This window comes from Salvelinus fontinalis, chromosome 29 (assembly GCF_029448725.1).
Source record: "Salvelinus fontinalis isolate EN_2023a chromosome 29, ASM2944872v1, whole genome shotgun sequence".
Lineage (NCBI taxonomy): Eukaryota > Metazoa > Chordata > Actinopteri > Salmoniformes > Salmonidae > Salvelinus > Salvelinus fontinalis.
The window spans coordinates 393,462-464,680 of NC_074693.1; the positions used below are offsets into that span (position 1 = coordinate 393,462).

At 48.5% G+C, this 71,219-nt stretch overlaps 2 protein-coding genes across 4 annotated transcripts in view; both read left to right on the top strand.

Annotated features, from left to right (window-relative positions):
- Positions 1-24,580: 24,580 nt before the first annotated feature.
- trim105 (tripartite motif containing 105) lies at positions 24,581-54,090 on the top strand. Of its 2 annotated transcripts, none has more exons than XM_055888028.1 (9): positions 24,581-25,135; positions 27,056-27,426; positions 36,144-36,233; positions 37,477-37,710; positions 45,720-45,733; positions 46,093-46,208; positions 50,537-50,718; positions 51,652-51,813; positions 52,287-54,090. In XM_055888028.1, the coding sequence occupies exons 2-9, from the start codon at positions 27,142-27,144 to the stop codon at positions 52,500-52,502; spliced, it is 1,299 nt and encodes a 432-aa protein (XP_055744003.1). In that variant the 5' UTR covers positions 24,581-25,135; positions 27,056-27,141; the 3' UTR covers positions 52,503-54,090. The 2 variants fall into 2 exon arrangements, with proteins under 2 accessions (XP_055744003.1, XP_055744002.1); XM_055888027.1 differs by having other exon boundaries at positions 24,584-25,135; positions 36,138-36,233.
- Positions 54,091-69,088: 14,998 nt separating this feature from the next.
- flt4 (fms related receptor tyrosine kinase 4) overlaps positions 69,089-71,219 on the top strand; it is a 185,904-nt gene continuing 183,773 nt past the window's right edge. For both annotated transcript variants that reach the window (XM_055888029.1, XM_055888030.1), the window contains exon 1: positions 69,089-69,417. In XM_055888029.1, coding sequence (XP_055744004.1) covers positions 69,177-69,417 — 241 coding nt within the window. In that variant the 5' untranslated portion in view covers positions 69,089-69,176. The remainder of the gene's footprint in view (positions 69,418-71,219) is intronic.

Genomic DNA, 71,219 nt, shown 5'->3' on the forward strand with positions numbered 1-71,219 from the left:
ATATAGACCTAGTGGTATTATCTATCTATCTCAGTATATAGACCTAGTGGTATTATCTATCTATCTCAGTATATAGACCTAGTGGTACTATCAATCTCAGTATATAGGCCTAGTGGTACTATCTATCTATCTCAGTATATATGCCTAGTGGTATTATCTATCTCAGTATATAGACCTAGTGGTACTATCTATCTATCTCAGTATATAGGCCTAGTGGTATTATCTATCTCAGTATATAGACCTAGTGGTATTATCTATCTCAGTATATAGACCTAGTGGTACCACTGTATCTATATCAGTATCAAATCAAATCATATGCGCCGAATACAACAGATGTAGACCTTACAGTGAAATGCTTATTTACAAGCCCTTAACCAAAAATGCAGTTTTAAGAAAATACAGAGAGAATTTTTTTAAATAGATTAGAATAACAAATAATTAAAGAGCAGCAGTAAATAACAATAGCGAAGCTATATACAGGGGGTACCGGTACAGAGTCAATGTGAGGGGGCACCGGTGTCAAGGTAATTGAGGTAATATGTACATAAAGTGATAATAACAGAGAGTAGCAGAAGCGTAGAAGGGGGGGAGGCAAGGCAAATAGTCTGGGTAGCCATTTTATTAGATGTTCAGGAGTCTTATGGCTTGGGGGTAGAAGCTGTTTAGAAGCCTCTTGGACCTAGACTTGGCGCGCAGGTACCGCTTGCCATGCGGTAGCAGAGAGAACAGTCTATGACTAGGGTGGCTGGAGTCTTTGACAATTTCTAGGGCCTTCCTCTGACACCGCCTGGTATAGAGGTCCTGGATGGCAGGAAGCATGTCCCCAGTGATGTACTGGGCCATACTCACTACCCTCTGTAGCGCCTTACGGTCAGATGCCGAGCAGTTGCCATACCATGTAGTGATGCAACCCGTAAGGATGCTCTCGATGGTGCAGCTGTAAAACATTATGAGGATCTGAGGACCCATGCCAAATCTTTTCAGTCTCCTGAGGGGGAATAGGTTTTGTCATGCCCTCTTCACAACTGTCTTGGTGTGCTTGGACCATGTTAGTTTGTTGGTGATGTGGACGTCAAGGAACTTGAAGCTCTCAACCTGCTCCACCACAGCCCCGTCGATGAAAATGGGGGCGTGCTCGTCCCGCCTTTTCCTGTAGTCCACAATCATCTCCTTTGTCTTGGTCACATTGAGGGAGAGATTGTTGTCCTGGCACCACACTGCCAGGTCTCTGATCTCCTCCCTATAGGCTGTCTCATCGTTGTCGGTGATTAGGCCTACCACTGTTGTGTCGTCAGCAAACTCAATGATGATGTTGGTGTTGTGTTTGGCCACGCATATGTGGGTGAACAGGGAGTACAGGAGGGGACTAGGTACACACCCCTGAGGGGCCCCAGTGTTGAGGATCAGTGTGGCAGATGTGTTGCTACCTACCCTCACCACCTGGGGGCGGCCCGTCAGGGAGTCCAGAATCCAGTTGCAGAGGGAGGTGTTTAGTCCCAGGGTCTTTAGCATATTGATGAGCTTGGTGGGCACTATGGTGTTGAACACTGAACTGTAGTCAATGAATAGCATTCTCACATAGGTGTTCCTTTTGTCCAGGTGGGAGATTGAGATTGCATCATCTGTGGATCTATTGGGGCGGTATGTGAATTGGAGTGGGTCTAGGGTATCCGGGAGGATGCTGTTGATGTAAGCCATGACCAGCCTTTCAAAGCACTTCATGGCTACCGACGTGAGTGCTACGGAGCGGTAGTCATTGAGGCAGGTTACCTTCACTTCCTTGGGCACAGGGACTATGGTGGTCTGCTTGAAACATGTAGGTATTACAGACTTGATCAGGGAGAAGTTGAAAATGTCAGTGAAGACACTTGCCAGCTTGTCCGCGCATGCTTTGAGTACACATCCTGGTAATCCGTCTGGCCCCACGGCTTTGTGAATGTTGACCTGTTTAAAAGGTCTGGCTCACATCGGCTACCGAGAGCGTTATCACACAGTCATCCAGAACAGCTGGTGCTCTCGTGCATGCTTCAGTGTTGCTTGCTTCGAAGCGAGCATAAAAGGCATTTAGCTCGTCTGGTAGGCTCGTGTCACTGGGCAGCTCACATCTGGGTTTCCCTTTATAGTTCGTAATAGTTTTCAAGCCCTGCCATATCCGACGAGCATCAGAGCCGGTGTATTAGGATTCAATCTTAATCCTGTATTGACGCTTTGCCTGTTTGATGGTACGTCTGATGGCATATCGGGATTTCTTATTAGCGTCCAGATTAGTGTCCCGCTCCTTGAAAGCAGCAGCTCTAGCCTTTAGCTCAGTGCGGATGATGCTTGTAATCCATGGCTTCTGGTTGGGATATGTACGTACGGTCACTGTGGGGACGACGTCGTCGATGCACTTATTGATGAAGCCGATGACTGAGGTGGTGTACTCCTCAATGCCATTGTATGAATCCCGGAACATATTCCAGTTTGTGCAAAACAGTCCTGTAGCGTAGCATCCATGTTATCTGACCTCGTCCGTATTGAGCGAGTCACTGGTACTCCCTGTTTTAGTTTTTGCTTGTAAGCAGGAATCAGGAGGATATAATTATGGTCAGATATGACCATTTTTTATTTTTTTATTTTACTAGGCAAGTCAGTTAAGGAACAGTGCCTTGTTCAGGGGAACAGTGGGTTAACTGCCTTGTTCAGGGGAACAGTGGGTTAACTGCCTTGTTCAGGGGAACAACTGCCTTGTTCAGGGGAACAGTGGGTTAACTGCCTTGTTCAGGGGAACAGTGGGTTAACTGCCTTGTTCAGGGGAACAGTGGGTTAACTGCCTTATTCAGGGGAACAGTGGGTTTAACTGCTTTGTTCAGGGGAACAGTGGGTTAACTGCCTTGTTCAGGGGAACAGTGGGTTAACTGCCTTGTTCAGGGGAACAGTGGGTTAACTGCCTTGTTCAGGGGAACAGTGGGTTACCTGCCTTGTTCAGGGGAACAGTGGGTTAACTGCCTTGTTCAGGGGAACAGTGGGTTTAACTGCCTTGTTCAGGGGAACAGTGGGTTAACTGCCTTGTTCAGGGGAACAGTGGGTTAACTGCCTTGTTCAGGGGAACAGTGGGTTAACTACCTTGTTCAGGGGAACAGTGGGTTAACTGCCTTGTTCAGGGGAACAGTGGGTTAACTGCCTTGTTCAGGGGAACAGTGGGTTAACTGCCTTGTTCAGGGGAACAGTGGGTTAACTGCCTTGTTCAGGGGAACAGTGGGTTTAACTGCTTTGTTCAGGGGAACAGTGGGTTAACTGCCTTGTTCAGGGGAACAGTGGGTTAACTGCCTTGTTCAGGGGAACAGTGGGTTAACTGCCTTGTTCAGGGGAACAGTGGGTTAACTACCTTGTTCAGGGGAACAGTGGGTTAACTGCCTTGTTCAGGGGAACAGTGGGTTAACTGCCTTATTCAGGGGAACAGTGGGTTAACTGCCTCGTTCAGGGGCAGAATGACAGATTTCTTTACCTTGTCAGCTCAGGGATTCGACCTTGCAACCTTTCGGTTACTGGTCCAACGCTCTAACCACTAGGCTACCTGCTGCCAGGGTGGGGGAGAGCTTTGTATGCATCTCTGCGTGTGGAGTAAAGGTGGTCTAGAGTTTGTTTTCCTCTGGTTGCACTTGTGACATGCTGGTATTTTTTTTTTGTAAAACTGATATCAGTTTTCCTGGATTAAAGTCACTGGCCACTAGGAGCGCCACTTCTGGATGAGCATTTTCTTGTTTGCTTATCAATCAATTTTAATCAATCAATTTTATTTTATATAGCCCTTCGTACATCAGCTAATATCTCGAAGTGCTGTACAGAAACCCAGCCTAAAACCCCAAACAGCTAGTAATGCAGGTGTAGAAGCACGGTGGCTAGGAAAAACTCCCTAGAAAGGGATATGCAGCATGTTGAGTGTGGTGTTAGTGCCAGCATCGCTTTGTGGTGGCAATAGACGGCTACGAATAATATAGATGAGAACTCTCTTGGTAGATAGTGTGGTCTACAGCTTATCATGAGGTACTCTACCTCAGGCGAGGAATACCTCAAGACTTCCTTAATATTAGACATTGCACACCAACTGTTATTGACAAATAGACACACACCCCCACCCCTCGTCTTACCAGACGTAGCTTCTCTGTTCTGCCAGTGCATGGAAAATCACACCAGCTCTATATTATTTGTGTCGTCGTTCAGCCAAGTCTCGGTGAAACACAAGATATTACAGTTTTTAATGTCCAGTTGGTAGGATAATCTTAATCGTAGTTCATCAATTTTATTTTCCAATGATTGCGTGTTAGCCAATAGAACGGATGGCAGTGGGAGTTTACTCGCTCGCCTACCAATTCTCAGAAGGCAGCCTGACCGCCGTCCCCCCTTTTTTTTTCTCGTTATCTATGCATAATCACTTTAACTCTACCTACATGTACGTATTATCTCAATTACCTTGACTAACCGGTGCCACCGCACATTGTCTCTGTATCGGTAACCCCTGTATATAGCCTCCACATTGACTCTATACTGGTACCACCTGTATATAGCCTCCACATTGACTCTGTACCGGTACCCCCCTGTATATAGCCTCCACATTGACTCTGTACCGGTACCCCCTGTATATAGCCTCCACATTGACTCTGTACCGGTAACCCCTGTATATAGCCTCCACATTGACTCTGTAATGGTACCCCCCTGTATATAGCCTCCACATTAACTCTGTACCGGTACCCCCTGTATATAGCCTCCACATTGACTCTGTATCGGTACCCCCTGTATATAGCCTCCACATTGACTCTGTACCGGTACCCCCTGTATATAGCCTCCACATTGACTCTGTATCGGTACCCCCTGTATGTAGCCTCCACATTGACTCTGTACCGGTACCCCCTGTATATAGCCTCCACATTGACTCTGTACTGGTACCCCCTGTATATAGCCTCGCTATTGTTATTTTACTGCTGCTGTTTAATTATTTGTTACTTTTACTTTCTATATTTTACTTAACACTTTCTTTTTCTTTTTCTTAAAACGTCTTAAAGCATTGTTGGTTAAGGGCTTGTAAGTAAGCATTTCACTGTAAGGTCTACACTTGTTGTTTTAGGGCACATGTGACAAATAAAATTTGATTTGAGTCTTAATAATAGTCCTAAAGAAAAAGTACCGAAGACAAACTGTATCGTTCTTCTTCTATAAAGGTTTTATTGGCGGACTACATCCAAAAAGGTGTATTGCCGCCACCTACTGGGTGGGGTGAAAACTAAATAAAACAACCACATTATTCTCAATAATCAAAAGTCAATGTATTCCTTCACTTAGTCAAATGTAGTCAGATCCCTACGAAGGCTCTGGGGCCTGAGAGGGGAAAGCATCTCCAGACAGTATTTCCTGGATCCCTACGAAGGCTCTGGGGCCTGAGAGGGGAAAGCATCTCCAGACAGTATTTCCTGGATCCCTACGAAGGCTCTGGGGCCTGAGAGGGGAAAGCATCTCCAGACAGTATTTCCTGGATCCCTACGAAGGCTCTGGGGCCTGAGAGGGGAAAGCATCTCCAGACAGTATTTCCTGGTTCAGCCGTGAAATCCTCGAGATCCAAGAACCTTTTTTAGGCCGTTTTCACAACGACGACCAGTTTCTTTTGATCTGTTTGTTAGTTTGTCCTGTACAATGAATCACCTGCGCAATAAACACAACAAAATCAAACTTCTTTACGATTAGCGTTTCAGGATCTCTCGACTGACGCCCATCCACAGGCTGCTGGGCATCCACTAGAGCTTCATCATCACTATCCGTTCCTTTGAACAAGTTTCACCGCCTCAGGAGACCTTCAACAGCCCTGATCCTTTCTGCTTTGAGCCTCCTTCAACGCTATAACAGGACAATAAGAGAACTCTGGAACGTGATTCCCATCATAATTGCAGCACTGTGTATCCTCAGACTATTCAACAATGATATTCCGTTTGCAAACGCTTGACACGTGGCCAAAGTTTTTTTTTATATTTATGACTTTGAAGCGGCTTTTGTACATAAACTCGCATCGCATATCTCATATATCACAGATTGACTTGTTGGGTTAGGAGAAATTCAAAACATCAATAATATAAAGGCTTTCCTCCTCGTTTCCATTCATCGTGCGGGTTTAGCGATGTGAATCAACTATTCCTGGCATGTTCATCTTAAACCATGAAGCCTCAATATCCATCGAGACACCTGATATGACACCTTTTATTGGTGCCCTACTCCGATAATCACAACGTTTCAATAATGTGCAGAGCCACAGTGCTTTCCCCTTTAATTCTTTTGGACACACATGAAAATCAACGTCATAGACACACATGAAAATCAACGTCATAGACCCCCATGAAAATCAACGTCATAGACACACATGAAAATCAACATCATAGACCCCCATGAAAATCAACATCATAGACCCCCATGAAAATCAACATCATAGACCCCCATGAAAATCAACATCATAGACCCCCATGAAAATCAACATCATAGACCCCCATGAAAATCAACATCATAGACACACATGAAAATCAACATCATAGACCCCCATGAAAATCAACATCATAGACCCCCATGAAAATCAACATCATAGACCCCCATGAAAATCAACATCATAGACCCCCATGAAAATCAACATCATAGACACACATGAAAATCAACATCATAGACCCCCATGAAAATCAACATCATAGACCCCCATGAAAATCAACATCATAGACCCCCATGAAAATCAACATCATAGACCCCCATGAAAATCAACATCATAGACCCCCATGAAAATCAACATCATAGACACACATGAAAATCAACGTCATAGACACCCATGAAAATCAACATCATAGACCCCCATGAAAATCAACGTCATAGACACACATGAAAATCAACGTCATAGACACACATGAAAATCAACATCATAGACACACATGAAAATCAACATCATAGACACACATGAAAATCAACGTCATAGACCCCCATGAAAATCAACGTCATAGACACACATGAAAATCAACGTCATAGACACACATGAAAATCAACATCATAGACACACATGAAAATCAACGTCATAGACACCCATGAAAATCAACATCATAGACCCCCATGAAAATCAACGTCATAGACACACATGAAAATCAACGTCATAGACACACATGAAAATCAACATCATAGACACACATGAAAATCAACATCATAGACACACATGAAAATCAACGTCATAGACCCCCATGAAAATCAACGTCATAGACACACATGAAAATCAACGTCATAGACACACATGAAAATCAACATCATAGACACACATGAAAATCAACATCATAGACACACATGAAAATCAACGTCATAGACCCCCATGAAAATCAACGTCATAGACACACATGAAAATCAACGTCATAGACACACATGAAAATCAACGTCATAGACACACATGAAAATCAACGTCATAGACCCCCATGAAAATCAACGTCATAGACACACATGAAAATCAACGTCATAGACACACATGAAAATCAACATCATAGACCCACATGAAAATCAACATCATAGACACACATGAAAATCAACGTCATAGACACACATGAAAATCAACGTCATAGACACACATGAAAATCAACTTCATAGACCCCCATGAAAATCAACGTCATAGACACACATGAAAATCAACGTCATAGACACACATGAAAATCAACGTCATAGACCCCCATGAAAATCAACGTCATAGACACACATGAAAATCAACGTCATAGACACACATGAAAATCAACGTCATAGACACACATGAAAATCAACGTCATAGACACACATGAAAATCAACGTCATAGACACACATGAAAATCAACGTCATAGACACACATGAAAATCAACGTCATAGACACACATGAAAATCAACGTCATAGACACACATGAAAATCAACGTCATAGACACACATGAAAATCAACGTCATAGACACACATGAAAATCAACTGTAACAGTCCTGACCTGTTTTATGTTGTTTTTTATGTGTTTATGGTCAGGGCATGTGTTTTGGGTGGGCAGTCTATGTTATCTGTTTCTATGTTGGTTTCGGTTTGCCTGGTATGGCTCTTGATTAGAGGCAGGTGGTTTGCATTTTCCTCTAATCAAGAGTCATATTTAGGTAGGGCATTTTCACTGTTTGTTTGTGGGTGATTGTCTCCTGTGATGTCTTCGTTATGTTCGATGTATTCACTTTTGGAGCTGTTTGGCTGTTCGTTCGTTTTGATGTACGTTCCTGTTCGTGAGTTTACGTTTGTTGATGTGAGTTTATGTTCAGGTTCCGTTGTACGTCGTTTTCTTATTTTGTAGTTGGTTAAAGTGTTTGTTTTCGTGTCATCGGTTTTCGTTATAAAATAAAGATGGCATATTTCCCTGACTCCGCATTTTGGTCCGAAGATCCTTCTCTCCTCACCTCTTCCGAGGATGAGGAGAGCGACAGCTATGACAGAATCACCCAACTAAAATACAGAGACCAAGCGGTATGGGAATGCTCGACGGAGCAATAAGGATTTCTGGACTTGGGAGGAGATATTGGACGGTAGAGGACCTTGGGCTAAACCAGGGGAATATCGCCGTCCAAAGGAGGAGAAGAAGGCAGCCACAGCCCAGGAGCGCTGGTATGAGGAGGCAGCGCGACGACGCGGTTGGGAGCCCGTGAGTAAGACCCAAAAATTTCTTGGGGGGGGGGCACACGAGGAGTGTGGCAAAGCCGGGTAGGATACCCGAGCAAACTCCCCGTGCTTACCGTGGAGGTAGAAGGCGTCGTACTGGTAAGACACCGTGTTATGCGGTAAAGCGCACGGTGTCCCCAGTACGCGTGCTTAGCCCAGTGCGGGCTATTCCACCTTGCCGCACTGGGAGGGCTAGGTTGGGCATCGAGCCGGGTGCCATGAAGCCGGCCCAACGTAGCTGGTCTCCAGTACGTCTCCTCGGGCCGGTGTACATGGCACCAGCCTTACAGGTGGTGTCCCCGGTTCGCCTGCATAGCCTAGTGCGGGCTATTCCACCTCGCCGCACTGGCAGGGCTACGGGGTTCATTCAACCTGGTAGGGTTGGGGAGGCTCGGTGCTCAAGAGCACGTGTCCTCCTTCACGGTCCGGTATATCCGGTGCCACCTCCATGTACCAGTCCTCCGGTGGCAGCCCCCCGTACCAGGCTGTCTCTCCGGGTTCTCTCTCCTGCTGTTTCCTCCTCTCCAGCGCAGCCGGTGCCTAGACCACGCACCAGGCTGTCTCTCCTTCTCCTCCCTACAGAGCTATCTGTCTCCCCAGCGCCATCTGAGCCATCCGTCTCCCCAGCGCCATCTGAGCCATCCGTCTCCCCAGCGCCATCTGAGCCATCCGTCTCCCCAGCGCCATCTGAGCCATCCGTCTCCCCAGCGCCATCTGAGCCATCCGTCTCTCCAGCGCCATCTGAGCCATCCGTCTCCCCAGCGCCGTCTGAGCCATCCGTCTGCCATGAGCCTGCAAAGCCGCCCGTCTGCCATAAGCCTGCAAAGCCGCCCGTCTGCCATGAGCCTACAGAGCCATCCGCCAGACAGGAGCCGCTAGAGCCGTCAGCCAGACAGGAGCCGCTAGAGCCGTCAGCCAGACAGGATCTGCCAGAGCCGCCAACCAGACAGGATCTGCCAGAGCCGCCAACCAGACAGGATCTGCCAGAGCCGCCAACCAGACAGGATCTGCCAGAGCCGCCAACCAGACAGGATCTGCCAGAGCCGCCAACCAGACAGGATCTGCCAGAGCCGCCAACCAGACAGGATCTGCCAGAGCCGCCAACCAGACAGGATCTGCCAGAGCCGCCAGCGAGCCATGAGCAGCCAGAGCCGCCAGCGAGCCATGAGCAGCCAGAGCCGTCAGAGAGCCATGAGCAGCCAGAGCCGTCAGAGAGCCATGAGCAGCCAGAGCCGTCAAAGAGCCATGAGCAGCCAGAGCCGTCAGTGAGCCATGAGCAGCCAGAGCCGTCAGTGAGCCATGAGCAGCCAGAGCCGTCAGAGAGCCATGAGCAGCCAGAGCCGTCAGAGCGCCATGAGCGTCGAGAGCCGTCAGCCTGCCATGAGCGTCGAGAGCCGTCAGCCTGCCATGAGCGTCGAGAGCCGTCAGCCTGCCATGAGCGTCGAGAGCCGTCAGCCTGCCATGAGCGTAGAGAGCCGTCAGTCTGCCATGAGCGTCGAGAGCCGTCAGCCTGCATGGACCTGCCAGAGCCGTCCAAACAGGACCTGCCAGAGTCCTTCAGCTGGGATCTGCCCCTTGTCCCGGTGTTGCCCCTTGTCCCGGTGCTGCCCCTTGTCCCGGTGCTGCCCCTTGTCCCGGTGCTGCCCCTTATCCAGGTGCTGCCCCTTGTTCTAGTGCTGCCCCTTGTCCCGGTGCTACCCCTTGTCCCGGTGCTGCCCCTTGTCCCGGTGCTAGCTGTTTATTTAGGGGAGGGTAGTGTTAGGGTGGTCATTAGAGGGGGTAGACAGAAGAGGGGAGTGACTATGGTGGTATGGGGACAGCGTCCTGAGCCGGAACCACCACCGTGGTCAACTGCCCACCCGGACCCTCCCCTGGACTTTGTGCTTGTGCGCCCGGCGTGCGCATCTTGAGGGGGGGGTACTGTAACAGTCCTGACCTGTTTTATGTTGTTTTTTATGTGTTTATGGTCAGGGCATGTGTTTTGGGTGGGCAGTCTATGTTATCTGTTTCTATGTTGGTTTCGGTTTGCCTGGTATGGCTCTTGATTAGAGGCAGGTGGTTTGCATTTTCCTCTAATCAAGAGTCATATTTAGGTAGGGCATTTTCACTGTTTGTTTGTGGGTGATTGTCTCCTGTGATGTCTTCGTTATGTTCGATGTATTCACTTTTGGAGCTGTTTGGCTGTTCGTTCGTTTTGATGTACGTTCCTGTTCGTGAGTTTACGTTTGTTGATGTGAGTTTATGTTCAGGTTCCGTTGTACGTCGTTTTCTTATTTTGTAGTTGGTTAAAGTGTTTGTTTTCGTGTCATCGGTTTTCGTTATAAAATAAAGATGGCATATTTCCCTGACTCCGCATTTTGGTCCGAAGATCCTTCTCTCCTCACCTCTTCCGAGGATGAGGAGAGCGACAGCTATGACATCAACGTCATAGACCCCCATGAAAATCAACGTCATAGACACACATGAAAATCAACGTCATAGACACACATGAAAATCAACATCATAGACACACATGAAAATCAACATCATAGACACACATGAAAATCAACGTCATAGACCCCCATGAAAATCAACGTCATAGACACACATGAAAATCAACGTCATAGACACACATGAAAATCAACATCATAGACACACATGAAAATCAACGTCATAGACACCCATGAAAATCAACATCATAGACCCCCATGAAAATCAACGTCATAGACACACATGAAAATCAACGTCATAGACACACATGAAAATCAACATCATAGACACACATGAAAATCAACATCATAGACACACATGAAAATCAACGTCATAGACCCCCATGAAAATCAACGTCATAGACACACATGAAAATCAACGTCATAGACACACATGAAAATCAACATCATAGACACACATGAAAATCAACATCATAGACACACATGAAAATCAACGTCATAGACCCCCATGAAAATCAACGTCATAGACACACATGAAAATCAACGTCATAGACTGTCACGTTCCTGACCTGTTTTCCTTTGTTTTGTATTCATTTTAGTTGGTCAGGGCGTGAGTTGGGTGGGTTTGTCTATGTTTTGTATTTCTATGTGGGGTTTTGTGTTCGGCCTGGTATGATTCTCAATTAGAGACAGGTGTGTATTGTTTGTCTCTAATTGAGAGTCATACAAAGGCAGCCAGGGTTTCACTGGTGTTTTGTGGGTGTTTGTTTCCTGTGTCAGTGGTTGGACCACACAGGACTGTTTTGAGGTATGTCACGTTTGTTGTTTTGTAGTTTGTAGTGTTTTCCTGTTATTTTCATTAAATCATGAACACTTACCTCTCCGCATCTTGGTCTGATCCATGCTCCTCCTCGTCTAAGGGGGAGAACAACAATGACTGCCTTTACAGAAACACCCACCACAACAGGACCAAGCGGATTGAGGAGAGAGAAAAGGAACTACAGCAATGGGGAAAAGAGGAATGGACTTGGGAGGAGATTCTGGACGGAGAAGGACCCTGGGCAGAGCCAGAGGAGTGTCGCCGCCCCAAAGCGGAGCTGGAGGCAGCAAAGGCGGAGAGGAGGTTTTATGAGGCAAAAGCAAGGCAGAGCGGCTGGAAGCCTGAGAGGCTCACCCAAAAATTTCTTGGGGGGGGGCTAAAGGGGAGTGTGGCGAAGCCGGGTTGGATACCTGAGCCAACTCCCCGGGCTTGCCGTGGAGTAAGAGGGCGTCGTACTGGTCAGACACCGTGTTATGCGGTAAAGCGCACGGTGTCCCCAGTACGCGTGCTTAGCCCAGTGCGGGCTATTCCACCTTGCCGCACTGGGAGGGCTAGGTTGGGCATCGAGCCGAGTGCCATGAAGCCGGCCCAACGTATCTGGTCTCCAGTACGTCTCCTCGGGCCGGCGTACATGGCACCAGCCTTACAGGTGGTGTCCCCGGTTCGCCTGCATAGCCCAGTGCGGGCTATTCCACCTCGCCGCACTGGAAGGGCTACGGGGACCATTCAACCTGGTAAGGTTGGGGAGGCTCGGTGCTCAAGAGCACGTGTCCTCCTTCACGGTCCGGTATATCCGGCGCCACCTTCCCACCCCAGCTCAATACCACCAGTGCCTACACCACGCACCAGGCTTCCAGTCCATCTCCAGAGCCCTGTTCCTCCTCCACGTACTCTCCCTATGGTGCGTGTCTCCAGCCCAGTGCCTCCAGTTCCGGCACCACGCACCAAGCCTCCTGTGCGCCTCCAGAGCCCTGGACGCACTGTTCCTTCTCCCCGCACTCGCCCTGAGGTGCGTGCCCTCAGCCCGGTACCTCCAGTTCCGGTACCACGCACCAGGCCTAGAGTGCGCCACGAGAGTCCAGTGTGCCCTGTTCCTGTTCCCCGCACTCGCCCTGAGGTGCGTGCCCTCAGCCCGGTACCTCCAGTTCCGGTACCACGCACCAGGCCTATAGTGCGTCTCAGCCGGCCAGAGTCTGCCGTCTGCCCAGCGGTGCCTGAACGGCCCGTCTGCCCAGCTCCGTCTGAGCCATCTGTCTGCCCAGCGCCGTCTGAGCCATCTGTCTGCCCAGCGCCGTCTGAGCCATCTGTCTGCCCAGCGCCGTCTGAGCCATCTGTCTGCCCAGCGCCGTCTGAGCCATCTGTCTGCCCAGCGCCGTCTGAGCCATCTGTCTGCCCAGCGCCGTCTGAGCCATCTGTCTGCCCAGCGCCGTCTGAGCCATCTGTCTGCCCAGCGCCGTCTGAGCCATCTGTCTGCCCAGCGCCGTCTGAGCCATCTGTCTGCCCAGCGCCGTCTGAGCCATCTGTCTGCCCAGCGCCATCTGAGTCATCCGTCTGCCACGAGCCATTAGAGCCGCCCGTCTGTCCCGAGCCAGTAGAGCCGTCCGTCAGTCAGGAGCCGCTAGAGCCGTCCGTCAGTCAGGAGCCGCCAGAGACGCCCGCCAGTCAGGATCTGCCAGAGACGCCCGCCAGTCAGGATCTGCCAGAGACGCCCGCCAGTCAGGAGCTGCCAGAGACGCCCGCCAGTCAGGAGCTGCCAGAGACGCCCGCCAGTCAGGAGCTGCCAGAGACGCCCGCCAGTCAGGAGCTGCCAGAGACGCCCGCCAGTCAGGAGCTGCCAGAGACGCCCGCCAGTCAGGAGCTGCCAGAGACGCCCGCCAGTCAGGAGCTGCCAGAGACGCCCGCCAGTCAGGAGCTGCCAGAGACGCCCGCCAGTCAGGAGCTGCCAGAGACGCCCGCCAGTCAGGAGCTGCCAGAGACGCCCGCCAGTCAGGAGCTGCCAGAGACGCCCGCCAGTCAGGAGCTGCCAGAGACGTCCGACAGTCCGGAGCTGCCGTACAGTCCGGAGCTGCCGTACAGTCCGGAGCTGCCGTACAGTCCGGAGCTGCCCTACAGTCCGGAGCTGCCCTACAGTCCGGAGCTGCCCTACAGTCCGGAGCTGCCACTCAGCCCGGACCTGCCGGAGTCCCTCAGCCAGGACCTGCTGGAGTCCCTCAGCCAGGACCTGCTGCCCCTTATCCCGGTGTTGCCCCTTATCCCGGTGTTGCCCCTTGTCCCGGTGCTGCCCCTTGTCCCGGTGCTGCCCCTTGTCCCGGTGCTGCCCCTTGTCCCGGTGCTGCCCCTTGTCCCGGTGCTGCCCCTTGTCCCGGTGCTGCCCCTTGTCCCGGTGCTGCCCCTTGTCCCGGTGCTGCCCCTTGTCCCGGTGCTGCCCCTTGTCCCGGTGCTGCCCCTTGTCCCGGTGCTGCCCCTTATCCCGGTGCTGCCCCTTATCCCGGTGCTGCCCCTTCATTTAGGTGGGGTTAGTGGGAGGGTGGTCATTGGGAGGGGGATAAAGAAGCGGGGATTGATTATGGTGGGGTGGGGACCTCGTCCACCGCCAGAGCCGCCACCGTGGACAGACGCCCACCCAGACCCTCCCCTAGACTTTGTGCTGGTGCGCCCGGAGTTCGCACCTTAAGGGGGGGGTTCTGTCACGTTCCTGACCTGTTTTCCTTTGTTTTGTATTCATTTTAGTTGGTCAGGGCGTGAGTTGGGTGGGTTTGTCTATGTTTTGTATTTCTATGTGGGGTTTTGTGTTCGGCCTGGTATGATTCTCAATTAGAGACAGGTGTGTATTGTTTGTCTCTAATTGAGAGTCATACAAAGGCAGCCAGGGTTTCACTGGTGTTTTGTGGGTGTTTGTTTCCTGTGTCAGTGGTTGGACCACACAGGACTGTTTTGAGGTATGTCACGTTTGTTGTTTTGTAGTTTGTAGTGTTTTCCTGTTATTTTCATTAAATCATGAACACTTACCTCTCCGCATCTTGGTCTGATCCATGCTCCTCCTCGTCTAAGGGGGAGAACAACAATGACTGCCTTTACATAGACACACATGAAAATCAACGTCATAGACACACATGAAAATCAACGTCATAGACCCCCATGAAAATCAACGTCATAGACACACATGAAAATCAACGTCATAGACACACATGAAAATCAACATCATAGACCCACATGAAAATCAACATCATAGACACACATGAAAATCAACGTCATAGACACACATGAAAATCAACGTCATAGACACACATGAAAATCAACATCATAGACCCCCATGAAAATCAACGTCATAGACACACATGAAAATCAACGTCATAGACACACATGAAAATCAACGTCATAGACCCCCATGAAAATCAACGTCATAGACACACATGAAAATCAACGTCATAGACACACATGAAAATCAACGTCATAGACACACATGAAAATCAACGTCATAGACACACATGAAAATCAACGTCATAGACACACATGAAAATCAACGTCATAGACACACATGAAAATCAACGTCATAGACACACATGAAAATCAACGTCATAGACACACATGAAAATCAACGTCATAGACACACATGAAAATCAACGTCATAGACACACATGAAAATCAACTGTAACAGTCCTGACCTGTTTTATGTTGTTTTTTATGTGTTTATGGTCAGGGCATGTGTTTTGGGTGGGCAGTCTATGTTATCTGTTTCTATGTTGGTTTCGGTTTGCCTGGTATGGCTCTTGATTAGAGGCAGGTGGTTTGCATTTTCCTCTAATCAAGAGTCATATTTAGGTAGGGCATTTTCACTGTTTGTTTGTGGGTGATTGTCTCCTGTGATGTCTTCGTTATGTTCGATGTATTCACTTTTGGAGCTGTTTGGCTGTTCGTTCGTTTTGATGTACGTTCCTGTTCGTGAGTTTACGTTTGTTGATGTGAGTTTATGTTCAGGTTCCGTTGTACGTCGTTTTCTTATTTTGTAGTTGGTTAAAGTGTTTGTTTTCGTGTCATCGGTTTTCGTTATAAAATAAAGATGGCATATTTCCCTGACTCCGCATTTTGGTCCGAAGATCCTTCTCTCCTCACCTCTTCCGAGGATGAGGAGAGCGACAGCTATGACAGAATCACCCAACTAAAATACAGAGACCAAGCGGTATGGGAATGCTCGACGGAGCAATAAGGATTTCTGGACTTGGGAGGAGATATTGGACGGTAGAGGACCTTGGGCTAAACCAGGGGAATATCGCCGTCCAAAGGAGGAGAAGAAGGCAGCCACAGCCCAGGAGCGCTGGTATGAGGAGGCAGCGCGACGACGCGGTTGGGAGCCCGTGAGTAAGACCCAAAAATTTCTTGGGGGGGGGCACACGAGGAGTGTGGCAAAGCCGGGTAGGATACCCGAGCAAACTCCCCGTGCTTACCGTGGAGGTAGAAGGCGTCGTACTGGTAAGACACCGTGTTATGCGGTAAAGCGCACGGTGTCCCCAGTACGCGTGCTTAGCCCAGTGCGGGCTATTCCACCTTGCCGCACTGGGAGGGCTAGGTTGGGCATCGAGCCGGGTGCCATGAAGCCGGCCCAACGTAGCTGGTCTCCAGTACGTCTCCTCGGGCCGGTGTACATGGCACCAGCCTTACAGGTGGTGTCCCCGGTTCGCCTGCATAGCCTAGTGCGGGCTATTCCACCTCGCCGCACTGGCAGGGCTACGGGGTTCATTCAACCTGGTAGGGTTGGGGAGGCTCGGTGCTCAAGAGCACGTGTCCTCCTTCACGGTCCGGTATATCCGGTGCCACCTCCATGTACCAGTCCTCCGGTGGCAGCCCCCCGTACCAGGCTGTCTCTCCGGGTTCTCTCTCCTGCTGTTTCCTCCTCTCCAGCGCAGCCGGTGCCTAGACCACGCACCAGGCTGTCTCTCCTTCTCCTCCCTACAGAGCTATCTGTCTCCCCAGCGCCATCTGAGCCATCCGTCTCCCCAGCGCCATCTGAGCCATCCGTCTCCCCAGCGCCATCTGAGCCATCCGTCTCCCCAGCGCCATCTGAGCCATCCGTCTCCCCAGCGCCATCTGAGCCATCCGTCTCTCCAGCGCCATCTGAGCCATCCGTCTCCCCAGCGCCGTCTGAGCCATCCGTCTGCCATGAGCCTGCAAAGCCGCCCGTCTGCCATAAGCCTGCAAAGCCGCCCGTCTGCCATGAGCCTACAGAGCCATCCGCCAGACAGGAGCCGCTAGAGCCGTCAGCCAGACAGGAGCCGCTAGAGCCGTCAGCCAGACAGGATCTGCCAGAGCCGCCAACCAGACAGGATCTGCCAGAGCCGCCAACCAGACAGGATCTGCCAGAGCCGCCAACCAGACAGGATCTGCCAGAGCCGCCAACCAGACAGGATCTGCCAGAGCCGCCAACCAGACAGGATCTGCCAGAGCCGCCAACCAGACAGGATCTGCCAGAGCCGCCAACCAGACAGGATCTGCCAGAGCCGCCAGCGAGCCATGAGCAGCCAGAGCCGCCAGCGAGCCATGAGCAGCCAGAGCCGTCAGAGAGCCATGAGCAGCCAGAGCCGTCAGAGAGCCATGAGCAGCCAGAGCCGTCAAAGAGCCATGAGCAGCCAGAGCCGTCAGTGAGCCATGAGCAGCCAGAGCCGTCAGTGAGCCATGAGCAGCCAGAGCCGTCAGAGAGCCATGAGCAGCCAGAGCCGTCAGAGCGCCATGAGCGTCGAGAGCCGTCAGCCTGCCATGAGCGTCGAGAGCCGTCAGCCTGCCATGAGCGTCGAGAGCCGTCAGCCTGCCATGAGCGTCGAGAGCCGTCAGCCTGCCATGAGCGTAGAGAGCCGTCAGTCTGCCATGAGCGTCGAGAGCCGTCAGCCTGCATGGACCTGCCAGAGCCGTCCAAACAGGACCTGCCAGAGTCCTTCAGCTGGGATCTGCCCCTTGTCCCGGTGTTGCCCCTTGTCCCGGTGCTGCCCCTTGTCCCGGTGCTGCCCCTTGTCCCGGTGCTGCCCCTTATCCAGGTGCTGCCCCTTGTTCTAGTGCTGCCCCTTGTCCCGGTGCTACCCCTTGTCCCGGTGCTGCCCCTTGTCCCGGTGCTAGCTGTTTATTTAGGGGAGGGTAGTGTTAGGGTGGTCATTAGAGGGGGTAGACAGAAGAGGGGAGTGACTATGGTGGTATGGGGACAGCGTCCTGAGCCGGAACCACCACCGTGGTCAACTGCCCACCCGGACCCTCCCCTGGACTTTGTGCTTGTGCGCCCGGCGTGCGCATCTTGAGGGGGGGGTACTGTAACAGTCCTGACCTGTTTTATGTTGTTTTTTATGTGTTTATGGTCAGGGCATGTGTTTTGGGTGGGCAGTCTATGTTATCTGTTTCTATGTTGGTTTCGGTTTGCCTGGTATGGCTCTTGATTAGAGGCAGGTGGTTTGCATTTTCCTCTAATCAAGAGTCATATTTAGGTAGGGCATTTTCACTGTTTGTTTGTGGGTGATTGTCTCCTGTGATGTCTTCGTTATGTTCGATGTATTCACTTTTGGAGCTGTTTGGCTGTTCGTTCGTTTTGATGTACGTTCCTGTTCGTGAGTTTACGTTTGTTGATGTGAGTTTATGTTCAGGTTCCGTTGTACGTCGTTTTCTTATTTTGTAGTTGGTTAAAGTGTTTGTTTTCGTGTCATCGGTTTTCGTTATAAAATAAAGATGGCATATTTCCCTGACTCCGCATTTTGGTCCGAAGATCCTTCTCTCCTCACCTCTTCCGAGGATGAGGAGAGCGACAGCTATGACATCAACGTCATAGACCCCCATGAAAATCAACGTCATAGACACACATGAAAATCAACGTCATAGACACACATGAAAATCAACATCATAGACACACATGAAAATCAACATCATAGACACACATGAAAATCAACGTCATAGACACACATGAAAATCAACATCATAGACACACATGAAAATCAACGTCATAGACACACATGAAAATCAACATCATACCACTCCTGGTCACTCTGAACGACTCCACTTCTCCCAATGATTCCTTTACCATCTTTGTGACCGCAAATGGATTCCCCCCCCCCCCCCCCCCCCCCCCAAAAAAAACATCCTTCCTCATGAATCACACTCCAACAAGGAATGAGGCATTTATCGTACTGAGGTTATTCTTCATTAACAGCTTCAGGCCTTGCAGCTCCGTTCTATAATGTTACAGCGTTCCATTCCCCCTATCGTCACTCACACCAACAGAATCCATCAGTGCTTCTGCTTCAGCCACTGCTCCCATAACGTTCCCTTATAGTATTTCAAAGCAACAGCAAACATCACCAACTGGATAATTCGTCTTCGATGGGGTTTAACGGCAGTTGGCATCCAATATTAATGGTGCATTACCGCCACCAGTTTTGGACAGGATATTGAACGAGAAAACACTAATATATTGCTAGTAAGGGGGGGGAAAATATAAAATACAAAAATAGACACGTTAACAAACAATACCCATCCCACTTATTCAATCACACTCCAAAATACATCCCTACAACAGGCTCAGGGGCCTGTGATGGGGATACATTCACCCACAGGCTCAGGGGCCTGTGATGGGGCTACATTAACCCACAAGCTCAGGGGCCTGTGATGGGGCTACATTCACCCACTGGCTCAGGGGCCTGTGATGGGGCTACATTCACCCACTGGCTCAGGGGCCTGTGATGGTACATTCACAGGCAGGATTTCTTGCACGGCCTCGGCTGTGAAATCACGAAGACCCCAAAATCGTTCAGCGGCATTCACCTGATTCCAGTTTTTGTAACTTATTTTTCTTCGCTTGTGCTGTAGTTTATAACTGTTGCAATAAATAATACAAAATCCACCATTTTAAGATGCAGCATTTCACTATCGCTCGGTGGATGAGAAACCTTCACTGGTCGTGGCGGCTCCACTGCCATTGTTTTTTCCCCGCCTCTCGTTCCTTCCAATCTTCTCACTGCCTCCAGACAGGAGACAGGTTGGACTCTCCTTACCCTTGCCACCTCATTCTCCTTCACCCCTAACAGGACACACCTTACCCTTGAAAACCTCATTCTCCTTCACCCCTAACAGGACACACCTTACCCTTGCCACCTCATTCTCCTTCACCCTAACAGGACTCTCCTTACCCTTGCCACCTCATTCTCCTTCACCCCTAACAGGACACACCTTACCCTTACCACCTCATTCTCCTTCACCCCTAACAGGACACACCTTACCCTTGAAAACCTCATTCTCCTTCACCCCTAACAGGACACACCTTACCCTTGCCACCTCATTCTCCTTCACCCTAACAGGACTCTCCTTACCCTTGCCACCTCATTCTCCTTCACCCCTAACAGGACACACCTTACCCTTACCACCTCATTCTCCTTCACCCTAACAGGACACTCCAGACATTCAGGCGCATGTTCACCTCCACAGTTGCAGCATTTCCTTTCATCTGGCACACGATACTTTTCCCTTCTGCACACACTTGACACATGACCAAATATTTTACATTTATGACACGGAAGGGGCTTGTGCACAAAAGCTCTTTCAGGGTATCTCATGAAACCCGAACTTTATATGAGAAGGGAGAAACTCTTCATCAAAGAACAGTAGCATGGATGAAGTGAATGTATTTTCTCCAGCAACCATACGGGTCAGTCGACGAGCACCAACCACTCCATTGACGTCTTCAGTAATATCCTCTGCCATCCCAGAAATAACCCCCCTTGATAGACGCCCCCACACGGGAAACATTCCACTCCGATATCTTTTTTGAGTCTTAAAACACGCTTCTTCTGCTCCTCAGACATACACAAAAAATCTAAATAAGACCACTTCTTGTGACTCTCACCAACTCCACACTTTCCTCCAACACATTCCATATTTTCGTTGAGACATTAAACAGATTTCCCATGTAGCATTGGGTCCAACACCTTCACTCCGACTAAAAACGAGTCTAAGGGTTTCCTAGATTCCACCACAACTGTACTTCTCTTGTATCCCCTTTTCGTCACCACGGTAACCCACTCATTCTCACTTCCTGTACTATTAACTTCACCCGACTCACTAGCAGTTTCAAACAAAACCTCAGTTTCTGCCATCTTTTCACTTCCTTGATGTAATTCCAATCTCCACAAGTTTCTATCTACTGCAGAGAGAGCCTGCAGAGTTCTGTCATGCTATTCAGGTCTGTGCCCAAACAGTTCGAGCTTCTACTTTTAAAAATAAATCTCTCATTGTTGCCGCTTGTTATAGACCCCCCCCCTCAGCCCCCAACTGTGCCCTGGACACCATATGTGAATGAATTGCCCCACATTTATCTTCAGAGTTCGTACTGTTAGGTGACCGAAATTGGGACATGCTTAACACCCCGGCCGTCCTACAATCTAAGCTAGATGCCCTCAATCTCACACAAATTATCAATGAACCTACCAGGTACAACCCTAAATCCGTAAACACGGGCACCCTCAAAGATATCATCCTGACCAACCTGCCCTCTAAATACACCTCTGCTGTCTTCAACCAGGGACTCAGTGATCACGGCCTCATTGCCTGCGTCCGTAATGGGTTCGCGGTCAAACGACCACCCCTCATCACTGTCAAACGCTCCCTAAAACACTTCAGCGAGCAGGCCTTTCTAATCGACCAGGTATCCTGGAAGGATATTGACCTCATTCCGTCAGTAGAGGATGCCTGGTTATTCTTTAAAAGTGCCTTCCTCACCATTTAAATAAGCTGCCCCATTCAAAAAATATTGAACTAAGAACAGATATAGCCCTTGGTTCACTCCAGACCTGACTGCCCTTGACCAGCACAAAAACATCTTGTGGCTTATTGCATTAGCATCGAATAGCCCCCACGATATGCAACTTTTCAGGGAAGTTAGGAACCAAGATACACAGGCAGTTAGGAAAACAAAGGCTAGCTTTTTCAAACAGAAATTTGCATCCTGTAGCACAAACTCCAAAAAGTTCTGGGACACTGTAAAATCCATGGATAATATGAGCACCTCCTCCCAGCTGCCCACTACACTGAGGCTAGGTAACACTGTCACCACTGATAAATGGAATTTCAATAAGCATTTTCCTATGGCTGGCCATGCTTTCCACCTGGCTACCCCTACCCAGGCCAACAGCTCTGCACCCCCCACAGCAACTTGCCCAAGCCTCCCCCATTTCTCCTTCACCAACATCCAGATAGCTGATGTTCTGAAAGAGCTGTGAAATCAGGACCCCTTACAAATCAGCTAGACATTTTACATTTACATATAAGTCATTTAGCAGCCGCTCTTATCCAGAGCGACTTACAAGTACATACATTCATACTTTTTTTTTGTACTGGTCCCCCGTGGGAATCGAACCCACAACCCTGGCGTTGCAAGCGCCATGCTCTACCAACTGAGCTACACGGGGCCCGTGTAGACAATCTGGATCCTCTCTTTCTAAAATTATCCGCCGCAATTGTTGCAACCCCTATTACCAGCCTTTTCAACCTCTCTTTCGTATCGTCTGAGATCCCTAAAGATTGGAAAGCTGCCGCGGTCATCCCCCTCTTCAAAGGGGGAGACACTCTAGACCCAAACTGTTACAGACCTATATCTATCCTACCATGCCTTTCTAAAGTCTTCGAAAGCCAAGTTAACAAACAGATCAGCGACCATTACCTTCTCCGCTATGCAATCTGGTTTCCGAGCTGGTCATGGGTGCACCTCAGCCCCGCTCAAGGTCCTAAATGACATCATAACTGCCATCGATAAAAGACAATACTGTCCAGCCGTATTCATCGACCTGGCCAAGGCTTTCGACTCTGTCAGTCACTGCATTCTTATCGCCACACTCAACAGCCTTGGTTTCTCAAATGACTGCCTCGCCTGGTTCACCAACTACTTCTCAGACAGAGTTCAATGTGTCAAATCGGAGGGCCTGTTGTCCGGACCTCTGGCAGTCTCTATGGGGGTGCCACAGGGTTCAATTCTCGGGCTTACTCTTTTCTCTGTATACATCAATGATGTCGCTCTTGCTGCTGATGATTCTCTGCTCCACCTCTATGCAGACGACACCATTCTGTATACTTCTGGCCCTTCTTTGGACACTGTGTTAACTAACCTCCAGACCAGCTTCAATGCCATACAACAGTCCTTCCGTGGCCTCAAACTGCTCTTAAATGCAAGTAAAACTAAGTGCATGCTCTTCACCCGATCGCTGCCCGCACCTGCCCGCCCGTCCAGCATCACTACTCTGGACGGTTCTGACTTAGAATATGTGGACAACTACAAATACCTAGCTGTCTGGTTAGACTGTAAACTCTCCTTCCAGACTCAGACTAAGCATCTCCAATCCAAAATGAAACCTAGACTCAGCTTCCTATTTCGCAACAAAGCATTCTTCGCTCATGCTGCCAAACATACCCTCGTAAAACTGACTATCCTACCGATCCTTGACATCAGCGATGTCATCTACAAAATAGCCTCCAAGACTCTACTCAGCAAATTGGATGTAGTCTATCACAGTGCCATCCGTTTTGTAACCAAAGCCCCATATACTACCCACCACTGCGACCTGTATGCTCTCGTTGACTGGCACTCACTTCATATTTGTCGCCAAACCCACTGGCTCCAGGTCATCTATAAGTCTTTGCTAGGTAAAGCCCTACCTTATCTCAGCTCACTGGTCACCATAGCAAAGCCCACCCATAGCACGCGCTCCAGCAGGTATATTCACTGGTCACCCCCAAAGCCAACTCCTCCTTTGGCCGCCTTTCCTTCCAGTTCTCTGCTGTACATAGCCCATCTGTAAATAGGCCACCCAACTACCTCATCCCCATATTATTTTTTCTTTTTTTGCTCCTTTGCACCCCAGTAGCTCTACTTGCACATTCATCTTCTGCACATCTATCACTCCAGTGTTTAATTGCTAAATTGTCATTATTTCGTCACTATGGCCTATTTATTGCCTTACCTCTCTAATCGTACTACATTTGCACACACTGTATATAGACTTTTCTATTGTGTCATTGACTGTACGTTTGTTTATCCCATGTGTAACTCTGTTGTTTGTGTCACACTGCTTTGCTTTATCTTGGCCAGGTCGCAGTTGTAAATGAGAACTTGTTCTCAACTGGCCTACCTGGTTAAATAAAGATGAAATAAAAAATAAAATAAATAAAAATGTCAATGTTGAAACAAACACTGCTCGAATGGACCCTCCTTTCAAACTAGCCACAGCAGAGGTCCAAATATATAACAAAATCCAGCCATGAGTAGTGAAATGACACAACTGGATAATTTGCTTCCCACTGTTTACTGACTGAGCCAGATGGACCTGGGCTCCCGAGTGGCACAGCGGTCTAAGAGGTGTGACCACAGACACCCTGGTTTGAATCCAGGCTGTATCACAACCGGCTGTGATTGGGAGTCCCATAGGGCGGTGCACAGTTGCCTGGTCTAGGCCGTCATTGTAAATAAGATTTGATCTTAACTGACTTGCCAAGTCAAGTTAAATAAAAGCCAATCACTGAAGCCTTTGTACTTTTGGGGCGTGCACAGTACATCATGTCCTCTGTTCAGGGTTCCCATCTTTGCGGTTTACCGTTACATTGAGCTACCTAGAAAACGATGTCGCGGGTGAAGATATATTTCGGGTTTTTGGCCTACTTCTAAATTACACCACCGCCACGCTATTTTTCTTTTAAAAAAAATATTTCACTGTTGCCTGCTGCTGCTGCTTATCAGGCAGTTTGTTAGTGAGTGAATAAGTAAGGGCAGGAGGAGTGTGTGTTGAGACTGAGCACTGCTGCAGGCAGCTGTCACCTGACTCAGAGCCGTATGCACATCGAGACAACTTTTTACCAGTTGAAGGTAGGCTGTGTAAATTGTCATAATAGAGATACATATTTACAACCTTTTTTTCCCCATAAAACATTAACGCGCATCAAATAAAAAACGGCGACCAAGCACAGAAACGACTTTAGGCGCTCTAGAGCGCATTCAGACCTTTCACTTTGCAGTAGTTTTCAGGCCTTGTGGGCGGGTTTTGAGTAGTCATTGGTTAGAAATTGAATGTCGACCTGGCAACCCGGACTCTGTGACTGGACTTCACAGGCGAGGCGGGTGTGTGGCAGCTAACATCTGGCGAAAAGCTCGTTGAAAACCTCTCCAACTCGGGTTGCAGAGACAGTAGGTCACATTCCTTCGACTCTTTATACACACGTTGTAGCTCGCATACAATATAATCAAATAGTAGCTTGCTAGTGTGTGACTGTTGTTTTTAACATGTAGTGTGCAGTAGCTAACTAGAGTGTGCTAGCTAGCTTGCCAGCTAACAATAACCACAATGTTTCTTAACCAGAGGCGCAAGATAGGAACACTTCAGGTGAAACTTACGAAAGAGACCAAAACCGTGGTTTGAGAATTCAATGAGAGAAGTACAAAATGATTCCTTAGTTGTTAATTCTCTCAATCTAAAGGCATCACAAAGTAGTTGAACATGTTATTCCTCCAACCGCGTAAAATTGACAAACTGACAAGTTTTAGTTGTCGTTAAAAAAAACTGACTTTCATATCAAAGGATACAGTACAGTCTTTATTACCCCCAACTACCTAACGTTAGCTAGCTGAACTGTTCACGTTATTGTCAGCTGACTATGTCAATATCCAGGTTACTTTCGAGTGCAGAGAACTGTGACCAGCTAACGTGTTTATTACGAAAGCTAAAATGACTTGTGATTTACAAGCTACTCACGCTAGTTAGCGAAAGATAGGCTGGGCACATGAACATTTTCACGTTTTCTCTTCATAATATTATCAACTGTCCCAGCTGCTTGCCGTAGGTTTGAAGTAAACACGGGGGAAAAAACAGGCCTTTTTATTTGTTAGGCCATTTTTCACGTTGCCAATTCCTACAAGTTGTATTAAGCCCCGTGGCACCAACTCGCCTTCAGAACCGTCTATTCCCAGTGTATAGTTCTACGGTACCTGCTACTGTGGGCAATGAGACCTTCCACGTTACTTGTCGTTAAGATGTGAACAACATGACTCATGTTACTCTGAACTCGTCCCATTGTTTTACTATAGGGGAAATATAGTTCTCTGTCTATTTCGACAAATATCTTCCAATGTGTATATTTAGATGGTTTTTAATTGGACACAGTTTTAAACTTGATAATCTTATTTTTCTAATTATGTTAGGCAGGGCAGCGTACTCCATCGTCACCAAAGGCTAGCCCCGAAATACCTTTTGCCCTTTGAACGTTGAGCCACCCCCGTTGTTTTCCCATGGAGAGGCATGCTTGTGTATTTCACCAAATATCTCGCAATGTGTTGATTTCTTTTCCAAAGTCGTACAGCATTTTAGTCAGGATACACTCCTTTTTCTAATTCCATAAGGTTGGGCAGCGTACTCTGCTGTCGTCGATCGCTAGACCAGAAATAGTCAAAAGTTGCAATCCCCCCCCCCCCCCTTCCTCGTTATGCAGACATAAGCACACTTGGCACCATTGAGGTGTTTACTTTCTACACGAGTTATTTTTCCAGTTTCGTCTTAAGAACAGATTGTAGTGGTAAAATAAAAAGGGATACATTTTGTTTTGGTGCCATTTAGGGGAAATTGAACTCTAAGCGTCTGTCCAAAGTCTAAACAGGCGAACGGTCCATTCCGTTATGGGCTCGGCTTAGACAACGTTATTTTGCCAATTTTTCAGCCATGGGTGAATTTAGATTCGTTCTTATTATCCAGCCTACTAATGAGCTGTAAATGCGTGTGTTCTTTAGTGAACACCCCCACCCTAATGGTGGTCTGTGTAATAGACCTAATGTGTTATTTGCTTGCTGGGTGCGCTCTCTCTGAAAGCCGATGTTACTTTAGCCTGGCAGAAAACAACAACATTTGTGTTTTTAATAAATGCCACTATAGATTGTGATGAGTTTAGAAAGCTAGAAGGCTCAACTATTAGCCTACTGTCAGTTGACGTCACTGAGAATCAGTGTAGCTAGGTGTACAGCTACTGTACGGATATGAATTCTCCTAGCCTGAAAGTGTGTGTGTTAGAAACACAAAAAAAGCATTATCTGACACACTCTCTCTCTCTCACCCTCCAGTCTCTTAGCTACCAACCCTGTGGTCTGCCTCTAGCCCGTCTATGAACTGAAGTTCCTCATTTCTAAAAGAACAGACCGTCCCCATCATGTCTGCGGCGGCTCCCAACAGTAAGACCCAGTCCAGTCTCAGAGAAGACTTGACCTGTGCCATCTGCTGTGACCTCTTTACTGAGCCAGTGATGCTGGCGTGTATGCACCACTTCTGTAAGCGCTGTATCAGTACCTACTGGAGGGGTACCCAGACACCGGTATCCTGTCCCCAGTGTAGGAAGGAATTCACCACCAAACACTTCCAGACCAACTATCTGGTGACGGCCATGGTGGAGAAGGTTAGGGCCTCCACCTCGGACTGTTATGTCAAGAATATACAGGTGAGTTGAGAATATACAGGTGAGTTGAGAATATACAGGTGAGTTGAGAATATACAGGTGAGTTGAGAATATACAGGCGAGTTGAGAATATACAGGCGAGTTGAGAATATACAGGCGAGTTGAGAATATACAGGCGAGTTGAGAATATACAGGCGAGTTGAGAATATACAGGCGAGTTGAGAATATACAGGCGAGTTGAGAATATACAGGCGAGTTGAGAATATACAGGCGAGTTGAGAATATACAGGCGAGTTGAGAATATACAGGCGAGTTGAGAATATACAGGCGAGTTGAGAATATACAGGCGAGTTGAGAATATACAGGCGAGTTGAGAATATACAGGCGAGTTGAGAATATACAGGCGAGTTGAGAATATACAGGCGAGTTGAGAATATACAGGCGAGTTGAGAATATACAGGCGAGTTGAGAATATACAGGCGAGTTGAGAATATACAGGCGAGTTGAGAATATACAGGCGAGTTGAGAATATACAGGCGAGTTGAGAATATACAGGCGAGTTGAGAATATACAGGCGAGTTGAGAATATACAGGCGAGTTGAGAATATACAGGCGAGTTGAGAATATACAGGCGAGTTGAGAATATACAGGCGAGTTGAGAATATACAGGCGAGTTGAGAATATACAGGCGAGTTGAGAATATACAGGCGAGTTGAGAATATACAGGCGAGTTGAGAATATACAGGCGAGTTGAGAATATACAGGCGAGTTGAGAATATACAGGCGAGTTGAGAATATACAGGCGAGTTGAGAATATACAGGCGAGTTGAGAATATACAGGCGAGTTGAGAATATACAGGCGAGTTGAGAATATACAGGCGAGTTGAGAATATACAGGCGAGTTGAGAATATACAGGCGAGTTGAGAATATACAGGCGAGTTGAGAATATACAGGCGAGTTGAGAATATACAGGCGAGTTGAGAATATACAGGCGAGTTTAGTTATGTCCAGAATATACAGGCGAGTTGAGAATATACAGGCGAGTTGAGAATATACAGGCGAGTTGAGAATATACAGGCGAGTTGAGAATATACAGGCGAGTTGAGAATATACAGGCGAGTTGTTTTGGAGTATGATGTGGTATTATATTACCGAATTAATAAAAAGCAACGGCTGGCGGGCGTACCTAAAAAAAAAAAGTTTTTAAAACAGTAGTTAGAGGTGCAGATTAATGGCTAGTAAACTGTAGCCTATAAAAAAAAATAGTCGGACAGTCATGTAATATATAAGCTCCCAGTAATTTATTGGGTAAACGGACAACATTTCGGCATCACTGTGCCTTCTTCAGACCCCTGAAGTCAGTGATGCTGAAACATGGTTGGTTTATCCAATAAATAACTGAGTTTGTATTATATTAGTGATTCACTTCTAACCTTCCTTGACTTTCACTAAAGATTTGGTTCATTCTTGTGCGGTAACGGCCGTGTGCGGTAACGGCCTCGTGCCGTGTGCGGTAACAGCCGTGTGCGGTAACAGCCGTGTGCGGTAACAGCCGTGTGCGGTAACAGCCGTGTGCCGTAACAGCCGTGTGCCGTAACAGCCTTGTGCCGTAACAGCCTTGCGCCGTGTGCGGTAACGGCCTTGTACAGCCTTGTGGATGAGTCAGGGATTCTGTTTGAACCCGTTAACGAATATCAACTTCAAGTCACCATTTGGTCATCATATGTAAACGTGAACGGAAAGTGACCTTTGAGTTAAAGAAGTGGGGGAAAATGGCTTCTCGTGTGTCTCTCTCTCTCTCACTCTTTCCTCATCTCGCTCTCTTTCCCCCCCTCCTCCCTGTCTCTCAATTCAATTAAGAGGGCTTTATTGGTATGGGAAATGTATGTTAACATTGCCAAAGCAATTGAAGTAGTTGATAAACTAAAGTCATGAACATTTAACAGTAAACATTACACTCACAGAAGTTACAAAATAATAAAGACATTTCATATGTGTGTGTATATACAGTGGAACTGTAACCACCCCCGTTCCTCCCTCTCTCTCTCGCTCTGTTTCTCCCTGTCTCTCTCTCTCTCTCGCTCTGTTTCTCCCTGTCTCTCTCTCTCTCTCGCTCTGTTTCTCCCTGTCTCTCTCTCTCTCGCTCTGTTTCTCCCTGTCGCTCTCTCTCTCGCTCTGTTTCTCCCTGTCTCTCTCTCTCTCTCGCTCTGTTTCTCCCTGTCTCTCTCTCTCTCTCGCTCTGTTTCTCCCTGTCTCTCTCTCTCTCTCGCTCTGTTTCTCCCTGTCTCTCTCTCTCTCTCGCTCTGTTTCTCCCTGTCTCTCTCTCTCTCTCGCTCTGTTTCTCCCTGTCTCTCTCTCTCTCTCTCTGTTTCTCCCTGTCGCTCTCTCTCTCTCGCTCTGTTTCTCCCTGTCTCTCTCTCTCTCTCGCTCTGTTTCTCCCTGTCTCTCTCTCTCTCTCTCTGTTTCTCCCTGTCGCTCTCTCTCTCTCGCTCTGTTTCTCCCTGTCTCTCTCTCTCTCTCGCTCTGTTTCTCCCTGTCGCTCTCTCTCTCTCGCTCTGTTTCTCCCTGTCGCTCTCTCTCTCTCTCTCTGTTTCTCCCTGTCGCGCTCTCTCTCTCTCTCTCTGTTTCTCCCTGTCGCGCTCTCTCTCTCTCGCTCTGTTTCTCCCTGTCGCTCTCTCTCTCTCGCTCTGTTTCTCCCTGTCGCTCTCTCTCTCTCTCGCTCTGTTTCTCCCTGTCGCTCTCTCTCTCTCTCGCTCTGTTTCTCCCTGTCGCTCTCTCTCTCTCTCGCTCTGTTTCTCCCTGTCGCTCTCTCTCTCTCTCGCTCTGTTTCTCCCTGTCGCTCTCTCTCTCTCTCGCTCTGTTTCTCCCTGTCGCTCTCTCTCTCGCTCTGTTTCTCCCTGTCGCTCTCTCTCTCTCTCGCTCTGTTTCTCCCTGTCGCTCTCTCTCGCTCTGTTTCTCCCTGTCGCTCTGTTTCTCCCTGTCGCTCTCTCTCGCTCTGTTTCTCCCTGTCGCTCTCTCTCGCTCTGTTTCTCCCTGTCGCTCTCTCTCGCTCTGTTTCTCCCTGTCGCTCTCTCTCGCTCTGTTTCTCCCTGTCGCTCTCTCTCGCTCTGTTTCTCCCTGTCGCTCTCTCTCGCTCTGTTTCTCCCTGTCGCTCTCTCTCGCTCTGTTTCTCCCTGTCGCTCTCTCTCGCTCTGTTTCTCCCTGTCGCTCTCTCTCGCTCTGTTTCTCCCTGTCGCTCTCTCTCGCTCTGTTTCTCCCTGTCGCTCTCTCTCGCTCTGTTTCTCCCTGTCGCTCTCTCTCGCTCTGTTTCTCCCTGTCGCTCTCTCTCGCTCTGTTTCTCCCTGTCGCTCTCTCTCGCTCTGTTTCTCCCTGTCGCTCTCTCTCGCTCTGTTTCTCCCTGTCGCTCTCTCTCGCTCTGTTTCTCCCTGTCGCTCTCTCTCGCTCTGTTTCTCCCTGTCGCTCTCTCTCGCTCTGTTTCTCCCTGTCGCTCTCTCTCGCTCTGTTTCTCCCTGTCGCTCTCTCTCGCTCTGTTTCTCCCTGTCGCTCTCTCTCGCGCTGTTTCTCCCTGTCGCTCTCTCTCGCGCTGTTTCTCCCTGTCGCTCTCTCTCGCGCTGTTTCTCCCTGTCGCTCTCTCTCGCTCTGTTTCTCCCTGTCGCTCTCTCTCGCTCTGTTTCTCCCTGTCGCTCTCTCTCGCTCTGTTTCTCCCTGTCGCTCTCTCTCGCTCTGTTTCTCCCTGTCGCTCTCTCTCGCTCTGTTTCTCCCTGTCGCTCTCTCTCGCTCTGTTTCTCCCTGTCGCTCTCTCTCGCTCTGTTTCTCCCTGTCGCTCTCTCTCGCTCTGTTTCTCCCTGTCGCTCTCTCTCGCTCTGTTTCTCCCTGTCGCTCTCTCTCGCTCTGTTTCTCCCTGTCGCTCTCTCTCGCTCTGTTTCTCCCTGTCGCTCTCTCTCGCTCTGTTTCTCCCTGTCGCTCTCTCTCGCTCTGTTTCTCCCTGTCGCTCTCTCTCGCTCTGTTTCTCCCTGTCGCTCTCTCTCGCTCTGTTTCTCCCTGTCGCTCTCTCTCGCTCTGTTTCTCCCTGTCGCTCTCTCTCGCTCTGTTTCTCCCTGTCGCTCTCTCTCGCTCTGTTTCTCCCTGTCGCTCTCTCTCGCTCTGTTTCTCCCTGTCGCTCTCTCTCGCTCTGTTTCTCCCTGTCGCTCTCTCTCGCTCTGTTTCTCCCTGTCGCTCTCTCTCGCTCTGTTTCTCCCTGTCGCTCTCTCTCGCTCTGTTTCTCCCTGTCGCTCTCTCTCGCTCTGTTTCTCCCTGTCGCTCTCTCTCGCTCTGTTTCTCCCTGTCGCTCTCTCTCGCTCTGTTTCTCCCTGTCGCTCTCTCTCGCTCTCTCTGTTTCTCCCTGTCTCTCTCTCTCGCTCTGTTTCTCCCTGTCGCTCTCTCTCGCTCTGTTTCTCCCTGTCGCTCTCTCTCGCTCTGTTTCTCCCTGTCGCTCTCTCTCGCTCTCTCTGTTTCTCCCTGTCGCTCTCTCTCGCTCTCTCTGTTTCTCCCTGTCGCTCTCTCTCGCTCTGTTTCTCCCTGTCGCTCTCTCTCGCTCTGTTTCTCCCTGTCGCTCTCTCTCGCTCTGTTTCTCCCTGTCGCTCTCTCTCTCTCTCTCTGTTTCTCCCTGTCTCTCTCTCTCTCTCGCTCTGTTTCTCCCTGTCTCTCTCTCTCTCTCTCTGTTTCTCCCTGTCGCTCTCTCTCTCTCGCTCTGTTTCTCCCTGTCTCTCTCTCTCTCTCGCTCTGTTTCTCCCTGTCTCTCTCTCTCTCTCTCTGTTTCTCCCTGTCGCTCTCTCTCTCTCGCTCTGTTTCTCCCTGTCGCTCTCTCTCTCTCTCGCTCTGTTTCTCCCTGTCGCTCTCTCTCTCTCTCGCTCTGTTTCTCCCTGTCGCTCTCTCTCTCTCGCTCTGTTTCTCCCTGTCGCTCTCTCTCTCTCTCGCTCTGTTTCTCCCTGTCGCTCTCTCTCTCTCTCGCTCTGTTTCTCCCTGTCGCTCTCTCTCTCTCTCGCTCTGTTTCTCCCTGTCGCTCTCTCTCTCTCTCGCTCTGTTTCTCCCTGTCGCTCTGTTTCTCCCTGTCGCTCTCTCTCTCTCTCGCTCTGTTTCTCCCTGTCGCTCTCTCTCTCGCTCTGTTTCTCCCTGTCGCTCTCTCTCTCTCTCGCTCTGTTTCTCCCTGTCGCTCTCTCTCTCGCTCTGTTTCTCCCTGTCGCTCTGTTTCTCCCTGTCGCTCTCTCTCGCTCTGTTTCTCCCTGTCGCTCTCTCTCGCTCTGTTTCTCCCTGTCTCTCTCTCTCTCTCGCTCTGTTTCTCCCTGTCTCTCTCTCTCTCTCTCTGTTTCTCCCTGTCGCTCTCTCTCTCTCGCTCTGTTTCTCCCTGTCGCTCTCTCTCTCTCTCGCTCTGTTTCTCCCTGTCGCTCTCTCTCTCTCTCGCTCTGTTTCTCCCTGTCGCTCTCTCTCTCTCGCTCTGTTTCTCCCTGTCGCTCTCTCTCTCTCTCGCTCTGTTTCTCCCTGTCGCTCTCTCTCTCTCTCGCTCTGTTTCTCCCTGTCGCTCTCTCTCTCTCTCGCTCTGTTTCTCCCTGTCGCTCTCTCTCTCTCTCGCTCTGTTTCTCCCTGTCGCTCTGTTTCTCCCTGTCGCTCTCTCTCTCTCTCGCTCTGTTTCTCCCTGTCGCTCTCTCTCTCGCTCTGTTTCTCCCTGTCGCTCTCTCTCTCTCTCGCTCTGTTTCTCCCTGTCGCTCTGTTTCTCCCTGTCGCTCTCTCTCTCTCTCGCTCTGTTTCTCCCTGTCGCTCTCTCTCTCGCTCTGTTTCTCCCTGTCGCTCTCTCTCTCTCTCGCTCTGTTTCTCCCTGTCGCTCTCTCTCTCGCTCTGTTTCTCCCTGTCGCTCTGTTTCTCCCTGTCGCTCTCTCTCGCTCTGTTTCTCCCTGTCGCTCTCTCTCGCTCTGTTTCTCCCTGTCGCTCTCTCTCGCTCTGTTTCTCCCTGTCGCTCTCTCTCGCTCTGTTTCTCCCTGTCGCTCTCTCTCGCTCTGTTTCTCCCTGTCGCTCTCTCTCGCTCTGTTTCTCCCTGTCGCTCTCTCTCGCTCTGTTTCTCCCTGTCGCTCTCTCTCGCTCTGTTTCTCCCTGTCGCTCTCTCTCGCTCTGTTTCTCCCTGTCGCTCTCTCTCGCTCTGTTTCTCCCTGTCGCTCTCTCTCGCTCTGTTTCTCCCTGTCGCTCTCTCTCGCTCTGTTTCTCCCTGTCGCTCTCTCTCGCTCTGTTTCTCCCTGTCGCTCTCTCTCGCTCTGTTTCTCCCTGTCGCTCTCTCTCGCTCTGTTTCTCCCTGTCGCTCTCTCTCGCTCTGTTTCTCCCTGTCGCTCTCTCTCGCTCTGTTTCTCCCTGTCGCTCTCTCTCGCTCTGTTTCTCCCTGTCGCTCTCTCTCGCTCTGTTTCTCCCTGTCGCTCTCTCTCGCTCTGTTTCTCCCTGTCGCTCTCTCTCGCTCTGTTTCTCCCTGTCGCTCTCTCTCGCTCTGTTTCTCCCTGTCGCTCTCTCTCGCTCTGTTTCTCCCTGTCGCTCTCTCTCGCTCTGTTTCTCCCTGTCGCTCTCTCTCGCTCTGTTTCTCCCTGTCGCTCTCTCTCGCTCTGTTTCTCCCTGTCGCTCTCTCTCGCTCTGTTTCTCCCTGTCGCTCTCTCTCGCTCTGTTTCTCCCTGTCGCTCTCTCTCGCTCTGTTTCTCCCTGTCGCTCTCTCTCGCTCTGTTTCTCCCTGTCGCTCTCTCTCGCTCTGTTTCTCCCTGTCGCTCTCTCTCGCTCTGTTTCTCCCTGTCGCTCTCTCTCGCTCTGTTTCTCCCTGTCGCTCTCTCTCGCTCTGTTTCTCCCTGTCGCTCTCTCTCGCTCTGTTTCTCCCTGTCGCTCTCTCTCGCTCTGTTTCTCCCTGTCGCTCTCTCTCGCTCTGTTTCTCCCTGTCGCTCTCTCTCGCGCTGTTTCTCCCTGTCGCTCTCTCTCGCGCTGTTTCTCCCTGTCGCTCTCTCTCGCGCTGTTTCTCCCTGTCGCTCTCTCTCGCGCTGTTTCTCCCTGTCGCTCTCTCTCGCGCTGTTTCTCCCTGTCGCTCTCTCTCGCGCTGTTTCTCCCTGTCGCTCTCTCTCGCGCTGTTTCTCCCTGTCGCTCTCTCTCGCGCTGTTTCTCCCTGTCGCTCTCTCTCGCGCTGTTTCTCCCTGTCGCTCTCTCTCGCGCTGTTTCTCCCTGTCGCTCTCTCTCGCGCTGTTTCTCCCTGTCGCTCTCTCTCGCGCTGTTTCTCCCTGTCGCTCTCTCTCGCTCTGTTTCTCCCTGTCGCTCTCTCTCGCTCTGTTTCTCCCTGTCGCTCTCTCTCGCTCTGTTTCTCCCTGTCGCTCTCTCTCGCGCTGTTTCTCCCTGTCGCTCTCTCTCGCGCTGTTTCTCCCTGTCGCTCTCTCTCGCGCTGTTTCTCCCTGTCGCTCTCTCTCGCGCTGTTTCTCCCTGTCGCTCTCTCTCGCGCTGTTTCTCCCTGTCGCTCTCTCTCGCGCTGTTTCTCCCTGTCGCTCTCTCTCGCGCTGTTTCTCCCTGTCGCTCTCTCTCGCGCTGTTTCTCCCTGTCGCTCTCTCTCGCGCTGTTTCTCCCTGTCGCTCTCTCTCGCGCTGTTTCTCCCTGTCGCTCTCTCTCGCGCTGTTTCTCCCTGTCGCTCTCTCTCGCGCTGTTTCTCCCTGTCGCTCTCTCTCGCGCTGTTTCTCCCTGTCGCTCTCTCTCCCTGTCGCGCTGTTTCTCCCTGTTTCTCCCTGTCGCTCTCTCTCGCTCTGTTTCTCCCTGTCGCTCTGTTTCTCCCTGTCGCTCTCTCTCTCTCTCGCTCTGTTTCTCCCTGTCGCTCTCTCTCTCTCGCGCTGTTTCTCCCTGTTTCTCCCTGTCTCTCTGTTTCTCCCTGTCTCTCGCTCTGTCTCTGTCTGTCTCTCCCTGTCTGTCTGGCTGCTGTGGAGGTAGTGAAGGCACGTTGTTCCACCAAGCAGCACAGTTGTAATCTAACTGACAATAATTCACTCTAGGGCTCGTCCCAAATGACCCTAAACCCTTTATAGTGCACTTCTTTTGACCTGGGCCGTAGAGACTAATATAGGGAATAGGGTGCCATTTGGAACACATGGTCTCAAACCCAAAGGTCAGTTTTCTTTATGTTCCCTGACATCAGGGATGGGCAACTGGCAGCCCTGTAGGTCTGTGGTTTTCTCTTATGTCAGTCACAGTAACTCAATTAACCCATGTTATTTTCCAATAGTCGCGTCCGGAACAGAACCATCATTATTTTTTAACTGATTTGACCCCCCCCACCCCCCCCCCACCAAAGTAACTGTTTATATTTATTTTTACCTTTTGAAATAAATTATATTTTTATATTATTTATTTTACTTTTTAGCTCGACATTAAATGACTTCACCAAATAATGTGGATGCAGCAGCTATAGATTAGTCGTTCCGGGAGAGGAATGAGACGGACATTTTGCTAAAATGTTTTCCTCGCAAGGAGAGGGTCCCCAAAAGGCTAGGGTTGGCTGTGACTGCATGTGTGGGTACGTGGAGCCACTGCGGCCTCTCGTGATAAGTTCAGATTTTGTGGTTCCTGTACCGCCCCCCCCCCCATCAGTTGCCCATCCCTGCTATCAATTGTTCTATATTCTTCCAATTAAGACACAGGAACCCCGTAAACACTTTCCTCCATTAACGTGTTTCTTTTGAAGTAGCCTAACGTTTTGACCACATGCTTTTGTTGTTGTCAGAAACAGCAGAAGGATTCGTTGGAGGCCCACAGACAGAGACGAGAGGATTTCATCACTGTTCTAAACCGAGATAAGGACAAGATGGAGAGCATCAAGGTAAAGACTGTGTTATATGCAGAGACGAGGACAAGATGGAGAGCATCAAGGTAAAGACTGTGTTATATGCAGAGACGAGGAACACATGGAGTCTATAAAGGTATAGTAGGACATCCATCAACATTAAGCCTGTCCTCTTCTCCAGCACAAGTTAAAGCAAATAGTTAGACAAGAAGATTATAGATTTAAGTTGTTTAAAAAAAAAAAAAAAAAAAACATTGGTGTTTGAGAAACAGACGCCTCACAAGTCCTCAACTGGCAGCTTCATTAAATAGTTCCCACAAAACACCAGTCTCAACGTCAACAGTGAAGAGGCGACTCCGGGAAGCTGGCCTTCTAGGCAGAGTTGCAAAGAACTCTGCCTAGAAGGCCAGCATCCTGGAGTCACCTCTTCACTGTTGACGTTGAGACTGGTGTTTTCTGGGAACTATTTAATGAAGCTGCCAGTTGAGGACTTGTGAGGCGTCTGTTTCTCAAACTAAACACTCTAATGTACTTGTCCTCTTGCTCAGTTGTGCACCGGGGCCTCCCACTCTTCTATTCTGGTTAGAGCCAGTTTGTGCTGTTCTGTGAAGGGAGTAGTACACAGCGTTGTACGAGATCTTCAGTTTATTGGCAATTATTCAAGAATCGACTGACAAGTTTCAGAAGAAAGATCTTTGTTTCTGGCCATTTTGAGCCTGTAATCGAACCCACAAATTAGTCTAAAGAAGGCCAGTTTAAAAAAATTCTGAACTTGGATTAGCTAACACAACGTGCCATTGGAACACCAGGAGTGATGGTTGCTGATAATGGGCCTCTGTACGCCGATGTAGATATTCCATTAAAAATCAGCCGAGGGCCGACAGGTGGCTAAAGTTTCTGTCAAACCTGTAGTGTGTTGAAGGAGTTATTTATGGTCCTTTGTTATGGTGTAGGTTCAAATCCCCGCACCGACAAGGTACAAATCTGTCGTTCTGCCCTTGAACAAGGCAGGTAACCCACTGTTTCCTAGGCCGTCATTGAAAACAAGAATTTGTTCTGAACTGACTTGCCTCGTTAAATAAAGGTAAAACAAATGGTGTGTAAAGATGGGGGGGGATTGGTTGTTCGTGTCGCACTCCGGTCAGTTCATCTCACACGACCTATGGATTCATCTTCATTCAGTCCACTTTATTTTCCCCCGAAGGACATTTTCTTTTTAAATTTAGCAGTTGATATATGCTGATGATTCCCCCCCCCCATCTCTCCCCTCTGTCTGTAGAGAATTGGCTATGAGCTGCAGCTGCGTATCCAGGGGGAGTTCCAGGCGATGCAGGCCTTCCTTGCGGAGGAGGAGGCGTGTGTGTTGGAACGGCTGCGGAGGGAACAGGAGGGGGCTCTGGAACAGCTGCAGCGCCACATGGCGGTCGTCAGAGAGGCTGTCAGTCAGCTGGATCACAGTATGAGACTCCTGCATGAGGCTGCTACCACCACCTACCAGACTGGACTAGTAGAGGTATTGAAGAGTTCTTCAGGGTTTATAGAAATACCAAGTAGGCTTGTATGTGACTAATAGAAAAGGATTGTTGAGACCGGAGAATAGTGTTTCCTAAAACTCTCTTTGACTTGAGCCGTAACGACCACGTTCCAGTCTGCTAATATAGGGGACTACTGTTGGACTCTTCAGGGTTTATAGAGGGGACTGTTGACTCTTCAGGGTTTATAGAGGGGACTCCTGGTTGGACTCTTCGGGGGTTTATAGAGGGGACTCCTGGTTGGACTCTTCGGGGGTTTATAGAGGGGACTCCTGGTTGGACTCTTCGGGGGTTTATAGAGGGGACTCCTGGTTGGACTCTTCGGGGGTTTATAGAGGGGACTCCTGGTTGGACTCTTCGGGGGTTTATAGAGGGGACTCCTGGTTGGACTCTTCGGGGGTTTATAGAGGGGACTCCTGGTTGGACTCTTCGGGGGTTTATAGAGGGGACTCCTGGTTGGACTCTTCGGGGGTTTATAGAGGGGACTCCTGGTTGGACTCTTCGGGGGTTTATAGAGGGGACTCCTGGTTGGACTCTTCGGGGGTTTATAGAGGGGACTCCTGGTTGGACTCTTCAGGGTTTATAGAGGGGACTCCTGGTTGGACTCTTCAGGGTTTATAGAGGGGACTCCTGGTTGGACTCTTCAGGGTTTATAGAGGGGACTCCTGGTTGGACTCTTCAGGGTTTATAGAGGGGACTCCTGGTTGGACTCTTCAGGGTTTATAGAGGGGACTCCTGGTTGGACTCTTCAGGGTTTATAGAGGGGACTCCTGGTTGGACTCTTCAGGGTTTATAGAGGGGACTCCTGGTTGGACTCTTCAGGGTTTATAGAGGGGACTCCTGGTTGGACTCTTCAGGGTTTATAGAGGGGACTCCTGGTTGGACTCTTCAGGGTTTATAGAGGGGACTCCTGGTTGGACTCTTCAGGGTTTATAGAGGGGACTCCTGGTTGGACTCTTCAGGGTTTATAGAGGGGACTCCTGGTTGGACTCTTCAGGGTTTATAGAGGGGACTCCTGGTTGGACTCTTCAGGGTTTATAGAGGGGACTCCTGGTTGGACTCTTCAGGGTTTATAGAGGGGACTCCTGGTTGGACTCTTCAGGGTTTATAGAGGGGACTCCTGGTTGGACTCTTCAGGGTTTATAGAGGGGACTCCTGGTTGGACTCTTCAGGGTTTATAGAGGGGACTCCTGGTTGGACTCTTCAGGGTTTATAGAGGGGACTCCTGGTTGGACTCTTCAGGGTTTATAGAGGGGACTCCTGGTTGGACTCTTCAGGGTTTATAGAGGGGACTCCTGGTTGGACTCTTCAGGGTTTATAGAGGGGACTCCTGGTTGGACTCTTCAGGGTTTATAGAGGGGACTCCTGGTTGGACTCTTCAGGGTTTATAGAGGGGACTCCTGGTTGGACTCTTCAGGGTTTATAGAGGGGACTCCTGGTTGGACTCTTCAGGGTTTATAGAGGGGACTCCTGGTTGGACTCTTCAGGGTTTATAGAGGGGACTCCTGGTTGGACTCTTCAGGGTTTATAGAGGGGACTCCTGGTTGGACTCTTCAGGGTTTATAGAGGGGACTCCTGGTTGGACTCTTCAGGGTTTATAGAGGGGACTCCTGGTTGGACTCTTCAGGGTTTATAGAGGGGACTCCTGGTTGGACTCTTCAGGGTTTATAGAGGGGACTCCTGGTTGGACTCTTCAGGGTTTATAGAGGGGACTCCTGGTTGGACTCTTCAGGGTTTATAGAGGGGACTCCTGGTTGGACTCTTCAGGGTTTATAGAGGGGACTCCTGGTTGGACTCTTCAGGGTTTATAGAGGGGACTCCTGGTTGGACTCTTCAGGGTTTATAGAGGGGACTCCTGGGTTGGACTCTTCAGGGTTTATAGAGGGGACTCCTGGGTTGGACTCTTCAGGGTTTATAGAGGGGACTCCTGGGTTGGACTCTTCAGGGTTTATAGAGGGGACTCCTGGGTTGGACTCTTCAGGGTTTATAGAGGGGACTCCTGGGTTGGACTCTTCAGGGTTTATAGAGGGGACTCCTGGGTTGGACTCTTCAGGGTTTATAGAGGGGACTCCTGGGTTGGACTCTTCAGGGTTTATAGAGGGGACTCCTGGGTTGGACTCTTCAGGGTTTATAGAGGGGACTCCTGGGTTGGACTCTTCAGGGTTTATAGAGGGGACTCCTGGGTTGGACTCTTCAGGGTTTATAGAGGGGACTCCTGGGTTGGACTCTTCAGGGTTTATAGAGGGGACTCCTGGGTTGGACTCTTCGGGGTTTATAGAGGGGACTCCTGGGTTGGACTCTTCGGGGTTTATAGAGGGGACTCCTGGGTTGGACTCTTCGGGGTTTATAGAGGGGACTCCTGGGTTGGACTCTTCGGGGTTTATAGAGGGGACTCCTGGGTTGGACTCTTCGGGGTTTATAGAGGGGACTCCTGGGTTGGACTCTTCGGGGTTTATAGAGGGGACTCCTGGGTTGGACTCTTCGGGGTTTATAGAGGGGACTCCTGGGTTGGACTCTTCGGGGTTTATAGAGGGGACTCCTGGGTTGGACTCTTCGGGGTTTATGGAGGGGACTCCTGGGTTGGACTCTTCGGGGTTTATGGAGGGGACTCCTGGGTTGGACTCTTCGGGGTTTATGGAGGGGACTCCTGGGTTGGACTCTTCGGGGTTTATGGAGGGGACTCCTGGGTTGGACTCTTCGGGGTTTATGGAGGGGACTCCTGGACTCTTCGGGGTTTATGGAGGGGACTCCTGGACTCTTCGGGGTTTATGGAGGGGACTCCTGGGTTGGACTCTTCGGGGTTTATGGAGGGGACTCCTGGGTTGGACTCTTCGGGGTTTATAGAGGGGACTCCTGGGTTGGACTCTTCGGGGTTTATAGAGGGGACTCCTGGGTTGGACTCTTCGGGGTTTATAGAGGGGACTCCTGGGTTGGACTCTTCGGGGTTTATAGAGGGGACTCCTGGGTTGGACTCTTCGGGGTTTATAGAGGGGACTCCTGGGTTGGACTCTTCGGGGTTTATAGAGGGGACTCCTGGGTTGGACTCTTCGGGGTTTATAGAGGGGACTCCTGGGTTGGACTCTTCGGGGTTTATAGAGGGGACTCCTGGGTTGGACTCTTCGGGGTTTATAGAGGGGACTCCTGGGTTGGACTCTTCGGGGTTTATAGAGGGGACTCCTGGGTTGGACTCTTCGGGGTTTATAGAGGGGACTCCTGGGTTGGACTCTTCGGGGTTTATAGAGGGGACTCCTGGGTTGGACTCTTCGGGGTTTATAGAGGGGACTCCTGGGTTGGACTCTTCGGGGTTTATAGAGGGGACTCCTGGGTTGGACTCTTCGGGGTTTATAGAGGGGACTCCTGGGTTGGACTCTTCGGGGTTTATAGAGGGGACTCCTGGGTTGGACTCTTCGGGGTTTATAGAGGGGACTCCTGGGTTGGACTCTTCGGGGTTTATAGAGGGGACTCCTGGGTTGGACTCTTCGGGGTTTATAGAGGGGACTCCTGGGTTGGACTCTTCGGGGTTTATAGAGGGGACTCCTGGGTTGGACTCTTCGGGGTTTATAGAGGGGACTCCTGGGTTGGACTCTTCGGGGTTTATAGAGGGGACTCCTGGGTTGGACTCTTCGGGGTTTATAGAGGGGACTCCTGGGTTGGACTCTTCGGGGTTTATAGAGGGGACTCCTGGGTTGGACTCTTCGGGGTTTATAGAGGGGACTCCTGGGTTGGACTCTTCGGGGTTTATAGAGGGGACTCCTGGGTTGGACTCTTCGGGGTTTATAGAGGGGACTCCTGGGTTGGACTCTTCGGGGTTTATGGAGGGGACTCCTGGGTTGGACTCTTCGGGGTTTATGGAGGGGACTCCTGGGTTGGACTCTTCGGGGTTTATGGAGGGGACTCCTGGGTTGGACTCTTCGGGGTTTATGGAGGGGACTCCTGGGTTGGACTCTTCGGGGTTTATGGAGGGGACTCCTGGGTTGGACTCTTCGGGGTTTATGGAGGGGACTCTTGGGTTGGACTCTTCGGGGTTTATGGAGGGGACTCTTGGGTTGGACTCTTCGGGGTTTATGGAGGGGACTCCTGGGTTGGACTCTTCGGGGTTTATGGAGGGGACTCCTGGGTTGGACTCTTCGGGGTTTATGGAGGGGACTCCTGGGTTGGACTCTTCGGGGTTTATGGAGGGGACTCCTGGGTTGGACTCTTCGGGGTTTATGGAGGGGACTCCTGGGTTGGACTCTTCGGGGTTTATGGAGGGGACTCCTGGGTTGGACTCTTCGGGGTTTATGGAGGGGACTCCTGGGTTGGACTCTTCGGGGTTTATGGAGGGGACTCCTGGGTTGGACTCTTCGGGGTTTATGGAGGGGACTCCTGGGTTGGACTCTTCGGGGTTTATGGAGGGGACTCCTGGGTTGGACTCTTCGGGGTTTATGGAGGGGACTCCTGGGTTGGACTCTTCGGGGTTTATGGAGGGGACTCCTGGGTTGGACTCTTCGGGGTTTATGGAGGGGACTCCTGGGTTGGACTCTTCGGGGTTTATGGAGGGGACTCCTGGGTTGGACTCTTCGGGGTTTATGGAGGGGACTCCTGGGTTGGACTCTTCGGGGTTTATGGAGGGGACTCCTGGGTTGGACTCTTCGGGGTTTATGGAGGGGACTCCTGGGTTGGACTCTTCGGGGTTTATGGAGGGGACTCCTGGGTTGGACTCTTCGGGGTTTATGGAGGGGACTCCTGGGTTGGACTCTTCGGGGTTTATGGAGGGGACTCCTGGGTTGGACTCTTCGGGGTTTATGGAGGGGACTCCTGGGTTGGACTCTTCGGGGTTTATGGAGGGGACTCCTGGGTTGGACTCTTCGGGGTTTATGGAGGGGACTCCTGGGTTGGACTCTTCGGGGTTTATGGAGGGGACTCCTGGGTTGGACTCTTCGGGGTTTATGGAGGGGACTCCTGGGTTGGACTCTTCGGGGTTTATGGAGGGGACTCCTGGTTGGACTCTTCGGGGTTTATAGAGGGGACTGTTGACTCTTCGGGGTTTATAGAGGGGACTCCTGGTTGGACTCTTCAGGGTTTCTTAACTCGGGTGTATCTGACACCATAGAGCAGAGCTTTCCAACCCTGTTCCCACAGGGCTACCCAACAGTCGGTTTTCTCTCCAGGAACAGGGTTGGAGAGCACGGGGGGGAACATTGTTCTACTACAACCAACTGCTCGTTAAGATCTAGTTCCACGTATTTTATCTGCTGTATTCCAGGGTTTTTCTGGATCAAACCGGTTGCTTAAATTGTAAGCGTGGCAGGGGGTGCAGCCAGGTTTTAGGGAACATTTTAGAGGCCCCTTGGTGCTGTAGAGAGATGTTGTCGCTTTATAAAACCGTTTTCTGCAATTCTACACATTTTCCCGGGGGCTTTGCCACAGCTAATGCTGTGTTCCTTTGCTCATACATAATACAATCTATATTGCTAAATTCATTGTTTTTGGAATACATTTTTCCTCTTACTTTGTTTTAGGTGATTTGTTAGTTACTAAACATTAAAATACATATTTCCTACTTTTATCTATCTACTAGATACACTACCATTCAATAGTTTGGGGTCAATTAGAAATGTCCTTGTTTTTGAGAAGCACTTTTTTTTTTTACATTTTAAAATAACCTCATTAATCAGAAATGCAGTGTAGACATTGTTAATGTTGTAAATGACTATTGTAGCTGGAAACGGCTGATTTTTAATGGAATATCTACATAGGCGTACAGAGGCCCATTATCAGCAACCATCACTCCTGTGTTCCAATGGCACGTTGTGTTAGCTAATCCAAGTTTATCATTTTAAAAAGCTAATTGATCATTAGGAAACCCCTTTGCAAAAATGTTCTGATTTTAAAGAAGCAATAAAACTGGCCTTCTTTAGACTAGTTGAGTATCTGGAGCATCCGCATTTGTGGATTTGATTACAGGCTCAAAATGGACAGAAACAAATAACTTTCTTCTGAAACTCATCAGTCTATTCTTGTTCTGAGAAATGAAAGCTATTCCATGCGAGAAATTGCCAATAAACTGAAGATTTCGTACAACGCTGTGTACTACTCCCTTCACAGAACAGCGCAAACTGGCTCTAACCAGAATAGAAAGAGGAGTGGGAGGCCCCAATGCACAACTGGGCAAGAGGACAAATGCATTTGAGTGTCTAGTTTGAGAAACAGACGCCTCACAAGTCCTCAACTGGCAGCTTCATTAAATAGTTCCCACAAAACACCAGTCTCAACGTCAACAGTGAAGACGCAACTCGGGGATGCTGGCCTTCTAGGCAGAGTTGCAAAGAAAAAGCCATATCTCAGACTGGCCAATTTGAAAGAAAAGATTAAGATGGACAAAAGAACAGACACCGGACAGAGGAAGATTGGAAAAAAGTGCTATGGACATACGAATCAAAGTTTTGAGGTGTTCGGATCACAAAACATTTGTGAGATGCAGAAAAAATGTGAAGATGCTTGAGGCCATTTGTCAAGCATGGTGGAGGCGATGTGATGGTCTGGGGGTGTGTTGGTGGTGGTAAAGGGGGAGATTTGAACAGGGTAAAATGGATCTTGAAGAAGGAAGGCTATCACTCCATTTTGCAACGCCATACCCAGTGGACGGCGCTTAACTGGAGCCAATTTCCCCCTACAACAGTACAATGACCCAAAGCACAGCTCCAAACTATGCATTAACTAATTTAGGGAAGAATCTGTCAGCTGGTATTCTGTCTATAATGGAGTGGCCAGTACAGTCACCGGATCTCAACCCCATTGAGCTGTTGTGGGAGCAGCTTGACCGTATGGTACGTAAGAAGTGACCATCAAGCCAATCCAACTTGTGGGAGGTGCTTCAGGAAGCATGGGGTGAAATCTCTTCAAGATTACTTCAACAAATTGACATCTAGAATGTCAAAGGTCTGCAAGGCTGTAATTGCTGCAAATGGAGAATTATTTGACAAAGTTTGAAGGACACGATTTCAACTAAAAATCATTTATTTATAAAATCTAAAACGTCTTGACTATTTCCTATACTTTTTGCAACTCCTTTCATGTATGTTTTCATGGAAAATAAGGACATTTCTAAGTGACCCCAAACTTTTTATATATACACTACCGGTTAAAAGGTTTAGGACACCTACTCGTTCAAGGGGGTCTTTATTTTTACTATTTTCTACATTGTAGAATAATAGTGAAGACGAAACTATGAAATAACACATATGGAATCATGTAGTAACCAAAAAAGTGTTAAACAAATGAAATTATATTTGAGATTCTTCAAATAGCCACCCTTTGCCTTGACAGCTTTGCACATTCTTGGTATTCTCTCAACCAGCTTCACCTGGAATGCTTTTCCAACAGTTTTGAAAGAGTTCCCACATATGCCGAGTACTTTTTGGCTGCTTTTCCTTCACTCTGCGGTCCGACTAATCCCAAACCATCTCAATTGGGTGTAAGTTTGGTGATTTGTGGATGCCAGGTCATCTGATGCAGCACTCATCACTCTCCTTCTTGGTAAAATAGCCCTTACACAGCCTGGAGGTGTTGGGTCATTGTCCTGTTGAAAAAAATGAACGATAGTCCCACTAAGCCCAAACCAGATGGTATGGCATATCACTGCAGAATGCTGTGGTAGCAATGCTGGTTAAGTGTGACTTGAATGTCTGGATTTATTTAGAAGTCACTAGCAAAGCCCCACCACTCCATCACACCTCCTCCTCCATGCTTCACGGTGGGAAATACACATGCATAGATCATCCGTTCACCTACGCTGCGTCTCACAAAGACACAGTGGTTAGAACCAAAAATATCAAATTTAGACACATCAGACCACAGTACAGATTTCCACTAGTCTAAGGGCAGCGGTCCCTGCAGTAGGGTTTTGGGATCTGAATTTATCCTCTTTTTTTTTCTTTTTTTTAACACCTTGAATTAGTAGCTAATATCTCACCCTGATTTCTTCTTCTTCTTCTCTCTCTCTCTGCAGTTTCCACAGCTACGGTGAGTGATTCTCGGACTCCTCCCCCTCTGATGTCATGGCCAACAGTGTTGAACCTCTTCACGAACTAACATGTTTGTTTTCAAACAAAGTAATAAAGATTTGTGACTAAAAGAGCACAAAGGCTTTATAGTGCCCTCCGTTTGACCGTTGCTCATACGAAACTAGTGCACTAATTAAGAGAATAGGCTCCGGTCAAAAGTAGTGCACTACGTAGGAAATAGGGTGCAATTTGTGAGGCATTTTAATAGAAATGTCCATCAATCACATGTATTTTATGTTGCCTTTTTTTTTTTATCAGAAAGTTTTCACAAAGCAATTTAACAGAATGTAAAGAGAGCATGTTTTCTTTCTTCACCAGGCCTCCAATAGACGTGGAACCAGGACCAGAGCTAGACTTGAATGGCTTCGGTAGTAGATACATGGCACCGCTACAGTACATTACGTGGAGGAAGATGTTCAAGTCTCTCAAACCTGGTAAGACCCCCTCCACGGCTGGCCTAGTTACAGGATGCGTGCCAAATGGCCTCCACGGCTGGCCTAGTTACAGGATGCGTGCCAAATGGCCTCCACGGCCGGCCTAGTTACAGGATGCGTGCCAAATGGCCTCCACGGCTGGCCTAGTTACAGGATGCGTGCCAAATGGCCTCCACGGCTGGCCTAGTTACAGGATGCGTGCCAAATGGCCTCCACGGCCGGCCTAGTTACAGGATGCGTGCCAAATGGCCTCCACGGCTGGCCTAGTTACAGGATGCGTGCCAAATGGCCTCCACGGCTGGCCTAGTTACAGGATGCGTGCCAAATGGCCTCCACGGCTGGCCTAGTTACAGGATGCGTGCCAAATGGCCTCCACGGCTGGCCTAGTTACAGGATGCGTGCCAAATGGCCTCCACGGCTGGCCTAGTTACAGGATGCGTGCCAAAAGGCACCCTGTTCCCGGTATGGTGCACTACTTACCTCCACAAAACAAAATGTCTGCTTGTCTTTATTGCACTCACCCGCATTAGATGTTTCCCCTTCCTGGCACTGATTCGGCTGATAGCTGTAGAGTTAGACAACACGCAAAAATATCCGGACGTGTTATTAAAGTACATCATAGGAAGTAGTAACTGTAGCTCATCTACCTCAACCTCATTCTAAGAAAACATTTAACCTCTTCCCCCAGGCCCACTAGACGTATAGGACACGTTTAACCTCGTCCCCCAGGCCCACTAGACGTATAGGACACGTTTAACCTCGTCCCCCAGGCCCACTAGACGTATAGGACACGTTTAACCTCGTCCCCCAGGCCCACTAGACGTATAGGACACGTTTAACCTCGTCCCCCAGGCCCACTAGACGTATAGGACACGTTTAACCTCGTCCCCCAGGCCCACTAGACGTATAGGACACGTTTAACCTCGTCCCCCAGGCCCACTAGACGTATAGGACACGTTTAACCTCGTCCCCCAGGCCCACTAGACGTATAGGACACGTTTAACCTCGTCCCCCAGGCCCACTAGACGTATAGGACACGTTTAACCTCGTCCCCCAGGCCCACTAGACGTATAGGACACGTTTAACCTCGTCCCCCAGGCCCACTAGACGTATAGGACACGTTTAACCTCGTCCCCCAGGCCCACTAGACGTATAGGACACGTTTAACCTCGTCCCCCAGGCCCACTAGACGTATAGGACACGTTTAACCTCGTCCCCCAGGCCCACTAGACGTATAGGACACGTTTAACCTCGTCCCCCAGGCCCACTAGACGTATAGGACACGTTTAACCTCGTCCCCCAGGCCCACTAGACGTATAGGACACGTTTAACCTCGTCCCCCAGGCCCACTAGACGTATAGGACACGTTTAACCTCGTCCCCCAGGCCCACTAGACGTATAGGACACGTTTAACCTCGTCCCCCAGGCCCACTAGACGTATAGGACACGTTTAACCTCGTCCCCCAGGCCCACTAGACGTATAGGACACGTTTAACCTCGTCCCCCAGGCCCACTAGACGTATAGGACACGTTTAACCGTAGGATCAAGAGGACGCAGATGGAGATGGTAGCATCGCGACTAGCTCTTAAACTTTGCAGTATTTTGATTTTTGTTTTCTGCACCATGTGTGTATTGGGTGAACGTTGTGTAATTTATTAGAGATTACTGCACTGTCGTAGCTAGAAGCACTAGCATTTCGCTACACCCGCACCAACATCTGCTAATGGGGGGGGGGGGGGGGCAGAGAAACTAAAAACAGGAACGTGAAGGACAAGACAGTCACGAGATCATGTCGGATATATGGTATGACTTATATGCTGACTACACAGGCCACGCTTCTGCCGTCATGTTGATTTTGTCCACACCACGACGCGATCAAAACTGTGGAACAACTATATTAAATTGTCACACATTTAAAATGGACATTTAGCAAGCTTGGGAGATGAACATTTTGGGTTGTTATTTTACCTGAAATAAATGGTTATTTTTATAGCTGCTTCTTTGAAGAATTTTTGACCGAGTCAAAACTGTGTAGCCAGTAAGCCTTTCCAAATCATCTCCCAAGTGAATTTACCACAGGTGCACTCCATTATCGAGTCTCATAGCAAAGGGTCTGAGTACTTGTATGTATATAAGGTGTTTATTGTTTTATAAGTTGCAAAAACTTTACTTTGTCATTATGGGGTCGTGTGTGTAGATTGATAAGGAAAACTGTAGATAGTCTACTTCTATTAACATGTTGTCTGTCTAGTGGGCCTGGGGGAAGAGGTTAAATGTCTTCTAGTGACACGTCTAGTGGGCCTGGGGGAAGAGGTTAAATGTCTTCTATTGACACGTCTAGTGGGCCTGGGGGAAGAGGTTAAATGTCTTCTAGTGACACGTCTAGTGGGCCTGGGGGAAGCGGTTAAATGTCTTCTAGTGACACGTCTAGTGGGCCTGGGGGAAGCGGTTAAATGTCTTCTAGTGACACGTCTAGTGGGCCTGGGGGAAGAGGTTAAATGTCTTCTAGTGACACGTCTAGTGGGCCTGGGGGAAGAGGTTAAATGTCTTCTAGTGACACGTCTAGTGGGCCTGGGGGAAGAGGTTAAATGTCTTCTAGTGACACGTCTAGTGGGCCTGGGGGAAGAGGTTAAATGTCTTCTAGTGACACGTCTAGTGGGCCTGGGGGAAGCGGTTAAATGTCTTCTATTGACACGTCTAGTGGGCCTGGGGGAAGAGGTTAAATGTCTTCTAGTGACACGTCTAGTGGGCCTGGGGGAAGAGGTTAAATGTCTTCTAGTGACACGTCTAGTGGGCCTGGGGGAAGAGGTTAAATGTCTTCTAGTGACACGTCTAGTGGGCCTGGGGGAAGAGGTTAAATGTCTTCTAGTGACACGTCTAGTGGGCCTGGGGGAAGCGGTTAAATGTCTTTTAGTGACACGTCTAGTGGGCCTGGGGGAAGCGGTTAAATGTCTTCTAGTGACACGTCTAGTGGGCCTGGGGGAAGCGGTTAAATGTCTTCTAGTGACACGTCTAGTGGGCCTGGGGGAAGAGGTTAAATGTCTTCTAGTGACACGTCTAGTGGGCCTGGGGGAAGAGGTTAAATGTCTTCTAGTGACACGTCTAGTGGGCCTGGGGGAAGCGGTTAAATGTCTTCTATTGACACGTCTAGTGGGCCTGGGGGAAGCGGTTAAATGTCTTCTAGTGACACGTCTAGTGGGCCTGGGGGAAGAGGTTAAATGTCTTCTAGTGACACGTCTAGTGGGCCTGGGGGAAGAGGTTAAATGTCTTCTAGTGACACGTCTAGTGGGCCTGGGGGAAGAGGTTAAATGTCTTCTAGTGACACGTCTAGTGGGCCTGGGGGAAGCGGTTAAATGTCTTCTATTGACACGTCTAGTGGGCCTGGGGGAAGCGGTTAAATGTCTTCTAGTGACACGTCTAGTGGGCCTGGGGGAAGAGGTTAAATGTCTTCTAGTGACACGTCTAGTGGGCCTGGGGGAAGAGGTTAAAAACCTGTTATGGCTAGGCGTACTGCTAGCGGGACACTTCGACAACATCCGGTGAAATTGCAGAGCGCTAAATTCTAATGACAGAAATATTTTAACATTCATGAAAATACATGCGTAATACATCAAAATGAAGCTTAACTTCTTGTTAATCCAGCCGCTGTGTCAGATTTCAAAAAGGCTTTACGACGAAAGCACACCATGCGATTATCTGAGGACAGCGCCCCGCAAACAAAAGCATGAAAAACATATTTCAACCAGGCAGGTGTGCCACGAAAGTCAGAAATAGCGATATAATAAATGCCTTACCTTTGATGACCTTCTGTTAGCACTCCAAAAGGTCCCAGCTACATCACCAATGGTCCTTTTGTTCGACAAAGTCCTTCTTTAATTCAATAATCCACCGGTTTCCCTCCATCAAAATGCATACAAAATTAAATGAACTGAATTTTTTTGGGGGGGGGTTTGTCCTCGGGGTTTCGTCTGCCATATCAGTTCTGTTATACTCAGACATTATTTTAACAGTTTTAGAAACTTTAGAGTTTTCTATCCAAATCTACCAATTATATGCATATCCTAGCTTCTGGGCCTGAGTAACAGGCAGTTTACTTTGGGCACGCTTTTCATCCGGATGTCAAAATACTGCCCCCTAGCCCAAAGAGGTTTTAAAGGTTCTCTGTCCTGGGGTTGTTTTAAAGCATAAAGTCTTAATTTTTCTGTGTAGGTCTAAGGGCTCGCTGGAAAAAGAGACCGGGGCCTCCATGTTGACATCCCTGTAAACATAATGGTGATTTTATAAAATTGAAAAGCATTGAACCTTCGTGTAACCCTTCTCCTCTCAGGTCCGGCCCCGGTAACGTTCGATGTGGACACGGCCCACCCTAGTGTCTATGTATCCAGAGACAGAACCATCGCTGTAGACTGTGATAGCATGGTCCCCTACCAGCCCAACCCAAAGAGGTTCCTACAGTCTGTCAACGTGCTGGGGGCTCAGGGCTTCCAAGATGGACGCCACTACTGGGAGGTAGGGTGGTATTAAAGTTTTCAGCCCCCTTTTTCCACATTTTGTTACGTTACAGCCTTATTCTAAAATGGATTAAATAGTTTTTTTCCCCCCTCATCAATCAACACACAATACCCCATAATGACAATGCAAAAACAGGTTAGACATTTTTGCAAATGTGTAAAAAAATTAAAACATAGCACATTTCCATAAGTATTCAGACCCTTTACTCAGTACTTTGAAGCACCTTTGGCAGCGATTACAGCTTTGAGTCTTGAGTATAATTCTACAAGCTTGGCACACCTGTATTTGGAGTTTCTGCAGAGATATATATACACACACTTTCTGAATGCATTGTGTGTGTGTGTGTGTATCTCGTTTCTATTTTTGTTAAATATGTGTGTGTATATAATACTCATGTATAACAATTTTACTGAGTTCATAATGAAATCAGGGAATTGAAATAAATAAATTCATGAAGCCCTAATCTATTGAGGTCACGACTGGCCAGGGGTGCAGCAAGGGCATAGGCCCAGCCGGCCCCAGGAAAAGAAGCTGCTGCCTTGGCTAGAACTGAGGATCCATTATAAATACAAATCAGAATGACTTTTTTCCCAACAAAAGGGCTTTATTACAGACAGAAATCTTCCTCGGCGTGAACATAAAATTCTACCCCCCCCTGTATATAATCTCACTATTGTTATTTTACTGCTGCTCTTTAATTACTTGTTAGTTTCATTTTTTTTATTCGTAGCTGTAATTTTTCTTCCCAACACAATTGTTGATTTAAGGGCTTGTAAGTAAAGCATTTCACTGTTCGGCGCTTGCGTCTAAATTTGATTAGACAGCTTGCTGGACAGGACACCCCCTGGACAGGACACAAGTCTCTGTTTATTCTAGAACAGGATATTGTATTGTGGTATTTATTTACTAATATCTATCCCTCCCTCCTAGGTAGGAGTGGGCAGCAAGGCCAAGTGGGACCTGGGTGTGGCGTCGGAGAGGGTTGACCGTCAGGCCCGGGTCAAGCTGAGTCCTGAGAGCGGTTACTGGACCCTACGACTGAGAGAGGGAGACCAGTACTCTGCAGGCACACAGCCCTGGACACGGCTTCAGGTGGGATCCTCTGCACTAAACTAGTGACACTTCAGGGTTTAGTGAAACTCAAGTGTGGACTCTTCCTCGGCTGTCCCCACTGGAGAACCGTTTTGGGTTCCATTTTAGAACCCCTTCCGTGAAAGGTTCTACGTGGAATCCAAAGGGGTTCTACGTGGAATCCAAAGGGGTTCTACGTGGAATCCAAAGGGGTTCTACGTGGAATCCAAAGGGGTTCTACGTGGAATCCAAAGGGGTTCTACGTGGAATCCAAAGGGGTTCTACGTGGAATCCAAAGGGGTTCTACGTGGAATCCAAAGGGGTTCTACGTGGGGGTAGCCAAGGACTGTTTTCGAACTCTTTCCCCCCCCTAAGAGTGTATGTGAGACCCGTAGAGTATTGGACCTGAAGTGACTCTTTAAAACACATTGATCCACTACTGCTTCACCTGATAACATCTTGTTTCTCTCTCTCCTCCATGTTGTGTCCTGCAGGTCGGGTGGTCTCCCCAGAGGATAGGGGTGTTCCTGGACTGTGATGAGAGGAAGGTGTCCTTCTATAACGCTGATGACATGAGTCTCCTGTACTCTTTTAGTAACGGCCCCAGAGGCAGAGTTCTGCCGTTCTTTAGCCCCTGTGTCAATGATACGAACCAGAAGCCACAGCCCATACAGCTGCTGCACTATCCTCCTGTTGACCTGACCTGTTAGGACAGGTGTTTTAATGATACTAGCCAGAAACCACAGCCCATACAGCTGCTGCACTATCCTCCTGTTGACCTGTTAGGACAGGTGTTTCAATGATACGAACCAGAAACGACAGCCCATACAGCTGCTGCACTATCCTCCTGTTGACCTGTTAGGACAGGTGTTTCAATGATACGAACCAGAAACGACAGCCCATACAGCTGCTGCACTATCCTCCTGTTGACCTGTTAGGACAGGTGTTTCAATGATACGAACCAGAAACGACAGCCCATACAGCTGCTGCACTATCCTCCTGTTGACCTGTTAGGACAGGTGTTTCAATGATACGAACCAGAAGCCACAGCCTATACAGCTGCTGCACTATCCTCCTGTTGACCTGTTAGGACAGGTGTGTGTATAACAGGTGTGTGAATAATAGGTGTATCAGACTGGTGTATCAATGACTACAGTCAGAAACCATATCCCATAATGCTCCTACACGCTCCCTTTGGTCCTGACTGGTGTCTTTGAGATGTGTTTCTCTGATCCTTGACTCTTTGATTTGCCAGTTGATGTAATAGTTTGCCCAAAGTGTCTACTGTCTGAGCTTCCCAAGTCTAAATCACCAAAACACTCCATATCACTTCCTTTCATTCCTCTGTGAGGCGTTTACTTCCAAAGGGTTTTGCAATGGAACAGTTGCTATAGTAAATGTTCTCATCACCAGGACCCTCTTTATCAGCATGATGCATCATGGGAATCATAACGTGGTCTCATTTATAAAGGTGCAGTAGAAATATATATTGTAATAAATTCTGCTTTAGTGGCTATATGTACTTTTCTTTTGGGGTGGCCAAATTCACACAGAAATGTGAGTTATAGATATTTCATTCTACGTAAACAAGTCTAAAAAGTGGTAGATGTGTGTTATTTCTATGCTTAAATTTGTTTTTTTTGCGGTTTTTGCTTTCGGTTTTGTACACAAGCTTCAACAAGCTGAAACAACAATATTTTTGGTGATGGAAGGTATATTTCACAGCGGTTTAGATGGTACAATGATTCTCTACACTATACTACCTTATTTTGTCACACAAACTGAAATTAGGCAAACTACTAGAGTTTTAGAAACCAGGAAATGGCAGAGCGATTTCTGCATAGTTGATCTTTTTTAAGTTGCTCTTTTGACAAAATGGGGCCCGTTGTCCATTTTTTTTTTGTGGATGTTTCCTCCTGTGTTTAAGAGTCGCTGTAGATATTGATATGTGCCATAATTACACTGCGTCATTGAATCACAATGCTTTCTCATCGGGGACTTATGTTATGCCTTCTCACCTTTTTTATGTGATCTCTATTTTTAATCGGTTCAATATAGCTTTAAAAAAAAAAAAAGTGTTTTATTTCATCACAGTACTTTTTGTTTTGAGTTCTTTGCGCTCATTCAATTTTTTTTTTCTCCTAATCTTGAAATATAAATATGTAAATGTGCAGTATTCATCTCAATCAATCTGTACTCATCGGATTAAACGAAGGACTGATTTTATTGTAATCAGAAAAAGGCAATTTTGAGGGGGGGGGGGGTGTGATTTGACAATAAACAATGAACCAAATCAAACACCTTTATCATGTCTTATGTCTTTGGTCTTCAGCTTTCAGAGGACCTCTGAGTACTGCAACACAGATTTTGTGTCTGAAAATTACAGATTGAGCCGATGGTTTTTAAATGGGAGTTATCTGACAAATGAGGAACAGCGATAGTCTGTTAATTTATTTTCTTCTTCACAATGTCAACTTTTTTGTCATTCAGCTCGCCCGAAAATAGGGGAGTAGTGATTTAACTTTTGACAAAACTGACAATTTAATGAATTAATTATATACGATTTCCTCTGTGTTCATGAGTCTCGGTTGTAGTCGGGGGTTAGCACAGTGCACCTGGAGGGGAAGTGTGTTGTATCCCTGAGTAACATCCCTGACATCCCCCCCTGCCAGTCACCCAGCGAGGATGCACCTCCAGTTATCTCCTCCAACACACCGCAAAGCCACTTCCTGTTTCCTCTTGCAAGGGTCAGAGGTCACACAAACACACTGACAGGAGGGATGGTTGGGGATTAGGTCCGCGGCCTTCTAGCTGGGTAACTAACCGGCCCCGGGGGGGGGTTTATGGTTGGCACTGTGCAGGATGGCCAGCAGTGCTGCATTTTGTAAATTGGGAGGTCCTGGAATGCACAGTAAGTGTGAGAAAGGGGGTTTATCAGGGGAGGGCTCCGAGGTACCGGAACACATTGAGAAAAATTGTCAAACGCAACGCAGCAGTGAAACAGACAGACTACATGGCTGTTTACTATCTGGTGGTGAAACGGACAGCACTCCAAAGGGGCTGATTTAATTCACAGCGTTTTTTAGACGTCACTGCAGTATACCCACATACTTGAGTATAGCTGCGGGGCTTTTACACAAGTCCACATTTATTAGAGGCTAAGTTTCTAGACTTCAAAGTACTGCAACATTTTTAGCCAACTGCAGATCGTCCACCATATGCATACAGTGGCTTGCAAAAGTATTCACCCCCTTGGCATTTTTCCTTTTTTGTTACCTTACAACCTGGAATTAAAATAAAATAAAATTGGGGGAGGGGGGGTTGTATCATTTGATTGACACAACATGCCTACCACTTTGAAGATATTTTTTTATTGTGACACAAACAAGAAATAAGACGACAGAAATTGAGCCTCCAGAACTATTCACCCCCCCCCCCCCAAAAAGTCAATACTTTGTAGAGCCACCTTTTGCAGCAATTACAGCTGCAAGTCTCTTGGGGTATGTCTCTAAGCTTGCACATCTAGCCACTGGGATTTTTGCTCATTCTTCAGGGCAAAACTGCTCCAGCTCCTTCAAGTTGGGTGGGTTCTGCTGGTGTACAGCCATCTTTAAGTTGTACCACAGATTCTCAATTGGATTGAGGTCTGGGCTTTGACTCAGTCATTCCAAGACATTTAAATGTTTCCCCTTAAACCACTCGAGTGTTGCTTTAGCAGTATGCTTAGGGTCATTGTCATGGTGGTAGGTGAACCTCCGTCCCAGTCTCAAATCTCTGGAAGACTGAAACAGGTTTCCCTCAATTTCCCTGTATTTGGCACCATCCATTATTCCTTCAATTCTGACCAGTTTCCCAATCCCTGCCGATGGAAAAACATCCCCACAGCATGATGCTGCCACCACCATGCTTCACTGTGGGGATGTTGTTCTCGGGGTGATGGAAGGTGCTGGGTTTGCACCAGACATAGTGTTTTCCTTGATGGCCAAAAATATACATTTTAGTCTCATCTAACCAGAGTACTTTGTTCCATATTTTTGGGTAGTCTCCCACGTGCCTTTTGGCGAACACCAAACGTGTTTGCTTATTTTTTTCTTTAAGCAATGGCTTTTTTTCTAGCCACTCTTCCGTAAAGCCCAGCTCTGTGGAGTGTTCGGCTTAAAGTGGTCCTATGCAGCTCCTTCAGCGTTATCTTTGGTCTGTTTGTTGCCTCTCTGGTCAATGCTCTCCTTGCCTGGTTCATGAGTTTTGGTGAGCAGGCCTCTCTTAGCAGGTTTGTTGTGGTGCCATATTCTTTCCATTTTATAATAATGGATTTAATGGTGCTCCGTGGGATGTTCAAAGTTTTTTATAACCCAACTCTGATCTGTACATCTCCACAACTTTGTCCCTGACCTGTTTGGAGAGCTCCTTGGTCTTCATGGTGTCACATGCTTGGTGGTGTTGCAGACTCTGGGGCCTTTCAGAACAGGTGTATAGTTGAAGTCGGAAGTTTACATTCACCTTTGCCATATACATTTAAACTCAGTTTTTCACAATTCCTGACATTTAATCCTAGTAAAAATGCCTTGTCTTAGGTCACTTAGGATCACCACTTTATTTTAAGAATGTGAAAAGTCAAAATAATAGAGTGATTTATTTCAGCTTTTATTTATTTCATCACATTCCAGCAGCATACCACCCTGCATACCACTGCTGGCTTGCTTCTGAAGCTAAGCAGGGTTGGTCCTGGTCAGTCCCTGGATGGGAGACCAGATGCTGCTGGAAGTGGTGTTGGAGGGCCAGTAGGAGGCACTCTTTCCTCTGGTCTAAAAAATATCCCAATGCCCCAGGGCAGTGATTGGGGACACTGCCCTGTGTAGGGTGCCGTCTTTTGGATGGGACGTTAAACGGGTGTCCTGACTCTCTGAGGTCATTAAAGATCCCATGGCACTTATCGTAAGAGTAGGGGTGTTAACCCCGGTGTCCTGGCTAAATTCCCAATCTGGCCCTCAAACCATCATGGTCACCTAATAATCACAAGTTTACAATTGGCTCTTTCATCCCCCTCCTCTCCCCTGTAACTATTCCCCAGGTCGTTGCTGCAAATGAGAACGTGTTCTCAGTCAACTTACCTGGTAAAATAACGGTAAAATAAATAAATAAAAAAACATTCACAGTGGGTCAGAAGTTTACATACACTCAATTAGTATTTGGTAACATTGCCTTTAAATTGTTTATCTTGGGTCAAACGTTTCGGGTAGCCTTCCACAAGCTTCCCACAAGAAGTTGGGTGAATTTTGGCCCATTCCTCCTGACAGAGCTGGTGTAACTGAGTCAGGTTTGTCGGACTTTTTGCTCGCACACGCTTTTTCAGTTCTGCCCACACATTTTCTATAGGATTGAGGTCAGGGCTTTGTGATGGCCAATCCAATACCTTGACTTTGTTGTTCTTAAGCCATTTTGCCTCAACTTTGGAAGTATGCTTGGGGTCATTGTCCATTTGAAAGACCCATTTGTAACCAAGCTTTAACTTACTGACTGATGTCTTAAGATTTTGCTTCAATATATCACGTAATTTTCATTCCTCATGATGCCATCTATTTTGTGAAGTGCACCAGTCCCTCCTGCAGCAAAGCACCTCACAACATGATGGTGCCACCCCTGTGCTTCACGGTTGGGATGGTGTTCTTTGGCTTGCAAGTCCCCCCTTTTTCCTCCAAACATAACGATGGTCATTATGGGCAAACCTTTCAGTTTTTGTTTCATCAGACCAGAGGACATTTCTCTAAAAAGTACGACCTTTGTCCCCATGTGCGTTGCAAACTGTAGTCCGGCTTTTTTATGGTGGTTTTGGAGCAGAGGCTTCTTCCTTGCTGAGTGGCCTTTCAGGTTATGTTGTTATAGGACTCGTTTTACTGTGGATATAGATACTTTTGTACCTGTTTCCTCCAGCATCTTCACAAGGTCCTTTGGTGTTGTTCTGGGATTGATTTGCACTTTTCGCACCAAAGTACGTTCATCTCTAGGAGACAGAACGCGTCTCCTTCCTGAGCGGTATGACGGCTGCGTGGTCTCATGGTGTTTATACTTGCGTACTATTGTTTGTACAGATGAACGTTGGTATCTTCAGGCATTTGGAAATTGCTCCCAAGGATGAACAAGACTTGTGGGGGTCTACAATTTTTTCTGAGGTCTTGGCTGATTTCTTTTGATTTTCCCATGATGTCAAGCAAAGAGGCACTGAGTTTGAAGGTAGGCCTTGAAATACATCCACAGGTACACTTTAAATTGACTCAAATTATGTCAATTAGCCTATCAGAAGCTTCTAAAGCCATGACATAATATTCTGGAATTTTCCAAGCTGTTTAAAGACTCAGTCAACTTAGTGTATGTAAACTTCTGACCCACTGGAATTGTGATACATTGAATTATAAATTAAATAATCTGTCTGTAAACAATTGTTGGAAAAATTACTTGTTATGCACGAAGTAGATGTCCTAACCGACTTGCCAAAACTATAGTTTGTTAACAAGAAATTTGTGGAGTGGTTGAAAAACCAGTTTTAATGACTCCAACCTAAGTATGTAAACTTCCGACTTCAACTGTATATACTTTGTCCCTGACCTGTTTGGAGAGCTCCTTGGTCTTCATGGTGTCGCTTGCTTGGTGGTGTTGCAGACTGGGGCCTTTCAGAACAGGTGTGTGTATATATACTGAGATAATGTGACAGATCATGTGGAACTTAGATTGCACACAAATTGACTTTATTTAGCTTAATTATGTGACTTCTGAAGGTAATTGGTTGCACCAGATCCTATTTAGGGGGTGAATACATATCCAAGCACCACTTTTCCGATTTTTTATTTTCTAAGTTATGTTATTCATTTCACTTCAAAAATTTCAGCTATTTTATGTATGTCCATTGACATGAAATCCAAATAAAATTCAATTTAAATAACAGGTTGTAAGGCAACAAAATAGGAAAAATTCCAAGGGTGTGATTACTTTTGCAAGGCACTGTATGCCCACATACTCAGCTGTGGGGCTAACAAGACACACCTTTCATATAGACGTCAATGTAGCAGTCGAACAAATATCACAATATCAGAATATAACTTCAAATAAAATACATCACTGTAGGCTACATCAGAACACACATGATAATATATAGTCCTCCTGCCCATGTGATAGTTTGGAAGTACATATTCAGATTAGCTATATTCAGATTAGCACATGTTTGTAAATAATTTTTGATTTTTCCTAACATTAGTTTTCCAAACCTCCCACAATGCCTCTCCGCTTGTCAAGTCCATTTAACTCCTGACAGCAGGGGTTCAAACTTTAGAATCCCGTTCCTACATTTGAATATAAAAATGTATTTATCAAAAAAAACTATGCTACATTTTATATCTGGGACCCTCAGGATGACAAATCTGAGCCAGATTACTGAATGTAAACTACATTATTTACCTTCAGAGGTGAATGTATCAAACTAGTTGCCGTGATAAAAGTGTTTTGTTGTTGTGCATTATCCTCAAACAATAGCAGGGTATTTCACTGTAATAGCTACTGTAAATTGGACAGTGCAGTTAGATAAACAAGAATTTAAGCTTTCTGTTGATACAAGACATGTCTATGTCCTGGGAAATGTTCTTGTTACTAACAACGTCATGCTAATCTCATTAGCGTACTTTAGCTCAACCGTCATGGTGTAGGGGCACCGATCCCGTAGAGGTTAACCTGGGTGTCCTCTTTTCGCCATGTCTACAAAGCTTGCTGCCACCAAATGCACCTTGGTTTAGGCATGTTGAAAAACCTTTTTTACAGATTTTTACAGATACAGAGGATGCTATTTTACTCTACATTCCACCCACCTATTTGCTAGTTTTATCCATCCAGTCGTTTCTAGACCCAAGCTCCTTACCTTTGCACCCTTCCCTACCTTTGCACCCTTCCCTACCTTTGCACCCTTCCCTACCTTTGCACCCTTCCCTACCTTTGCACCCTTCCCTACCTTTGCACCTTTCCCTACCTTTGCAAGCCAGGGATTATACGTTCGCTTGTTCTTGAACTGCTAATTGCATCTGCTCCCAGCACTTCATTGGTGGATGCACTGCCCACCGGCTCCCCGTCTCCGTCTCCCGCTGAGTCTGACTCACTAGTAGGCCTACTAGCTAGTGGAGGTGGTGATGCACTGCCTACCGGCTCCCCGTCTCCGTCTCCCGCTGAGTCTGACTCACTAGTAGGCCTACTAGCTAGTGGAGGTGGTGATGCACTGCCTACCGGCTCCCCGTCTCCGTCTCCCACTGAGTCTGACTCACTAGTAGGACCTGGTAGCTAGTGGAGGTGGTGATGCACTGCCTACCGGCTCCCCGTCTCCGTCTCCCGCTGAGTCTGACTCACTAGTAGGCCTACTAGCTAGTGGAGGTGGTGATGCACTGCCCACCGAATCCCCGTCTCCCGCTGAGTCTGACTCACTAGTAGGCCTACTAGCTAGTGGAGGTGGTGATGCACTGCCTACCGACTCCCCGTCTCAGTCTCCCGCTGAGTCTGACTCACTAGTAGGCCTACTAGCTAGTGGAGGTGGTGATGCACTGCCTACCGGCTCCCCGTCTCCGTCTCTCGCTGAGTCTGACTCACTAGTAGGCCTACTAGCTAGTGGAGGTGGTGATGCACTGCCTACCGGCTCCCCGTCTCCGTCTCCCGCTGAGTCTGACTCACTAGTAGGCCTACTAGCTAGTGGAGGTGGTGATGCACTGCCTACCGGCTCCCCGTCTCCGTCTCCCGCTGAGTCTGACTCACTAGTAGGCCTACTAGCTAGTGGAGGTGGTGATGCACTGCCTACCGGCTCCCCGTCTCCGTCTCTCGCTGAGTCTGACTCACTAGTAGGCCTACTAGCTAGTGGAGGTGGTGATGCACTGCCTACCGGCTCCCCGTCTCCGTCTCCCGCTGAGTCTGACTCACTAGTAGGCCTACTAGCTAGTGGAGGTGGGGATGCACTGCCCACCGGCTCCCCGTCTCTCGCTGAGTCTGACTCACTAGTAGGCCTACTAGCTAGTGGAGGTGGGGATGCACTGCCCACCGGCTCCCCGTCTCTCGCTGAGTCTGACTCACTAGTAGGCCTACTAGCTAGTGGAGGTGGTGATGCACTGCCCACTGTCTCCCCGTCTCTCGCTTAGTCTGACTCACTAGTAGGCCTACTAGCTAGTGGAGGTGGTGATGCACTGCCTACCGGCTCCCCGTCTCCGTCTCCCGCTGAGTCTGACTCACTAGTAGGCCTACTAGCTAGTGGAGGTGGGGATGCACTGCCCACCGGCTCCCCGTCTCTCGCTGAGTCTGACTCACTAGTAGGCCTACTAGCTAGTGGAGGTGGTGATGCACTGCCCACCGGCTCCCCGTCTCTCGCTGAGTCTGACTCACTAGTAGGCCTACTAGCTAGTGGAGGTGGTGATGCACTGCCTACCGGCTCCCCGTCTCCGTCTCTCGCTGAGTCTGACTCACTAGTAGGCCTACTAGCTAGTGGAGGTGGGGATGCACTGCCCACCGGCTCCCCGTCTCCGTCTCCCGCTGAGTCTGACTCACTAGTAGGCCTACTAGCTAGTGGAGGTGGTGATGCACTGCCCACCGGCTCCCCGTCTCTCGCTGAGTCTGACTCACTAGTAGGCCTACTAGCTAGTGGAGGTGGTGATGCACTGCCCACTGTCTCCCCGTCTCTCGCTTAGTCTGACTCACTAGTAGGCCTACTAGCTAGTGGAGGTGGTGATGCACTGCCTACCGGCTCCCCGTCTCCGTCTCCCGCTGAGTCTGACTCACTAGTAGGCCTACTAGCTAGTGGAGGTGGTGATGCACTGCCCACCGGCTCCCCGTCTCCCGCTGAGTCTGACTCACTAGTAGGCCTACTAGCTAGTGGAGGTGGTGATGCACTTCCCATCTGCTCTCCGTCTCTCGCTGAGTCTGACTCACTTGTAGGCCTACTAGCTAGTGGAGGTGGTGATGCACTGCTCACCGAATCCCCGTCTCCCGCTGAGTCTGACTCACTAGTAGGCCTACTAGCTAGTGGAGGTGGTGATGCTGAACTGGCGGAATTAGCAGAGCTGCTAGCTAACGCTTTGAACACACCGACAGAGTCATTGCATTTTGGTAAACCAGAATTACATTAATTTCCAATGGAACTCTGAGTTTGCCTTGCAGCATTGCGTTGCAGAGGCAGTTGCAGTACGTTCAGTGTGGTCCCTACGTTGGATTTATCGAACGTATGCGTCAAACTGTATGCTGTAGACGGCTTGACAGAAATGGGAGCAGAGGGGGAATGTTGAACTGCTGTTGTGTACATATCCAGATAATGCTGCGTACTATTTTTACGTAGTGACGCTGTAGGTGTGATCGAAGCGTGAGGCATCAGCAACAATTTGCCCGTCACTCCTCTCCCACGGCACTGACAGTTCTCTGTCTCGTTCTGGGTTCGATTCACCGTCTTTCTCTGGATTTTTGGACTTGATTGCCTCTTCTTATCCATTTTTTTTTATTTGTCTTTCCCACGTTTCAAATTCAGTAGGGAGACGACTAGGCTATGTGACGTGATTACGTAGGGACAGCTTCACTAGCTGACCACCATTACCAAGACCTGTGTCAAGATCAGTTACTTAGGACACCGGCCCTCCCCATAACGTCTATGCACAAATAAGCGAGCAGGTCTGGAATCAGTGTGGCAGGATAGGATGATTACACAGAAGGACCACCGTGCTTTTACATGATGGTCTTTCTGGGGGGTGGGAGAAATGACGAGGAGGCAATTTGATTTAACGCGGATTACTTTAATTAGAACGTCTACAGTGCGAACAGTGAAAACATTTATAAATCCGCAAGGGGTACCAGATCTGGGGAAAATAGGTATCTGAACAAACAGTGTCAAATCTGATGGCCAGGACAGGGACAGTAAGGATCAGACCTCCAGGCTGCTGCTAGGGGATACAGTGAGCAGTGACAGTAGAGATCAGACCTCCAGGCTGCTGCTAGGGGATACAGTGAGCAGTGACAGTAGAGATCAGACCTCCAGGCTGCTGCTAGGGGATACAGTGAGCAGTGACAGTAGAGATCAGACCTCCAGGCTGCTGCTAGGGGATACAGTGAGCAGTGACAGTAGAGATCAGACCTCCAGGCTGCTTCTAGGGGATACAGTGAGCAGTGACAGTAGAGATCAGACCTCCAGGCTGCTGCTAGGGGATACAGTGAGCAGTGACAGTAGAGATCAGACCTCCAGGCTGCTGCTAGGGGATACAGTGAGCAGTGACAGCAGTGACTGATAGCAGGCCTGTGTTCCAAATGGCTCCCTAGTAAGAGCACTAATATGGGCTCTGGTTACACAGAACTGGTCTGGCTCTTAGCACATGTTTCCCATTCACACCCCAACAAGTCCCTGAAGAGGAGGAGGGGGGGTAGGAGAGGCGGAGGAGAGGAGGAGGGGGGGTAGGAGAGGAGGAGGGGGGGTAGGAGAGGCGGAGAAGGAGAGGAGGAGGGGGGGTAGGAGAGGCAGAGGAGGAGGGGGGGTAGGAGAGGCGGAGAAGGAGAGGAGGAGGGGCGGTAGGAGAGGCGGAGAAGGAGAGGAGGAGGGGGGGTAGGAGAGGCGGAGGAGGAGAGGAGAAGGGGGGGTAGGAGAGGCGGAGGAGGAGAGGAGAAGGGGGGGTAGGAGAGGCGGAGGAGAGGAGGAGGGGGGGTAGGAGAGGCAGAGGAGAGGAGGAGGGGGGGTAGGAGAGGCAGAGGAGAGGAGGAGGGGGGGTAGGAGAGGAGGAGGGGGGGTAGGAGAGGCGGAGGAGGAGAGGAGAAGGGGGGGTAGGAGAGGCGGAGGAGGAGAGGAGAAGGGGGGTAGGAGAGGCGGAGGAGAGGAGGAGGGGGGGTAGGAGAGGCAGAGGAGAGGAGGAGGGGGGGTAGGAGAGGCGGAGGGGGAGAGGAGAAGGGGGGGTAGGAGAGGCGGAGGAGAGGAGGAGGGGGGGTAGGAGAGGCGGAGGAGAGGAGGAGGGGGGTAGGAGAGGCGGAGGAGAGGAGGAGGGGGGGTAGGAGAGGCGGAGGAGAGGAGGAGGGGGGGTAGGAGAGGCGGAGGAGGAGAGGAGAAGGGGTGTAGGAGAGGCGGAGGAGGAGAGGAGAAGGGGGGGTAGGAGAGGCGGAGGAGAGGAGGAGGGGGGTAGGAGAGGCAGAGGAGAGGAGGAGGGGATGTAGGAGAGGCGGAGGAGGAGAGGAGAAGGGGGTGTAGGAGAGGCGGAGGGGGAGAGGAGAAGGGGGGGTAGGAGAGGCGGAGGAGGAGAGGAGAAGGGGGGGTAGGAGAGGAGGAGGAGGAGAGGAGAAGGGGGGGTAGGAGAGGAGGAGGAGGGGGGGTAGGAGAGGCAGAGGAGAGGAGGAGGGGGGTAGGAGAGGCGGAGAAGGGGGGGGTAGGAGAGGCGGAGGGGGAGAGGAGAAGGGGGGGTAGGAGAGGCGGAGGAGGGGGGTGTAGGAGAGGCGGAGGGGGAGAGGAGAAGGGGGGGTAGGAGAGGCGGAGGAGGAGAGGAGAAGGGGGGGTAGGAGAGGAGGAGGAGGGGGGGTAGGAGAGGCAGAGGAGAGGAGGAGGGGGGTAGGAGAGGCGGAGAAGGGGGGGGTAGGAGAGGCGGAGGAATAGAGATAGCTGTCATTTGTGTTTTATTAGCTTGATGCCACGTGATATGCGCTCTGTGGTGATAATGAATGATGCTTATGAGATTATTCCCAACAGCCTTGTGTGTCTGCATTTGTATTTGTAGGCAGCAGCTATTCTTCCTGGGGTTTATTATGGATCCTCATTAGATAAAGGGGCAGGTGATAGTCTATAGTGATATAGGGGCTGGTGATAGTATATAGTGATATAGGGGCTGGTGATAGTCTATAGGGACTGGTGATAGTCTATAGTGATATAGGGGCTGGTGATAGTATATAGTGATATAGGGGCTGGTGATAGTATATAGTGATATAGGGGCTGGTGATAGTCTATAGGGACTGGTGATAGTCTATAGTGATATAGGGACTGGTGATAGTATATAGTGGTATAGGGGCTGGTGATAGTCTATAGTGATATAGGGGCTGGTGATAGTCCATATACTAGTGATATAGGGGCTGGTGATAGTCTATAGTGATATAGGGGCTGGTGATAGTCTATAGTGATATAGGGGCTGGTGATAGTCTCTAGTGATATAGGGGCTGGTGATATTATATAGTGATATAGGGGCTGGTGATAGTATATAGTGATATAGGGGCTGGTGATAGTCTATAGTGATATAGGGGCTGGTGATAGTCTATAGTGATATAGGGGCTGGTGATAGTATATAGTGGTATAGGGGCTGGTTATAGTCTATAGTGATATAGGGACTGGTGATAGTATATAGTGATATATGGGGCTGGTAATAGTCTATAGTGATATAGGGGCTGGTGATAGTCCATATACTAGTGATATAGGGGCTGGTGATAGTATTTAGGGGCTGGTTATAGTCTATAGTGATATAGGGGCTGGTGATAGTCTATAGTGATATAGGGGCTGGTTATAGTCTATAGTGATATAGGGGCTGGTGATAGTCCATATACTAGTGATATAGGGGCTGGTGATAGTATATAGTGATATAGGGGCTGGTGATAGTATATAGTGATATAGGGGCTGGTGATAGTCTATAGTGATATAGGGGCTGGTGATAGTCCATATACTAGTGATACAGGGGCTGGTTATAGTCTATAGTGATATAGGGGCTGGTGATAGTCTAGTCTATAGTGATATAGGGGCTGGTGATAGTCTATAGTGATATAGGGGCTGGTGATAGTCTATAGTGATATAGGGGCTGGTGATAGTCTCTAGTGATATAGGGGCTGGTGATATTATATAGTGATATAGGGGCTGGTGATATTATATAGTGATATAGGGGCTGGTGATAGTATATAGTGATATAGGGGCTGGTGATAGTATATAGTGATATAGGGGCTGGTGATAGTCTATAGTGATATAGGGGCTGGTGATAGTCTATAGTGATATAGGGGCAGGTGATAGTCTCTAGTGATATAGGGGCTGGTGATATTATATAGTGATATAGGGGCTGGTGATATTATATAGTGATATAGGGGCTGGTGATAGTATATAGTGATATAGGGGCTGGTGATAGTCTATAGTGATATAGGGGCTGGTGATAGTCTATAGTGATATAGGGGCTGGTGATAGTCTATAGTGATATAGGGGCAGGTGATAGTCTATTTGTATTTACAGCTCAGACATCCATCCATTGTCTCCATATGTTAATGTGGGTATTTTTAAAAACATTTCTGTGATGCTTGATTGTTTTCATTGCTTTACTGGGAAGCTCAGCAGAAGTAGACATGCTCAGGTTATTTATATTAGTACAGGGTGAGCTGCACACAGTGGACTTCCTACTAGGGCCCACTGCCTCGGTGCTAACAGGGTGAGCTGCACACAGTGGACTTCCTACTAGGGCCCACCGCCTCAGTGATAACAGGGTGAGCTGCACACAGTGGACTTCCTACTAGGGCCCACTGCCTCGGTGCTAACAGGGTGAGCTGCACACAGTGGACTTCCTGCTAGGGCACACCGCCTCAGTGCTAACAGGGTGAGCTGCACACAGTGGATTTCCTACTAGGGCCCACCGCCTCAGTGCTAACAGTATACATTGTTTATAGGCACATGATTACTGCAGACAAGAGCTGTAGGATCAGCAGAGGCATGTAGGGCAGTTAGAGGGATATAGATTAGGTTACTTACATTGTGTCTTCCAGCGCCGCTGGGATAATGTACAATGGCTGAAGCATTATGACAACTCAGCGACACAGTGGTAGGGATTAACTGAGCTGGGCTTGGGTCGTTGATAACTCTGTGTCACAGTGGTAGGGATTAGCTGAGCTGGCCTTGGGTCGTTGATAAGTCTGTGTCACAGTGGTAGGGATTTACTGAGCTGGGCTTGAGTCGTTGATAAGTCTGTGTCACAGTGGTAGGGATTAACTGAGCTGGGCTTGGGTCGTTGATAACTCTGTGTCACAGTGGGAGGGATTAACTAAGCTGGGCTTGAGTCGTTGATAAGTCTGTGTCACAGTGGTAGGGATTAACTGAGCTGGGCTTGAGTCGATGATAAGTCTGTTTCACAGTGGTAGGGATTAACTGAGCTGGGCTTGAGTCGTTGATAAGTCTGTGTCACAGTGGGAGGGATTAACTGAGCTGGGCTTGAGTCGTTGATAACTCTGTGTCACAGTGGGAGGGATTAACTAAGCTGGGCTTGGGTCATTGATAACTCTGTATCACAGTGGGAGGGATTAGCTGAGCTGGGTTTGGGTCGTTGATAAGTCCAGTGGCGATTTTAGCATGTCAATCTTGGTGGAGCAAACTCAACAGCTAAACATTTGGGGGATGCGTGCCAGAAAATCCACAACACAACACGAAACAATATGTTGATTGTACTCTAACGGTGACAAACGGTGCCCACAAACTGTTTGGGCCTACATACAGCAGTCGCAACACCTTACCACTGCTACACCTGGCTCGGAGTTTCTCACATTCTTCTCTGCACAACCTCTAAAGCTCTGTCAGGTTGGATTTTATCTTCAGGTGGCAATGGTGATTAGAGCCAGCTGCTTCTTGACGAGGGGGCGGGTTCAGCTCTAATCACCAATTAGCCTGGGGTTGACCAATCAGCTGGTTGTGGAGTACTTCAGGAAGCCATCTCCTGAAACACACACACTAAAATACAAAACAGAACACAGAAACTGGGGAACGTAACAGTCTCTCAGTCCCTGCCGCTGAAAAACATCCCTGCAGCATGATGCTGCCACCACCATGCTTCACCGTAGGTATGGTGCAAGGTTTCCTCCAGACGTGATGCTTGGCTTTCAGGCCAAAGCGTTCCATCTTGGTTTCATCAGTCCAGAGAATCTTGTTTCTCATGGTTTAAGAGTCATTTAAGTGCCTTTTGGCAAACTCCAAGTGCTGCAGAGATGGTTGTCCTTCTGGAAGGTTCTCCTATCTCTACAGAGGAACTCTAGAGCTCTGCCAGAGTGACCATCGGGTTCTTGGTCACCTCCTCGACGAAGGCCCTTCTCCTCCGATTGCTCAGTTTGGCTGGGCGGCCAGCTCTACGAAGAGTCTTGGTGGTTCCAAACTTCTTTCATTTAAGAATGATGGAGGCCACTGTGTTCTTGGGGACCTTCAATGCTGCAGAAATGTTTTGGTTCCCTTCCCCAGATCTGTGCCTCGACACAATCCTGTCTCTGAGCTCTACCGACAATTCCTTCGACCTCTTGGCTTGTTTTTTGCTCTGACGTGCACTGTCAACTGTGGGACCTTATATAGACAGATGTGTGCCTTTCCAAATCATGTCCAATCAAGTGAATTTACCACAGGTGGACTCCAATCAAGTTGTAGAAACATCTCAAGGATGATCAATGGAAACAGGATGCACCTGAGCTCAATTTCGAGTCTCATAGCAAAGGGTCTGAATAACTATGTAAATATGGTATTTCGTTTTTTTATTTTTAATACATTTGCAAAAATGTCTAAAACCCTGTTTTTGCTTTGTCGTTATGGGGTATTGTGTGTAGATTAATGAGGGGGAAAAAATAATTGTATCCATTTTAGAATAAGGCTGTAACTTAACAAAATGTTGAAGGGAAAGGGGTCTGAATACTTTCCGAATGCACTGTAGCGTCTCTAAGGGACTTAAAGATATCTGAGGCTGAAATTGATATTGACAGATATATTTGTTTGTGGCATGACCTTTCCAGAATCTAATTGTTTATTGTTAACCATTAAAACAAGTTTTCAATTCTGCAAAAATTGTATTGTTTTCATATGATCCTGAACGGGGGATTAAATCAAGTTTAGGATAAAACTTCCATTAACGATTTGAAATGTCAAAAGGTACAAGTTGAATTTGGGAAATTATGTAATTATTTACAGTGACTATAAATGGAGGAGACTGAGTCAAGGATATAGCTGTCATTAACTCGCCTATGTATGTCTACGGTTAAAGTTGAAAATTGTGAATTGGTAAATTACTTGGCTGCGCAGTGTTGAATTTCAAGAGAAGCAACAGTGACATACCCGTTAAATGAAGCAGTCTAACGTGGTAATAATATAGTGTTGGGATTACATCTTCACTCCAGGAAAGACATTTCTCATGGGGATTCCTCCAAGGTGACTGGAAGGCTTTAGCCTGTTTTATGAACGAGAGTGGCGTGCCTGTGTGTGTGTGTGCGTGTGTGTGTCCCATGTGTACGTCCCAGTCACGAGCGAGGGAAACGGAAACCAGTGTGGGTCCATTCAGGACTTGATTCATCCTTTGGTTTTTAACAGGAAAATAGGAAAAGGTTTATTTTAGTTTTCTTCATTTCACCCAGCACATCCTCCTCGCTGGGTTCTAATGACAGAGTCACCGCTTCCCACTTCCACACGACGCGCACCTGAGTTCGTCCCGTTATCCCTCACGGAGTTTTATTTGACCCCTTTTTTCTCTGCGGCTCTTGCAGTCAACACCTCAAACACGCGACGTTTTGTAGTAAAAAATAATAATCGGTTAAACATTCGCAGGACTGGAGAATTGGAAATGAAGAGAGATTTGACGTGTTTCTGTCGGATTTGGTTTGGGATCGTTGCTTCTTCAGGTAAGTGGAGAAAGACGCTTTGTTTTATGGTCAGACAGTTTTGGATAGTGCAGTCAAAAGTTTATAGCGGCAACACGCACATCTGGGGAGGAGGGTTAGTGTGCTGTGGGGATACTGGTATCATCTTTATCGTGTGTTGTTTTGTAACAGATATGGACTAGCATAATAACAACCAATTATTTTAGGAATACTATATATTTTATGTTAGTTTCAATTAGCTAAGTTCAAATAAGTGTTCTTCAACTCAGCCGGCCAACATCATTCTCATATTCACTGACATCATAGGTTGATATGACATACGTTATTGTTTCTAATGGCAACCTATAGGACTCTGGTCAAAAGTAGAGCGCAGAGACTTATGGGAAGAATCGAAATTAAGATGTATTGATGCCAATGACTGTAGGAAGGATGACCAATAACCAGTTCCCCAGTAGGTTAGATCCCATGTATTATAGACTGCCCCTATAACCAGTTCCCCAGTAGGTTAGATCCCATGTATTATAGACTGCCCCTATAACCAGTTCCCCAGTAGGTTAGATCCCATGTATTATAGACTGCCCCTATAACCAGTTCCCCAGTAGGTTAGATCCCATGTATTATAGACTGCCCCTATAACCAGTTCCCCAGTAGGTTAGATCCCATGTATTATAGACTGCCCCTATAACCAGTTCCCCAGTAGGTTAGATCCCATGTATTATAGACTGCCCCTATAACCAGTTCCCCAGTAGGTTAGATCCCATGTATTATAGACTGGACCTATAACCAGTTCCCCAGTAGGTTAGATCCCATGTATTATAGACTGCCCCTATAACCAGTTCCCCAGTAGGTTAGATCCCATGTATTATAGACTGGACCTATAACCAGTTCCCCAGTAGGTTAGATCCCATGTATTATAGACTGCCCCTATAACCAGTTCCCCAGTAGGTTAGATCCCATGTATTATAGACTGCCCCTATAACCAGTTCCCCAGTAGGTTAGATCCCATGTATTATAGACTGCCACTAGAGCCAGTTCCCCAGTAGGTTAGATCCCATGTATTATAGACTGCCCCTATAACCAGTTCCCCAGTAGGTTAGATCCCATGTATTATAGACTGCCCCTATAACCAGTTCCCCAGTAGGTTAGATCCCATGTATTATAGACTGCCCCTATAACCAGTTCCCCAGTAGGTTAGATCCCATGTATTATAGACTGGACCTATAACCAGTTCCCCAGTAGGTTAGATCCCATGTATTATAGACTGCCCCTATAACCAGTTCCCCAGTAGGTTAGATCCCATGTATTATAGACTGGACCTATAACCAGTTCCCCAGTAGGTTAGATCCCATGTATTATAGACTGCCCCTATAACCAGTTCCCCAGTAGGTTAGATCCCATGTATTATAGACTGCCCCTATAACCAGTTCCCCAGTAGGTTAGATCCCATGTATTATAGACTGCCCCTATAACCAGTTCCCCAGTAGGTTAGATCCCATGTATTATAGACTGGACCTATAACCAGTTCCCCAGTAGGTTAGATCCCATGTATTATAGACTGCCCCTATAACCAGTTCCCCAGTAGGTTAGATCCCATGTATTATAGACTGGACCTATAACCAGTTCCCCAGTAGGTTAGATCCCATGTATTATAGACTGCCCCTATAACCAGTTCCCCAGTAGGTTAGATCCCATGTATTATAGACTGCCCCTATAACCAGTTCCCCAGTAGGTTAGATCCCATGTATTATAGACTGGACCTATAACCAGTTCCCCAGTAGGTTAGATCCCATGTATTATAGACTGCCCCTATAACCAGTTCCCCA

What these genes read in the sequence shown, in the direction of transcription:
- trim105 (XM_055888027.1), top strand. Translation starts at nt 27,142, where the DNA reads ATGTCTGCGGCGGCTCCCAACAGTAAGACCCAGTCCAGTCTCAGAGAA. An exon ending in GTTCAAGTCTCTCAAACCTG is followed by an intron (nt 46,209 to 50,536) that starts GTAAGACCCCCT and finishes TTCTCCTCTCAG; the next exon opens with GTCCGGCCCCGGTAACGTTC. An exon ending in ATGGACGCCACTACTGGGAG is followed by an intron (nt 50,719 to 51,651) that starts GTAGGGTGGTAT and finishes CCTCCCTCCTAG; the next exon opens with GTAGGAGTGGGCAGCAAGGC.